Source organism: Molossus molossus, unplaced genomic scaffold (assembly GCF_014108415.1).
Source record: "Molossus molossus isolate mMolMol1 unplaced genomic scaffold, mMolMol1.p scaffold_m16_p_14, whole genome shotgun sequence".
Lineage (NCBI taxonomy): Eukaryota > Metazoa > Chordata > Mammalia > Chiroptera > Molossidae > Molossus > Molossus molossus.
Window position 1 is genome coordinate 54693395 of NW_023425349.1, and position 72089 is coordinate 54765483.

Sequence of the window (72089 nt, forward strand, 5' to 3'; positions counted from 1 at the left end):
TTCATTTTTAAAAATTATGTAACCAAATGAGATTTTCCTCTTTGCCCTGGTCCCTGGGAAGCCCAAAGCCAACGTTCCGTCCCACAGGCGAACATCTTCTACGCCCAACTTTGCCTCATTTCTCTTTCCCCTTTGTCCTCGTTACATTTTGTATTCTTGTCATTTAATTTGTCTTAAAGTCTTTAGGAAACAAGACAGTTTTTTGTTTTTGTTTTTTAAAGAACCCGTGTTGATTTTATAAAAGAAAACATATTTGAAGAAGCGCCCCTGGATCGATGAGAGCCTGTGATCAGAACTCCCCTTCACCCCTTCACCCCTCTGAGAACACAGCCAGCATCTCCTTTGGCATAATGACACTGATAAAGGGAAAGGAGACTACTCCTCCAACCTTCGAAATTTCCTCTCAGAAACCTGGGCTGTTTTCCATAAGAAGGCTGGATCTCTTTAAGAATTTTTGAGCTAAGAAATGGTTTCATAAAATACATTCAAACAGTTTTTCTCTGTGGTTGGTTCCAGGGAAGTGTGTGTGTACAAGAGTGTGGGTTGCTTGTGTGCATGAGCATAAACACACATTAATATTCACCTTTTAGGAAAAGAGTGTAGGTTAGGAAGAATCGCATGAATTTCTGCTCCAGGTCCCTTCCACGCAGAGTCGTACTAGGTGCTCACACTGTTTAGCTGAGGAGAGCCCAAGATAAGATGGCAAACCCGTAATTTCATGGCAGCCATTGAATAGACCTCCAGTTGTATAAAGATTACTGTGATGGTCATAATTCCTTAGCTACTCAGAGGTCCTTTGGGACTCAGTATAAAATATTAAGAGGAAATACCCTTAAGAATTAAGGGCCAGAAGGAAGATGTTTGCTTTCATGTTTAAAACATGCCATTGAATATGATTCAGAGTTGGCTTATTTTCTCCCCGAAATTACTTTCTAGAAAAACTTCTATCCCTTTTGGCTGAAATAGAGCTATACCTTGTCACAGGGTTGTTCTGTGTATCCTCAGTCGTGACTAATGCCCTCCCCCACAAAACTAAGCCCTCAAAGGATGACTGTATTACCAAGAGCAACAGTACCAAATGGAATGACTTCTTACAGTGTGCCTGTCACCCTGCAAAGCTCTTGATGAAAGATCTCCTCACTCCTCATTGCCAGTCTTCCAAGTAAGGCTAGTCACATTTTTGTGTTGAGGTTCAGACCTCTGAGTAACTTGTCCAGGGTCACAGAGCTAGCTACCAGATGACAGAAACAGTACTCAAACCCAGATTTGTCCAACTCTCAGATACATGCTCCTAAACATGACTTGATTGGAACTCTACTTGTCCAGAGGAGCAAAAACTCTAAGTTCTCTTCCCAGGGTCTTCCCACGTCAGTAGATCTGAAACCTCCCCCAGTGTGTCCTCATGGACAAAGGGTTTGCTAGTCCTCACCCCCAGTTAGACTGTAGAGCCAGAACTCAGATGTGCTCCCTGACCCCACATGATCACAGTAGTTTCCAACAGGGGATGGCTGCCTTGGAAAACTGAATGTTTGTTTCCTCCCAAAAAGCTCACATGTTGAATCCTTGAGGAGACACCTTGGGGAACAACTAGGTCTAGATGAGGACACGAGGGTGGGGCTTCCGTGATGGCACTGCTGTCCTAGAAGAGAAAGGGAGAACAGAGCGCTCTCTGCCACATAGGACACAGCGAGAAGGCAGCCATCTAGCAGCCAGGAAGAGAGCCCTCACCAGGGACCGAATCAGCTGCCACCTTAATCTTGGAATCACCAGCTTCCAGAACTGAGAAATAAGTTCCTGGTGTGTAAGCCATCCAGTTCGTGGGGTTCTTTTATGGCAGCCCCAGTTGGCTCACATACCTGGGGTCCCATGAAGTTCACAAAGGTCTTCTGCAGCTGTGACTGCCTTCCCCGAAGCCATGGTCCCTTCCAGCTGTTCCAGAACAGTATAGGTGAGGCTGGGCCTCTGCCCTAGTGCTTCTCCAGGGCCATGGTGCCCCCTCCAGAGGGGGTTGTGGAACTAGAGGGCACATTTTGGTTGTCACAATGACTGTAGGTATGTTGCTGGCTTTTAGTGGTCAGGGCCAGGGACCAGCAGGCATGAAGGGTTCCTCCCCTGTTTATAATAATGATCTGAGCCTATATCCCGATTCTGCTTCACACAGAAGCATCAAGTCTCTTGCGTGGTTTTACCACACAGCAAGCTTTCCAGGGAGGCAGCTGCTGGGTCCAGTGAAGGGAAGATGCTGCTGACTTTATTCGGAGGGTCACTCGCTGTGGCTCCCCATCTCAGAAAGCCCACCGCACAGCCCACCACGGGGCAGCGAGGCTCCGGCCCACAGGCCTGTGTACCACTGTGCTCACAGAGCTTCTGCGCGTGCGACCTCCGATGGCTGCATCGTGCCTCCCGGTGCGGGGGGCCGTGCTGCTTTACCACAAAGTGCTCTCCATTCCTTTTTCCTTTATATAATTTGTAGGGCATTATTTTGATCATTTTTACAGATTATATATGTAGGTGATATTATTTATGATTTTCATTTCAGGATAGGAGAGGGGCATTTTAAGACATTACCTTTCATTTTTTAAGTATTTTTTTTCTTTATTTATTTTTAGAGAGAAAGGAAGTGAGAGAGAGAGAGAGAGAAACATTGATTAGCTGCCACCTGCCTGCCCTCCACTGGGAGTTTGGCCCACAACCTGGGCATGTGACTTGACCGGGAATCGAACTGACGACCTCTCAGTGGTTCAATGATCAACCACTGAGCCACACCAGCCGGGCCATTTTAAGACATTTTTATGTGAAGGGGGCAACTCATAGGGTTGAGAAGCCCTCTACTCTCCCACTAAACAGAGTAAAGACTCCCATCTAAGCCACGTCGGTCTTTTGGTTAGTGTCATCTCAATGGAGGGTGCCCCATGTAAAAAGTGACTTGGGCTCCCAACTGCATTTCTTTAGATTCACCCACCCAAGCCTTTGGCTCAAGGCTGAGTCCTTGGCTTTTTTGGAACGAGGCAACATCCAGGACATCTTTCTGTCCTGAGTGATTTCACAGAGGCCTCTAATGCTCCTGAAGTAGTGGGTCGCCCGTCTGTCCTGAAGGGTTCTGTAACCTGAGACTCCAAGGTCGGGGAACGAGACTTGGGTCCCTTCCTTCCCAGGTGTGTCACTAAAGTCCTTCTGCACATTTACTTACCCCACCCTCTCCTTTCTATCATTTTAGGTTTTGACTATCGATACACAGTCACAGCAGAAACCTCACTGGATACTTCATGAAAAGCACTGCCAACCACTTATATGTACACTCTCTTTGAAGCCAGATAAAATGCTGTCAGGTAAGAGATAGGAGAACTATCTCCTTACCCATATGAAGAAAGTGAGGCGCAGGAGGAAGTAAGGCACTTTCGCAAGGATACAGAGCTTGTGAGTAGCAGAGCCTAGACTCAACTCCCAGCGTCAGAACCCGAATGCCGGCACTGGTCACATAACATTAAAGTGATGACAATGGTGCATGAACAATGGACATAGACAACTAAGCTGGGGACAGGGCGGGGAGAGAGGGGGAGGAGGGAATCAGTGGGATGGGGGGAGAGAAACATCTGTAACAAAAATTAATTAATTAAAAAAAATAAAGTGATGACAATGGAAAATGTTGCAAACCATCCCAGAGTCAAACAAGCCCCTTCTACAACACCCCTTTGAAAATGTATTCTTTCCTTCTGAAACAAGGTAACTAGCAACACCCTCTAGACAAGCAGTGAGGATATTATTTACAATTTGGACAGTATTTTATCACCGGTAGGGGCCAGACATTCTCCTAACACACACACACTCTCACACCCAAACTCCCACCTGTTACTTGCTCAGCTGTTGATTAATGGGGCATGTCCAGGTACCTTAGAAGTATAGCTAGGGGCTGCAAACATCCTACTGGAATGAGCAAACCCGGCTGCTTATTATCCCCTGTGCTCCTAAACTCAAAGGTCCCGCAGAGGCTGGGGAGCAGGAAGTATCAAGAGCGCCACTCTTTAGTATGAGTTCCTTAACACAGCAGGAGCCAAGTCTCTCTTCTCTGAAATCCCCTATTGCTTGGACAAGGGCCATTCTGCCCTTCCCTTATCAAACATGGACACCCCTGAACTGTGGGAGAACGTGCCAGGTCCCAGTGGAGTGGCTATCTGAGCACCTCTCAGAACTCACCCGGATCTGGGAGCTGCACGCAGCACTGTGAGTGAGAAAGGCTGTGGGCTGCCGGGACCCAGAAAGAAACCAGTGCTGGCTACCACGGCTGGGAGCATCCCCAGGCTGCGTGCATGGGACAGACGTGCTCCACCAGTCACACATCAGAGTGTATACCTTAACAATGGTGCTTATTCTGCATCATCTCCATCAGTCAACCAGCACCACAGATGCTACTCAGTGGTTAAATCACACACAGTGGAATCCCACTATCAACTTCTTTCCATGGAGCAACTTTAGTACAAGGTAGGTTTCTCTTGCGTCCAGCTCCAGACTCTATGCTGCCAACTTACACAAGGATTCCAGTGCTGTCACATCCATGGGCGGCCATGCCACGTGCTCCCAAGGACAGACTTTCTGAAGGCTTCCAACACTCTGAGTCTGAGCTCTGATTCCAGCAGGAATTTCAGTGGGTTAAAGAAGGTCCAGTCAGTACAGGCTGGGTACAGATTGTTCTCATTAATCACTGAGAGAGCCCTTGAAGTGTGTGTATGCTGGATGTAGTGTGAGCTCCCAAAAATTGTTGTGATTCCAAAAATTATAGGAATGTCAATGCAGTCGACAGTCTGGGCAGAGCCTTAAAAAATTCAAAACGACAACAGGAAGGCAACATTGCATGGCAAACAGTCATGTTTTATGATCCCCAACCTTACTGGATGTGACAACATGTATATCATGGCAACAATTTCATAGACCCCACACACACACACACACAAACACACACACGACACCAGCTCAAAGGTAAGCTGTGAGAAACCACGTGACTGCAGCAGGGGGTTGTGGGTAGGAAGAGGGTGTGACAAACTCGCGGAGATGGGTGCGGGCAGGAGGCTCCCAGTGTCCACACTAAGGGTTTAGCCTTAAGGAAGGACAGTGGACATTTCTCAGCAAGAGCAATGTGTACAATGGAAAGCTGAGAAGATGGGTTTGGCAGTACAGTTATATATAAATGACACAAATCACTGCTATCTCTTATTCATTCAAATAAATCAAGGATTCCCACCACACCCCCAAAAAGATACTCTTAAAAATTAACAAGGGATTATTTTGGGAGAGAAACACAAAGAACCCTCAAAAATATCTAGATAACCACATGGAAAGGCATAGTCGATTCGCAGCTGTGAGTGTCAACCCAATGCACACAGTGTTAAATCCAGACACAAGTGTTTATCTCGAGCAAGATTTAAAGGGCCAGTAACATTCCCTTCCAGAGATACTTGGGTGATTAAGAAAATAAAGATTCTAATGGAACAGCCACTCTATTTGACAGGGTATCAGACCTGTCAGTGGAAATACGTAAACTGAAGCCAATTCATATCAGAGTCAAAGGAAATGGGAAGAGAATTTGACCTGATGATAAATAGTTCCTGTTTTCATCTTCAATTTCGAAATAATCCTTGTTGCAATATTTCCGACAATTTCTCCAGTCACTCTTCCCCTGAAGTAAACGTGATTTGAAGAAATGATATTAGATCTACAGGCACAGTTTTATTTCTCTTCATTTCCTGTTCATTTTTTTCCATGGGCAGAACCTCTTAAGATTTTATTTTTTTAAATTCTTACCCAAGGATATGTTTTTATTGATTTTTTAGCGAGAGAGGAAGGAAGAGAGAGAAAGAGAAACGTTGGCCCTGGCCGGTTTGCTCAGTGGTTAGAGCATGCGCCTGCGGTCCGGAGAGACCCGGGTTCGGTTCCCGCTAAGGGCACATACCTCGGTTGTCCCTGGCCCTGGTTGGTAGTGCTGGTGGCAGCCACTTGATGTGTCCCTTTCACATCAATGTTTCCCTCTCTCTCTCTTCCTCTCTCTCCCTCCCACTCTCTCTGTACAAAAAATGGAAAAATGTCCTCGGATGAGGATAAAAAAAAAAAAAAGAAAGAGAAACATTGACTGGTTGCCTCCCATATGTGCCTTGACAAGGGATCAAACCCACAACCTAGGTACGTGCCCTGACCAGGATAGAACTCACAGCTTTTCGGTGTACGGGATGATGCTCCAACCAACTGAGCCACCTGGCGAGGTCCTCCTGAGAATTTTTTGAGAGAGCAGACAGAGGCAGGTGGAATGAAGGAGAAATAAATAAATAAATAAATAAATAAATAAATAAATAAATAAATAAATAAGCAACTTAATTGGATGTGATTTAAATTTCTTTGCAAAGACATCTCCAACTCCTGCTTTTTTCCCCTTCGAGTTATTAACAAAATTTCTAACTGCTGCACTCTGCCATAAGGTCCTAATCCAACAGGGAGAGAGAATGCTTCATTTCTCTCTTCAAGGAATTGTATCTATGAGTCCAGGTTTTACCTGAGATGGGCCAGCTTGGTATTGTCTTAATAACACAAATGCTACACGGTGTCCCTTGTTTTGTTCTATCATTTTATTTTTGCCCTGCTCTAAACCAAACAAACGAACAAAATCATGCTAGATGGAGGCCAGCTCTAAGCATGGCCCTTTGGGAGAAAAGAATAAGAAACTACCAAAATTTACCTTTTAAAGCATGAGACATAGAATTCACAAAGAGACCTCACTTAGCTCTCCTCTAGCCATGCTTAGCGTTAACAACCATCTTTTCATGTGTAGGACTGAGAACTCAAACACTCTGGGACATTGGCTTAATCCCAGTAAGGACACTGAGCTCTGCGTGGGCTCCTCCAGACAGCTGCAGAGGGTTGTTCTCCTGGGAGTCAGACCGGTCTGCACCCAGGGAGTCGAGGTGGCGTGTTTGGAGGGCACTCTGAACCTCCTCAGCAGAAAGGCAATGCAAAAACCCACAGCACCCCTCTCACACTACGTAAGATATAGCCATCGTTATTTTTTTGGTTTCACATTTTAAAAACTGCCTCTTTAGCCAGGTGAGCTCAGTGGAGCCACTAGAAAAGGAAGAGAAGATCTTCCATGAATGACCTTCATAAATGTTTTTGTTGAGTATTTTGAATAGTTCTTGTGCCAGCCAGTGCTCTCTCCCTCACTTCTTTGTTCTTTCTTTTTAAATATATATATATATATATATATATATATATGTTTTTATTGGTTTTTTTAGAGAGACAGAAAAGGAGAGAGAGAGAGAGAGAGAGAGAGAGAGAGAGAAACATTGATGTGAGAGAGAAACATCAATTCCTGACCGGCGATCAAGCCCGAAACCTGGGCATGTGCCCTGACGGAATTGAACCATTAACCTCTCTTGTGCACAGGACTACGCTCGACCAACTGAGATACACTGACCAAGGCTTCTTTGATTACTCTGGGAGTGACTGGAGAAGGGGAGGAAAAGAGAAATGAAAGACTGTAAAGAGAAAACTAAACAATGACCCATCCTCCTTGCAGCCATTTATTCCCAGAAGGGCCCTTTCACATGTTCACCAAAAGAACCTGATTACAATATCTGTTCGTATGTTCTGATTCAACTTTACACACACCGCAGGCCCAACAAATACTTAAACCATCGCTTTTGCCCTCAAAGTGCTTACTTCTTAGAGCAGGAAAAAAGTAAATTCTGACTTCAAAGGATATTGGTGATGTTGGCATGTCTCAGTTCTCAGACTCCCCCATCGGAGTCCCAATCCCTTCCACCTCTCCACATCTATGAAAAACCTCTAATCTGTGCCTCCAAATGGACTTCTGGTATCTTCTTCCCGAAGCAAATCCTAAACAACTTAGGAAGAAGGGCTCATTTGAGTCATTAAGCATCAATTGTCCTTCATTTTGGGACAATAACCATGAATTATCCTTCAACTCTAGAAGGAAGCCTCTCCCAAAGGGTGAAACTTTTTATTTCCCTCACGTGCCAGAATTGCCCATCCAGAAAAACTATCAGACCCAGAAAACAGCTATGATAAACACACTGTCTGGGAGAGTTTGGTTTCTGCTGGAGTGGGAGAAATAATCCTTTAGATCCCAAAACAGAATTCCAGGTTCTACCAGGGTTTAAGTCTGTTGCCACCACAGTTTAGCAAAAGCACAACCTGCCCTTTGTCGTCCTATCAGATGATCAGCTAAAACCACTACTCCTTTATATGAAAAACCATACTTTCTCTCCCACACAACTGATCCGAGGGCTCCTTTAAGGTTGCCGTGGAAGACCCAGCTCCTGCTAAAAGTGCTTCTCCAGTTACAATGAAATCCCCTTAACTCTTTGATCTGTCTATCCATTTATTCCCAACTTCTGACTCTAGGAATCATTAAGTGGTCCTTCCTCTTTTAGATGGCAAACTCTGTCATGCCTCATAATTGAGTGGGCACTCGATAAATGAATGCTATAGTGCTCTGAGGAATAATACACTTCCTATTGGCAGCAAATCCTAGAGAAAACTTACTTAGAAGAAAGGACTGTCAATTACCACTTAACAAGCCTGATTTTGGCTCCTATAGAAAAAGCAAACAAAGCAATAACAACTCCCTCTCCAACAGCAACCACATTGCTATCTAGTTGCTGCCCTCCAGTCACCTGGCAGACGGCTGGTCCCACGGAAGGTGGTCAACCAGCCCTTGACGCTAGATTGATCTGTAAAGACATGAGATTGGTGAGATGTAATCCATCGCTGATAGGTAGCCGCCAGCTGGGATCTTTACAGTCTGGCTGTGCAGAGCCTCTGACCACCCACAGTCCTTGGCTCTCTTACAGCGGAGAAATCCAGCTGGATTTGGGATGCTGGGCCAGGGGCAGGAGCCACAGAGCAAGGAAGCAGAGACATTCTGGAACATTGGCGGGGGGGGGGGGGGGGGTTGTTCTTGATTCTTCTGCAGCAGCCACCACAACGCCCATCCCCCAAAGGGTGAAGTCCATCTCACCTTCCCACATGGCTTTCCTTCTCTATCCTGCCCAGGGCTTCAGACTCAACACCTAGTGGATCACAGTAGAATGTAAATCACCTGGGAAGCTTAAAAATGCTCACACACAAGCCCCATTTTTAGTCATTGTCATTGAATTGGTCAGAGAACTACAGTGTTGATCGTCTTTTTTAAAAAATATGTTTTTATTGATTTTTTAGAGAGAGAGAAAGAGAAACATTAATCAGCTGCTTCCTTCAAACCCCCTACTGGGGATTGAGTCCGCAACACGGGCATGTGCCCTGATTGGGAATCAAACTGGAACTCTTAGTCCATGGGGTGATGCTCAGTCCACTGAGCCACACCCGCCAGGCCAGTGTTGAGAGTCTTAAAAGCCCTCCTAGGAAATTTAATCTGCAGGCCAATACAGAACCACTGTCTTTGTTGTTGTTTTTTTTTAATCCTGGGCCCACACCTGCAAACACTTTGCTTGTTTTTAATATGGTGCCCACTGATAACACAACAACAGATGTCATTGTTATTAAGAACAGGAGCTAACAATTCCTGAGCATTTGTTGTATGCCAGGCATTGTTACTGGTATGAACGCATTAAATTCTCATTAGAAGAGCATGCACTTCTGATCATTTTGCAGATGAAAAAACTGAGGCATAGAGAGAGGTTAAATAACGTGCCTGAAATTTCACAATTATTAAGTGAAGAGGCCAGGCTTTGAATCCAGGAAGACTAGCTCCATCACCTTCTCTCTCTCTCCTTTTATTTAATTTTATTTCTTAATTGCAGTGTAAATTTAATATTACTTTGTATTAGCTTCAGGTGGACAGCATAGTGGTTAGACAGTCATATACTTTACAAAGTGTTCCCCCAATATTTTCAGTAACCACCTGGCATCATACATAGTTATTACAATATTATTGACTATATTCCCTATGCTATACTTTATATCCCTGTGACTATTACGTAACTACCAAATTGTACTTCTTATCCCTTTACCTTTTTCACCCAGTCCCTCAAACCTCCTCCCCTCTGGCAACCATCAGTTTGTCATTTCTATCTTCGAGTTTGTTTCAACTGTGTTTGTTCATTTATTTTGTTCTTTAAATTCCACATATGAGTGAAATCATATATTTGTCCTTCTATGTCTTACTTATTTCACTGAGCATAATACCCTCTAGGTCCATCCATGCTGTCACAAATGGTAAGATTTCATTATTTTTTATGGCCAAGTAGTATATATATATATATATATATATATATATATATATATATATATATTATATATATTTTTTTATATATTTTATATATGAATATATATATATTAAGGTGTTCTTTTGTCCTCTTATCTATTGATGGGCACTTGGGTTGCTTCCATATCTTGGCTACTGTAAATAATGCTTCAATGAACATAGGGACAGCACCTTCTCTCCTAACCATTAACCTACACTGCCTCTCTTCATTCATTTAATACATGAAGGCTTGTAGGTACCACCTGGACCCTGCACAAACCTAATAACCTTCTCAGATATTCATACTTATAAATACACATATCTGATCCCATTGCCCCTTTCGATGGCTTACTAACTCTTTATGGGATAAAAGTCCAAACAATATTCCAATACCTTCTGCACTTTTGCTCCCACCTTACGCCACTCTAGCCTCCAACAATTCTGAACTACTGGCACCTCCTTCACCCCACCAGAGAACCCTAAAAGCAGGCTTGAGAATTCGGACTCTCCTCTTCACTCTGGATATGGCTGTTATCAGCATTGCAACTCCTTATAAATGTGTTTCTAAAACAAATTAGAGATGCTAAAACAAAACTTTCCCAAAGAGCCAGGTTGGAAGGAAGAATATCCATTCAGAAACTCAGCCCTTCAAGTAGTGCCAGCAGTAGCATAATACAAATTTAAACCACACATAACAGATAAGAAAACACCGGATACATCCACTATCCACTTCTACAAAACCCCTAAAAATTTGAAAATGGAACTTCCATGATTAAATGGCACATACTTGAAAACTTCCTGCATTGCTCATAACTTGCAAATTAAAATTCTTATGTCCTAAAATGCATCTATATTTAGCTAGCCTAGAAGGGGCCACAAAGCCTGCATATCCATAGAAATTCCTATTATAAGAGTGTTTTAAATATTACAGCTCTCCACTCCAAAACATTCTGTAAGTCACATGACAAATGAGAGTAATCAAATTTTGGGCCAAAATCATAGGGATTAATTATCAGAGTTTCTGGAAAGCAAAGGAGAAGTGGCCCAGCACTTCATTCCTCTCTGAAAAACAAGCTGAACAAGACACAACACGTGGCAAAAACAAAGGATGCCAGTGAGCTCACAAGGCAACTGGAATGTAGGCGTCCTATATGGGCCTACTGCGGTTCAAATGTAAACCACTGTGGTCAGCTTTACGTCTCCCAGGTCTGGGAATCGACCCACCGCCCCAATGCTGCTTTCACATCTGTACCCACTGGGTAAACTTCTGTGGTTCCCTCGCTCAGACTGACTTCCAGATAATGTCCTCCTACCCTTCTTCAGATAAAAAGCTCACATGTTACAAAAATCACCTGCCTTCTCATAAGTCTAAATCAGCATGTCTCAACTGTAGCAGCACTGACATTTTGGACCAAATAATTCTTTGTTGTGGGGGGCTGTCCTGTGCACTGTGGAGTGATTAGCAGAGCCCTGGCCTCTACTCCCTAAATGCCAGGAATACCTCACCCCATGGCATCAACACTAACAATGTCTCGAGACATTGCCAAATGTTCACTGAGGGACAAAACTGCTCCCAGCTGAGAACCACTGATCTAACCTCATACTTGACCCATTTTGAAGTTTCACTCTAGCCATAAACTCTTTCCCATGTTTAGCCATATTGTTCTTTCTGAAACAGCTCAAAAGCAGTCTACAAAATGGTCTTTGGACTTGGGGTTTCAAAAAACATTCTTATTAGATCAGAATCCTCAATGAAGGTCCATCAAATCCTCTTGGAGTATTTGAGTTGGGGGTGAGGAGGGGACAGAGAGTTGGCCTTGCCAGCGTGCAGAAGGAAGCACTTGTTGAAGGCAGTCCTTCCTGACGCCTGCATCCCTCTTCTGAATACTCTCCAGGAGGGGTCAGGCATGCTACGTCCACTGGATGGCCACACGTGGAATTTTGCCCAATGTTTTCCACTAAGCACACTACATCCTCAAGAGGGCACCTCTGTCAGTTAGGTGGCAAGTAACAGAAAACTCAAACCCAATTGGCTTAAGCAACGAAAGAAATTGACTGGCTCAGGTGACTGAGAAGCACTACCGAATGGCAGCTCTCAGGAGAAGCCAACCCGGGCTTCAAGGTCAAGTTTGGATGCCATTTCTCTGATTCCCTCAGACTCCTATTTTCCACGAGTCAGCTAGTATTCAAATTGGCTTCCTTCCTGGGGCCACAATGGCTACAACACTTCTGGCCTAATATCCACACACCACACTGCTTAGAAAGTGCCTTTCTAATCAAGAAAAAGCCCCGAGCTTTGCTGTCATTGGGCCGACTTGCGTAATGTGCTAAGGGCTGAAATACCCAATCCGTGTGGCCAGAAGGCCATAGGCAGACTGGTTGAGGCTCTTGAATCAATCCCAGTGGCTGAGGCGGGGGCAGTTATACTGATGGGTTTAGAAGAGTGGTTCTCAAAGTGTATTCCCTGAGCAATGGCATTAGCATCACCTGGGAACTTGTCAGATATACAGATTCTTGGGCCCCACTCGAGACCTGGTGAATCAGAAACTTTTGGCATGAGGTCCAACAATCTGTGTCTGTACAAGCTTTCCAGGTGATTCTTACCAAAGCTCAAGTTTGTGACCCACTGGTTTAGAGCATCAGGCCCTGCTCGTGGAATCTAGAATGGGGTAAATCCCACTCATTCCATTGGGCTGTCACACAATTCGAAAATGATGTGATGGAGGCCTGCCTCAGAAGGGGACAGCTCCAGAAAGGGGCAATGCACTTCACTTCTTACTTTGGAAGACACACTAATCAGTCCGGCTGGTGTGGCTCAGTGGTTGAGCAGCGACCCATGCACCAAGAGGTCGCGAGTTGGATTCCCGGTCAGGGCACATGCCCCGGTTGTGGGCCTAATCCCCAGTGGGGGGCATGCAGGAGGTGGCCAACTGATGTTCTCTCTCATTGATGTTTCTGTTGCTCTCTTCCTCTCTCTCTAAAATTAATAAGGGGAAAAAAATTTAAAAAAGAAAACACACTAATCAGTGCTCCAAACTAGCAAATTGGTTTGAAGATTATTTCTGCTGCCAATGTTTATTAGTTTACAGAATTTCAGAAAAATGTCCAACATTAACCTTCGTATTTTCTATGGAGAAATTGAACAAATAAATATACACATATTTAAGAAGAAAAGCCGCACAGCAGTTAAAACCCCATTAAAGAAGAATTCTCTAAGAGACTTTCTTGATCCTAAGACTCAGCTGCAGTAGACCTGTGGGATCAGGATCTCTGGGGGAGAACCTGGGAACCTGCACTTTCATCAGACATGACCAGAGATTCTTAGGGATTGTGCATGTTTGGAAAACACTGTTCTAAGAAATATATCCAAAGGACCGAGGAGGAAAACTAATAAAGGGGTTATATGAACATTTCTGGCTGCCGATAAGAGCTTCTTCCGCTCCTTTCTTTATGTGTGCCCATACCACCAAAGTCTCTAACCGTCCTTCCTCTAGTCTGCTTTCCGAATAAATCACCCTTCCTACCACTGACACAGTGAACTTCCTAAAACACATTGGAGGTCTGGCCTCTGATCAGATCCATCACAACTGTGCTTTCCTCCAGGGGCGAAGGCTAGGAGCCGTGTATGTGGAGAAGCACGTTGGTGGATGTGTTACTGCGAACATTCTATTTCTTGGGCTCCAGTAGTGGGCTCATGGGTATATTTTTTTTTAATTTACACAAATAAATTAACAAATAAGCAAATAAGTAAAGAGCGCCATAACTAGACCAATTAGAATAATGTCAATACAATTCTGTGACTTGAGGACAACATCAAATACATTTTTAAAAGGAAAGAAATAATGTGAGTATCTCAGGATATTGAAAGTAGGCTTCTTAAAAATGGTTTTATTTTTTTCTCAGTATCATATCATTACTCCATAGTAAATGCATAACTTAATAAATGTTTTAAAAAATTAAAGCAAATTTATCACAAGTCCTCACCATGGCCTACAGGCTGAAGTCCAAAGTGTTAGCAGGACATACAGATCACGTCATCCAGTCCTTGCCTGTCTTCTGCCTGACTTCCCAGCATTATCCACTTGATCTCCACCCTTGAACCATGCTGAATCCCTTGCATTTTCTTGACTACCTGATGCTCTTTTGCCTTCCTTCCCCTTCATTCCATGTTATCAGTCAGGTTAATGCTAAGTCAAGTCGAGGTAACAAAATCTCAGTAGATGACAAAAACAAAGGTTTATTTCTCACTCATTCTGTGTTAGGGGTCAGAAAGGGTTTTTGCTCTAGAGGTGGTAAATATGTCAGGCTTTGTGAGCAACATACAGTTTCTGTTGCATAGTCTTCTCGGTCTCTCTCCAACTCTTAAAAATATATATAAACTATTCTTATTAGTAGACCATACAAAACAGGCCACTGGCCACTTGCTGACCTCTACTCTATGTGATCATTGTCAGAGATAGGTAGACAGCAAAGAACTGCTAGTTCTTCATTCAGACATCGGGCTAATGAAGCAGCCACCTCCATTGAACATTTCTTGTCATCATGTAGACAAAAAGAATGGGTTTCATGCACGCGATTAAATGCTATAGTCTATAAGTGGCACCCTGTAACTTCCGCTCACAAATAATTGGCCAAAATTAATCTTTTAGTCCCACCCAACCACGAGGAGGCCAGGAAATACAATTCTATCATATGTCCAACAGTAAGAATAATTGGAATTGCCTGGTAAAAATGACAACTGTACTCAGCTTGAAGACAACTGCTCAAGAAAGCCTTTTCTTATGCCCTCATCCCCAGCCAGATTAGCTTCTTTTCCTCTGTGATCTTATAGCACTTCGAGCATCCCTTGTACACAGGGCACTATAATTGCCACTTCTCTGTCTCCCCCACCAGATCCTGAGTAAACTTCCTGGGGTTAGTATCTTTATATGTCCACTGCCTAGCACAGTGCCTGCCTGCTCTCCAGAGATGCTCAATTTGTGTTCCTTCAACAAATAAATAAATGTGGTGGATTATGGGAAGAATGGGAGGCTTCTGAATCCAGCAGAGTCAAACCTCTCTAACCCCAGTTAGTTCAATTATACTAGACTCCACTCATGATAAATTTATCTTTTTGGTCGTTCAGTTATTTTCTGTATTAATCAAACACATTCCTTTTTATAAAACTGTTCTTAAAAAATTTTTAAAAATAAAAAACCCACAATGTTTTACAGAGAGCTGGTCCTTGAGGCCAAGGAGAACTTTGATAGTATGTGGATTGGTTTGCTTTTCACTTTACAGGTCAAAGCCAGGCACAGAGAGGCACAGTGATTTTCCCAAGTTACACAGCCTATCAGAGTTGGAGCCAAAGTTGTTATTCTTTTTGATTCAACAAAAAAGCTATAGGATTGCCTGGCCCGTGTGGCTCAGTTGGTTGAACATCCTCCCAGGAACCAAGAGGTCACCAGTTGATTCCTGGTCAGGGAACATTCCAGGTTTTGGGCTCGATCCTGAGTAGGGGGTATGCAGGAGTCTCTCCCTCTACCTTCCTCTCTCTCCGAAATTGATAAAAACATATATATATATATATATTTTTTTTAAGCTACAGGATTGAACATAGAGCTACAGCTAAATTTACCAACACTTTACTTATATTCCTTGGAGAGAAAGAAAGCATTCTATATATTTGTCAAAGATGTCTTATTATACCATATCAATGTTTAAATTGTAATGTAAATTTATTTCTGAGTAAAATATTAAAAACAAGCCACATGACTGTTCATATTAAGGCCACAGTTCATTATCAGATAGTCTTTCAGAACCTGAGAATATTGAAGATGCCACGCACCTAAGGTTTTACCTATTAAGTGAACAGCACCCGCATGCATCTTCACTACTAAATCGCATGAAACAAATTTGAAATCAGTTTCACGTGCAACATATGTGTGGCTGCTGTAGGCCTGTATCAAACATGTAAACACAGAGTGGGCAAAATAGCACTCAAAATGAGCTGCTGTGCAAGACTCCACCAATACACAGAGCTTGTCATCAGTCAATCTGGATATCCTCTGGTCCTACCAAAGTGAGTCTTCCTGGAATTTTCCTCTCCTCTCTGTCTCCTGGATACCATAAGTTTCTAACAAACATCCCACTTGATAACTAGCCTTGACAGATGCTCAGGAGAACCAGAACAAGGAGAATACAGTTAAGTAGTGCCCACCACGTCCCATATCAACAATAGAACAGTGCCAGAGCTTGGTCCTACAGAAGTCGGCAGAGTTCAAGCATTCACAATAAAAACAACTTTTAAAATATATATGAACCCTTTATTTAAGAAGATGAAATAGCTCGGTGTGCCCACCGTGTCTTAACAGACCACAGCAGGGGAAAGTGTGTAAGAAAACTGAAGTACACAAAAAGTAAATTATAGGCTCAGTACTGCCAGGTGCAAAACAAGAATCAATCCTTTAGAGAAGTCATGCCTTTGCTCCCTTGTTTCTTTCCTTGAGTCATGTAATTGAATATTACAAACTATATGAGAAGAATAAACCTATGGGTTTCCCCTCCCCCAAACAAGAAAAGGTTAAACTTTTAATTACAGGCCCTCAGACTATCATTTTGTGCAATTAGCAATTAACTCTAATGTTGATGAGAGAATGCAGAATTGCGCTAGCAATTTCCCCGGGTTATTTTAGTCTGGTTCTGTAACAGAGGACAAGCCACAATGCGCACGCTCTCACCCACACTCTCACACACTTAAAGACACATTTAATTTTTAGCAAAAATGGCATCTCAGCGTGCAGTTGAGACAGACATCCCAAACCCCATATCAGTGCAGCCCAAACGTTTGGATCCCCTTATCTTCACCACTTTCACGTGGGAAGAGGAGGCCAGAGGAAGATGCTACCTACCAGCCTCTCATTACCAGTCTCTCTTTGGGGCGCAGGAGAGAGATGATTGTTGCCCCTGGAAGCTGTGAGCCCCGATAGTGGGAAGGCAGTGGCAATAGCAGCAATAGTTGCATCAGCGCTAACTGCTGCTGCCGCCGGGCTGCTGCCGCCGCCACTGCTGCATTTACTGTTGGCAGCTGCCGGGAGGGTACAGTAAGTAATGACTGTAGGGAGAGCACAGTTGCTGCAGCCGGCAGGTTCCCTGGATCAGGAAATTAGGACAGGCACCAAGGATTGGTGGCGAGGGCGGCGTGCGAACCAACCAGCAGCCGCCCCGGCCCCCGTGAGCCCTGGGGGACGCACGGAGCAGCCCGGCCCCAGGAGCACTCCGGGTGGCAGCAGCGGCCACGGCCACAGCCACAGCTGCTGCTACGGCCACTCACACCCCTACGCTCACACTCGCACATACACTCACACACCCCAGCACAGGCACCTGGCTGCCGGAGCTTATAAGAGCAGCGCATCCATGAGAAAGGAGGACTGAAGCCGCCTCTCCCCCCGCCACCCCCCTGCCCTGCTGACCACTCCCCTTCCTGACCCCTCCTCGCGCCTCACCCGGAGCTCCAGCAGCCGCCAGTGTGGGTGCTCAGCTGCTGGCTCCTCTCTCTTCTGTCCTTTCCTCGCTTCCCGACTCCCCACCCCTTCTCTCTCCCTCCCCTTCTCTCCCCTACCCTCTCCTCCTCTGCCTTCCCCTCTTCTGCAGCGCCTGCATTATTTTCTGCCTACAGGCTCAGCTTGCACTGCTGCTGCAGATACTGGGGGTGGGTGGGTGGGCTGGCAGGTGGGGAGGAGATTGTGCAAGTTGTAGAAGAGGGGGGTGTCCTCTACTTCCCCGCTCCCCCCCCTTAACTCCTTCCCCTCCTCCTTCCCCCTCCTCTCTCCCTGCCCCCAACTCCTTCCTCCTTTCGGAAAGGCTGGTAACTTGTTGTGCGGAGCAAACGGCAGCAGCGCGGCGGCACCATCCAGGCGGGCACCATGGGCACGTCCGCGCGCTGGGCACTCTGGCTGCTGCTGGCGCTGTGCTGGGCTCCCGGGGAGAACAACGCCTCTGGAGCGGGTAAGTGAGAACGCACTCCTCCGTGGGCTGCCCGGACCCAGCCGGGGCACCTGGGGTCCCCAAGGCTCCGGTCTCCTTTTGCCCACCCCCCTCCTAGGAGGCGTCTGGCTCTGCTCGCCTTTCCCCCCTCCCCACCCTGGTGGCGCCTCTGAGCTGTCAGCGTAGCTGCTACGGAGGGAGAGCGGTGAGCCGGGCTGGGGGAGAGTGGGGTTCGGGGTGTCCTAAAGCCTTGCCAGAACTAGTCTTCATTCCCTTACACTCCCTCCCACGGCTTTGCCTCGTTTTTCTCCCAGCTTGGCAGGGGCTGGGGAATGTGGGCTTCTGAGCCATTGAACAATGGTCTGTCGCCCCTGCCGGGCGGAGTGTTCGAAAGGAGGCAGAGGGCCGGCGAGACGTTCGTGCAGCCCCGAGTGCGCTCCCGGGACTCAACGGAGGGCGGTGGGCGAGGGTGGCGTCTCTGGGGGCTCGGGCGCAGGGTGCCTGCCAGGGCTGGAGTCCCCGGCCGCCGTGAGCAGGCGCAGGGTCCGTGGGCTGCAGCCGGTCGTCTCGGGGGAGCTGCGGTAAGTGCACAGCCTGCGCACCGGACTGGGACTCCCCCGGCACCCGGCTGTCTCTCTGGAGTGCAGGTTAGCGGACGGGAGAGGCTTGAAATGGGACTCCTCTCTAGGTGTTTCTCCCCTCTCCCCTTCCCACCCCTCCCGAGGCGTTTGTAAACCTCGTGGGTCTTCCGTGTAGCTCAACGGGGGAGGGGAGTGGAACAAAGACTTAATCAGGTTAGTTTGCTGATCCTTGTTCCGGTGAGATTTCCTCGAGAGGAATTGAGTCCTAATCTAGTGTCTGTAATTAGCCTTCATTTTAAACAATGGATCAAAGGGAGTAGCCGGCGTGTGGCTGTGGCTTGTTGGGAGGGCGGCAGTGACTACTGTCGGGTCCCCAGGGTCTGCCGCCCTGGGCCTGGGAGCCCTGTCCTCTCCCACTTGGGGACACAACTTTTCAAAGCAAGAGACAGGAAGCCCCTCCAGGAGGATTCGATCAGAATCCTGGCGGGTTCCTGACGTGATCTTGATATGGTACCGGGGGCTTGCTCGCCCGCTCTGGAGAGTTAGGAGAAAGCTGCCCCTGTTCTAAGGACCCGCTCCGGAGCCCCTGGCTCCCGCTGTCCCTGGCTCAGGAGGCCTGCCTGCCTGCAGTCACGCGTCTCCTGGAGTGAGAGCCAACTTTAAAGTGTGTGGTCAAGCAGCGTCTTGGGCAATACTTTGTGGTTCTAAGTCTCCGAATGCCCCCTGCCCTTTGGTTCCATTTGTCGCGAGCGTGTGAAGCTGGGACGGACTTGTCTGCCCTGTGTGATTGGCTGGCCGCCGGGTCACGTTTAGGTTGGTCACAACATGGCTCCGCCCACTTGCAATTGAGCAGCCGGAGCAAAGTTATCTTTAAGGGAATGTAGAAACTCAGACAGGCTGAGACCCAGTGCCCTCTCAAATGCTTCCCCCTGCCTGGACTCCTCCGAAACACCAGGGTGTCCTGAAGATGGTCTTTGATGCGAAGCAAACCTGAGAGCCTGGAAGCTTGCGTACCAGTTTTCAGACTCCAACATTAATCATTAATGGATGAGCAGTACTAACTTATTAAACCAGTCTTCAGAAATAGTGCCCTGACTTGCATTATATTTTTCACACCATTTCAAAAGACTAAAATATACTAGGACTTACTGTTACCGTCCAGGAAGGTGGGAGAAAATATTCATTTTTACTCCCTGTTCTCTTTGCTACATGTAATTCTCTTAATTTAACACATAACTTTACATTGGAGGTTAACTTTATCCTATAGAATGCTAGGAATTCTAGTGTTTGAAAATGGTTAGTCGAAGCCATACGTTCACCTTGTATTAGGTAGGTGAGGATCCTTTCGCTCCTCTAAGTCACCTATGAAATATGAGACATGCCATGAACAGAGAAGCCCAGACAAGACAATTCTTCAAAGGAAAGGAGGCACATCCTTCTGAACTGGAGGGAATTAGGGATCTGCTGAGGCAGGTATTGATCCCAAGCCAACTCAGACTGGCTCCTATCTGAAGTGCAAAGCTCCAGGGCATGACTTTCTGGCTCTGGTCTTCTACACTAATCTCCCTGCCACCCCCACCCCCTTGCCCCCAACACACACACACACACACACACACTCGTGAGGCTGCTCTAAAATACTCTAGGAAAGGGAAGATATCTCTAAGACCCTGGCAAGGAATAAAGCAGCTAACAAGAGAAGTTAAAATTTAGTAGCAGAATATACCTGATTGCAAATTCCCTGGAGTTCTAGGACATTTTCCTCCAGCCTAGAGAGTCAAGACTAGGATTTGGGTACCATGTATTTGTTCAGGCCAAAGCTAAGGTTCTGTGAGAGCTAATCAGATATGGCTAGCAACTAGCAAAAGAGTACACAGAACTTTTCTTATTCTGGGGGGTCGGTCAGTGAAATGGCAGTACGGATAGACCTGAAGGGATAGGAGACTGGAGGGCAAGGGGGAAATAAACCTGGCTCATCTAGGAGCACCAAGAGGATATGTGGCAATGGTTGTAATTCTCATCTCAGCCAAAGAATGAGCTTGTGACCAGGGCTCTTTAAAGGAGGGTCTCCAGCCCGGCCGGGGTGGCTCAGAGGTTAAGCATCGACCCATGCACCAAGAGGTCGCCAGTTTGATTCCCATGCAGGACACATGCCCAGGTTGTAGACCAAATCCCCAATGGGGGGCATGCAGGAGGCAGCCAATTGATGTTCTCTTTCATCGATCTCTCTCTCCCTCTCCCTTCCTCCTTCTCTAAAGTCAATAAAGAAAATAATAATAATAATAATAATAATAATAATAATAACAATAATAATTAAGGAGGGTCATCAGGCAAACCCTATTGGTAGCGACAGCTTCTTGAAGTCTGGAGCAGCTTTGTTCCCCAAATCGCCCCATCGGCCACTTCATGTGACACTTAGTCATGCACCTGTCCTGTGTCATTTTGATTCTTTTGTTGTATTGCTTGAATCCCCAGATACCTAAAGCACATGCAGTGGCCAAGTTCAGTAAATCTGCCAAATGTTAAGACTTTCGTACAACAAAACCGAGCGCTTTAATTATGGAGGCCTCCACGCTCAAAAGAAGCGAAGGCCTGTTTGAAGTATTTCTGCCTTTTGTAAAACTGGATAACCATAAACTCCATTTCACTTCAGTAGTTTTTATAACTCTAGAAAAAATGAAAAGTAGTTACAAGCCCCTCCTTTGCCGGGAGGAGTGTCAAATTGATAGGGCGTAACCAGAACTCCCGGGGTTGAACATGGCCGTAAGGTCAAGGGACCAGAGAGCTCCCAGCCTCATGGCTTCAGGTTCTGATCCAAAGACCGGAAGACTCAGAGCACAGCACAGATATATAGATAAAATATCTAGACCACTTTCTGTTTCTCACAGAATGTGAATAAAGCTGTCCTTTTCAATAGAGGGAATCGTGATCAAGTCTCGACAGTCACCTATATGACTTTGAGTCATAATTTAATTTACTCTGGATGCTGACCATTCTTTGGAAAGCCACCTCCACACACTAGCCTAAAAAATATTAAATGCCTCAGAGGGCGATGATAAGGTCTGTGAAAATGCGTATGATACATGTACCTGCCTGAGGAGAGCTTCTGGGGTGGGCTAACAGCTGCTCTCCATATGGTCAGTTGATAGCCTCAGAATTGCTGAAGATGTTCCCTCTACTTTAAGTTAATTTCAAAAGAGTACTTAGGCTGCAGCACTTGCAAGGCAGAGTCCAAGAACACCTTCTGCAAAGGTGATGGAATAGATGTACTTGTTGAACAGAAGTAAGTGGACCAGGCACAATTTCTTTGCCCAGCTAAAGCATTTTCAGGTAGGAAATCTGAGGATAGCTTGTCAGAGGAGTTCAAAGCAAAGTATGACTGAGCTCTAGGAGAATCTGGCTTTGTAAGTAAAGATCATCTCAGTTTTACTCTGTGCGTTTTTCAGTTTGAATAGGTATCTCTTTGCTAAGCTCTTCTGTTGGTTTGCAAAAAAAAATATTCCAGACATCATTAGTACCACTGGTTAGCTCTGCCAGATGCACTGCAGGATCTAATGAGATGGCAGGTGGCACCTTAAAGTTAGCACACTTTTCCCTCAAGTGAAGTTTCCTAGAAATGCCTGGGCCTGATGGCTATTTTGGGCTCTGAATTAAGCAAGAGAATGCCTGCTAGGTGTTGGGAGGCTAAGTACAGATTCTACTAAAAAATAGAGATAAAAAATGGCTTCATGTCTGCTTAGGAAGCCTTTGCCCAGTTTGTATCTCTGAGATGCCACGTTGGGGGGGGGTGTAGAATGGGGGGCAAGGAGGATATTCATGGCCTTGTGTTTAAGGATACCTTTGAGGGCAGAAACTATAAGATGGGACCACTGATAGAATGCTTGATCTTGCCATCAACTTGGGTCATCTGGACTGGCCCTGCTGGCTAGTAGCTTTTATGTATCTAGACATGATGTTGGCAGCGGGGGATGGAGTGGAGTTTGCAAGCTACCAAGCAAGGGAGGTGATAAAACCTTGGCGAAAGACAACTTTTGCAAGTTACTTCATGTGCTCTAACTTAATACTTCCCCCAAATTCTATGAGTAAATAATGTTTCTATTTTACAAACAGCCTCTAGTCTTTAGTTTTCCTAAGGAGCCTTCCCATAATTGGAGTTATTCACTGATCTGTAGGTTCACTAAGTAGGTAGTTGACTTGTTCTAACCTTCTTTGTACATCTGCTTGAACACATTTTACTGCTATCTACTGAGCACCTACTATGTGGTATATGGCACCAGGCATGGGGACACTGTGACCAGGTGGTCGGTCCCTTCCTTCCTGGCATTTAAACTAGTGAGGAAGTCAACCCAAGAAATCAGTGATCGAAACACAATGGGATAGAAGCACTGGATAGGAGTGAGCAAATCCAGTGCTTAAGACTTGATCATGAAGGGATCAGCTGCTGAAAATGGCTGGAGTTCCCACATGCTACCTGGGTGACAGCTTACGAAGTTTTTCCCAAGTCACCAAGAACTTAGATTCTCATGTGACAAAGCCAGAAATGCTTCCCTCTCTACAGGTGATCTTACAAGGGTGATGGGATTCAAGCACAATGGATTGCTACCAACCTTATCAAAGAGTGCTTAAACATGTCAGAAGTAAAACCAGGTCCCACGCATCCAATTTCTAACTTTAACCAGTCAGCCACTGCTAACTTTCCCTGTGTGTCAAACCTCTCTCCCATGCGGCAATGAGGCCGACATACCCCCATCGACACCGTCATTCCGACAGATAAGGGTGAGGAAAGTATACCTTTAAATGATAAAGTGCCACAAAGATTAGGAAAGTACCCTCGTAGGCATAGGGAACAATGGCCTTTGTAACCTAGAGTCTTTCAAAGTACTGGCTCTAGTGAAACAATCAATCACCCTTGGTTTCAAGTTCAGAAAAGCTGGGAAGAATGCTTGGGGACAGCCTCTAGCCCAGACCAGCTTTATCGGTGAACTAGCAAATCAACTAGTGCATCCATGAATACTCACTAGTGCTGAAAGCATCTTTAGCTGTCAGACACCAGGTCCCAAATTACATAGATAAATTCCAGGCCCCACGTTAGGGGATGTCCTTTTGTAGAGATGAAAACAGGTGGGTAAGAGCATCTCAGTACATGACAGCTAGATGACAGGCTCAGGAGACAGTGGAGACACAACCAGATCACACCTAACTGGGCAAGAAACTGAGGGCCTCATTCAAGAGGTGATCTCTGAACCCAGTCCTGGTAGAGGAGGGAACAGGGGTAGGTAACACAAGCACATTAAGACAAAGCAACAGTGAGGGCGCAGGCCTGAGCAGGTGGCGGCTGGTAACTAGTAGGTAAAAGTTGGGCGGAATAGATCATGAACTAGACTCAATTCTAGAGCCAGTGGGACCCCTGGAAGTGACACCATTGTTGGTACTTCGGGCCATTTTGGGTTGCTTGCATCACCATCTTGATTTGGATACAGACTGTGGCGGCCTAGGGGCAGGCGAACAGGAGACAAATTTAGACCAAGCGAGAACCGAGGGCTTGGACAGGCCAGGACTTGGTGGCAAAACGTCAGGGGAGAAGAATCTGGTCTCATTTTTGGAGTACTGATTTAGAGTAAGTGACGGGACACATGAGGGAAAGACCAATTTTAGAGGAACCTTCTACAGTGCATGCTGGTTAAGGCATCTAGGTCAATTTCCCCAACCTAATGGGCACAAAGGCTTTATGTCTGGTTGTCACCCTCATGCATGTTTTAAGACCAGCATTGTAGCCGCCTAACCTTCCTGCAGTGGTTTCAATGTGTGGTCAGGGACCAGCAGTGTCGGCCTCATCTGGAAAATCTTTACAAATGCAGGGTGGGCCGCACCCTAGACCCACTAGATCAGAATCCAGTGTTTTATAAGCCCTCCAGGGGATTCTGATGCCAAGGAGAGCCCGAGAGCCACCCGCAGAAACTAACTTCCAAAGAAAGTCAGGAGGGCCTTTGCTCTGACTTGGCCAATATGTCCCTGACAAGAGCACCAAACACTGTTGTCCTTCTAGGAAAAGACCCACCGAGGATACTCTAGCAGCATTTTTTAAAAATTAAAATGGGGCCCTGGCAGCTTTGGCTTAGCAGTTAGAGCGTCGACCTGTGGACCAAAGAGTCTCGGGTTCGATTCCGGTCAAGGGCACTTCGGTCAATGTCTCTCTCACATCGATGTTTCTCTCTCTCTCTCCCCCCCCCCCTGTGTGTGTGTGTGTGTGTGTGTGTGTGTGTGTCCCTCCCTCCCACTCTATCTGAAAATCAGTGGAAAAATATCCTCTGGTGAGGAAAAAAAAAAATTAAAATGGAGAAGGGGGAAAGGGCTCTATCTCAACAATAAAGCTGTGTTAAAATAGTGTCATTATAACAAAAAGTACCTAGTTCTGGATTAATTTAAGTTGACTCTACTGCCCAAATTATCAATCAAGAGAATATTCCAGAAAGAAGCAGTCCTGAGTAAGGTGCTCTAGGTTGTATACATGCTCAGCGACAGTATTTGCAGCCCAACTGCCCAGGTTCCAATTCTAGTTCTTCCCAGAGTGCTCTTGGGCAAGTACTTTACTTCTGTTCTCCGAACAGGTTTTCTGCTATAGAAAAGAGGAATAGTAGCACTGGCCATCTAGGATTGTGAAGTCTTGGCACAGTGTTTGGCTAACAAATAAAAGAAATGAAGTTATTTGTCCATGATTCTTAAGATCATCTCAATCCGATGTAAATGGAAAAACTATTTGACAACTGACTTGCAAGAGTCACTTATTTCAGTGAATCAGAGGATTAACCTAAGTATTAAACAGTCTACGTTGGCCCCCACCTGTGCTCCAGAGGCTGACTGAAGGCCAGGTCACAGCTGTCGTGCTTGATATCTCGGGGGGCCCTCGGCTTTGTTCCTCCTCCTAACCTTCCCTGTGGGAAAGCGTTGCTGACTAGGATATCTGCTGGTCTAAAAACAAGTTTCCGCCTATGAATAGAAAGGTTGGCATCAAAGTGCCAAGCCGAAGTGAGCCCTACTAAAAATAAATGCCCTTGGCAGCCCCAGAAGTGCCAAAACAAACGGGCTGAAGAAATTCCAGGAGATGATAACACCCGCCTGCTCGAGTTGTGGGGAGGGTGGGAGAGATTTGAATACTTGGCCCTACCAGTCCCAGCAGTGTGGCAACCTGAGCCCCACTGAGCAGCTAGCAGTTCATGTCTGAGCCCGATCCTCAGAAACGTCTCCATGTTCCAGCCATGGCCACTGGACACCCCCGCAAAGGCGCCGCTCCGAGCCCTGCAGGGAGACGTTAGCCCGCTGTGAGGGCTCAGTATTTGTTGTAAGGGCTGTGCAGTTTTTACTGAAGCTTACCTCTTGTTCTTCCATGTAACCCTTGCAGGGACAATTAGACAACGGCAGGCTGACTTCTATTTGCATTAAAAACCCTGAGTTTCTTGGAGCCAGTGACCTGCCAAAATGTCTGGGTAGCTACGGTAACCACTTAGGTGAGCAAGGCTCCTGGGACACAGGCGTCCTGAAGCGAGTTTGCATAGTCTGATTCCATCTGTGTAAGGGACAGTACGCGCGAGTGATCCCTGACACTTCTGGGCGTTCATTCATTACAAACTTAAATACCCACGTGCATGGCGAGGTACAAGTGCAGTACCACCCCCTGACCCAAAGGGGCAGGGATATTCATTCTAAGTGTTAGAGCTATCTGGAAACCTAAATCTCGCCCAACAGTTTGATTTCTTAAAGCGAGAGGACCCGTTTCAAATTCTTACCCATAGCTCCTGTCAAAAGAAAGCCATCCTGCTTCAAACAGAGGCAGAACACCCAGGTCCCCACTGTCATGACTTTCTTCCCAGTCAACTGCCCCGTTGGCCCAAAGGCATTTCATGTGAAACCCTAGGGGACCCACTAAAAATCACATTTATTCTTACTTTTTACCTTTCAGAGCAGGATCGACTCTGGAATATACAGAGAACACCTAGCTCTCCACTCCTCCAGTTTATTTATGTATTTATTTATTTTTGAGGCATCATTGGCTTTAGCTGAGCCTAAGAATGAAAAGAACCTCGGGTGCACATGATTTCAAGCTCATCCTGTTCCCTTTATGAAAGCACGATACTGAACTTGATACTTAACTGTCCAGATGGAAATAGAGTCCACGTCCACAAGCCTGTAATCCCCAAAGCTTTGGAAACCAAAAGCTTCTTAACTCGTGCGTTGCTCACAGTTCTCCTGAGCTCCTCATAGCAGCGTTCACAGTTCAACACCAGAGGTGGAAGGTGGACTCTGTTTGAAACTTGGACAGAAAACCCAGGGTTGCCGTCAGGTGGCCGAGCTCTGCCGCTCTTAAGGTTGCAGGGAATCAACAGAACTAGGGAGCCCCTTCTGCCCAGTAACAATCTCTGGAAGCAAAGTACTTCGGAAACAAAGAGACGTGGCCATAAAGCTTAAGGTCTTTACTCGCCTCGCTCTCTAAAGGGTCCTTTGTAGAGCCCGCTGGCCTTACCCACCTCCGCCCTATCTCGCTCCCTTTTTAAACTAGCAGGGACATTTAGGAGCAGACTGGACTCCTCTTTCTTAATAGAGGGTTGTGCGTGTGTTATGGGAAAAGACAGCTTTATGACAGTCAGGCAGAAGCCTGCGGGCAGTGGGAACATCTCAAATAAGAAAAGGTAGGAATTACACTCCTTTTCATCCCGGGCTATTGGAATAAACACGAAGAAAATGCTTATGTCTGCCCTGGAAGCAGCATCGCCGGAATTTTAATATCATTTGTTACAGTTGACAGCTTGTATGTTACAGCTACATTCAGAGGCCTTCTTTAAGGGGGTACTGGACCAAACATCAGCCTTAGGATATTCTGTATCTGCATTTAATCCCAGGACAGTTGGACTGTCTATAAAATAGGCAGCTTCTAGATAACTCATTTTTAAGATCTTCCAGGTAACTGACCCTGAAATGGAAAATCATCATTTGACACCTACTTTTAAGTCCCGGTCCAAATCTGAATATATGGTTACCTCTTTGACAGTGTAGATATCAACGTTGATGTTTTTGTCTCATTTTGACTGAACAACCTTTGGTGACTAAAACCTTTAAAAAATTCAGAGCCTTTCAGTCTGCACAGCATCCTAACTATAACCTGACTATTCTGTCCAGGTATATTTATATCTGTGTACTCTGATGATAAAGTGTCCTTTACCTACTTTTTAAATAAAGTAGCCAAAGTAAATTCTTATCCCTCCCCCCCCCCCCAGCCCTCAAACATAGCAGGGATATAGAACTACAGCCAGTGGCCCCTGGAACGAGTACCCCAGCACTGAGCATACTGAGAATGTATCGAGACTAGACTGATGATGGGGGAGAGTCGAGAGGCAGCCAGGTACCTCATATTTGGTTTAGCAGAATAAAAACTAGCAGGTGATGCTTCCTGCCAGCAACCTGTACCCTCCCTGTTTCCCCTTCTAAATTCCTGGTATCTTATACCCAATAACATATTTGTGGAATGAATGAATAATATGAAATGTATATAGGACATGCAATTGGATCACATGGCTTTGTACCTGTGTCATAGTTTAACTAGACTCCTGGGAGCAGGTTTTAAACAAATACATTTAGTCCCTAAGACTATAACCATACCCATAGAGTAAATCTGAGTTGGACCAAATTTTAATCTCCCTGGGAATTTGCCACAAAGCACAGAAGTCTCCCAGACAGTGTGGGGTAGCTGACAGTGGGGAGGCCAAGTAGAGTATTGTGTGCACAACACAAGAGTTCCAGTCTGTGCTTGTCACTGCAGCATCTATTCCTAGGAGCATGACACAGCTGCAGATGCTGAAAGGCGGCAGGAAAGCGGAAGGCCTGCCTGGTGATCGGCATGAGCTCCACTGGGTCTCTCGAATGTTTGCAGCGTATTTGCATTAAAGCAACCGGATCTTTGCCCTTTATCTCAAAGAAATCATATCCTCCAGAAGGACAGACCTGCTAATGATAGGAAACACCTGGATGCTAGCTGTCCTGCACCAGGCAAAAAAAAAAAAAAACACAACAAAGTGCCCTACTTACAAGAATTAGTTCCTATCACTGTGTGAGTTAAAGATCTATACACTGAGCATAGAAAAATTGAGGTTCAAAGAAATGGAAGCCCAGTCTGAGGCTCCCCCTTACTTTGCTTCTCTCCCATCACTAAATTAAAAATGATTTCCATTTGTCTCTTAACTGTACCTTCTTGATGTGTTTGATCTTATCTTAGAGTCGTTTTGTAAACATGTGTTTTTGCGATCAGACCTCAAGTTCTAAGAAGAGGAGCCGTGGTATCAACCCTCTGTGTCTCTCCTTTCCTGGCTGCCCCTTCTAAGTCTCCTTCACTTTGCTTGTAATGGGAGCATTATTCATGAATCACAGTATGGAATGTGGACCAGAAAAGCCATTAAGGGATTAGGATTTGGCTGTGTGATTACAGCCACACAAGTGACTTTTAAACAAATGAGAGAGAGGAGTCAAGAGCAGATGAAAATGCCCCATGTTCTCTGGGCAGCTTAGGTTCCTCCTCTCTTGGTCTGGCTGCAGGGGCCCCAGATCACTTTTCCAGCCACCACGCCCAATTTCCAAGAACCAGTAAGGGATAAAGGGAAGGAAAATGGATCCCCTGTCCCTTTGAGGATATTTCCTAGAAGTTGTATATACCAATCCTGCTTACATTGCATTAGCCAGAACTTATCCCCATGGTGATTCCTTGCTGCAGAGAGGCTGGGAAATCTAGTCTTATCTAAATAGTGAGTGCCCAGCTAAGAATCAGTGACTGTCAGTCACTGCCCCAAGACCCATCCAAGTCTGCCCCCTCGAATGTGTGAGCCTGCTGAGTCTGCAGCTGTCCTTCCTCGAGGACCCCTGTCCACAGGTTCTGGGTAACTTGAATCTCCAACTTATCACCCTTGCGGCCCAGGCTTAGCTAAGTGTTCCCTCCTGGTTTTAGGAAGAAAAGCCAAATGTGAACCTTCCCAATTCCAGTGCACGAATGGCCGCTGTATCACGCTGTTGTGGAAGTGCGATGGGGACGAAGACTGTGCGGACGGCAGCGACGAGAAGAACTGTGGTGAGTACAGTTTGACGGCCTCGCCTGCCACCTCACTGGGACTCATGCATTTTATTTTATTTATTTTGTTAATTTATTTTTTTCTCTCACCCGAGGACACTTTTCCATCTTTTGTTCAGACAGAGTGGGAGGAAGGGAGGGAGAGAGAGAGAAAGAGAGAGAAACATCGACGCGGAAGGGACCCATCGAGTGGCTGCCACCCGCACAACCCAACCAGGGCCGGGGACAAACTGCAACCGAGGTACGTGCCCTTAGCGGGAACCGAACCCTGGTCTCTCTGGACCACAGGCCGACGCTCTAACCGCTGAACCAAACCAGCCAGGGCTCATGTAATTTATTGAAAAGGAATGATGTTATCTTAGTTTCTACAAATGTACCGAGATTGTGAAAATAGACTCAACTCCTAAGACTTCCTTTGAAAGAGCCCAAAGATTCTGTACTCCCTGGTCTAGAGGAGTGTAATTGAATGTTTGACATGGGGTTATCAACTTGAGTACAGAATGTGGAAGATAAAATGGAGTTCCTCTCCAGTGACAGGACCTGGTTTATATTACATCAGGCAAACACTTGGTATAGGAAGCTGGGAGAGGAAGGGGAGGACCAGAAGTGAAGATAGACGGGAGACTGCTTAGAACAGATTTTCTTCGTTAAATGTTCAAATGGCTCTGATTCCTCTGTCTCACCCCAAAAGGAAAATCACAGGTAGTAAAAAAAAAAATCCCCTAGCCCTGGCCGGTTTGGCTCAGCGGTTAGAGCGTCCGCCTGCGGTCCGGAGAGACCCAGGTTCGGTTCCCGCTAAGGGCACGTACCTCGGTTGCAGTTTGTCCCCGGCCCTGGTTGGTCGTGCGGGTGGCAGCCACTCGATGTGTTCCTTTCACATCGATGTTTCCCTCTCTCTCTCTTCCTCTCTCTCCCTCCCACTCTGTCTGTACAAAAAATGGAAAAATGTCCTCGGATGAGGACAAAAAAAAAAAAATCCCCTAAAATTCCATGGGGGTCAATAACTCCTGGCACAGAAACTACAAGTCAGCACGGATCAAAGATCAGATAAGAATTCTTTTTTAATTCTCTGCCTACAATAGATGCCAATTCTAAAACATTAGACAGGGTGGAAGACATCTCTCCCAAGACACTGGGGATGCACCATCGTACCCATCCATCAACATCTAAAAGATCACTGTGAGAAATGCCTGTTTATGCTATCTGTATAACCTCATGTCAGACCAGAACAGCAGAGAACTACATGTTTTCATGTAGGTACCTTGACCCCTTGGTTCTGTGTTGTAAAAATCCTGAAATGATGTTGCGTGTGAATGCCAGTGATAGCATTGTCATTTGCCTTTTAAAATTTGTTATATAGAGATGTCTACTCTACAAACTAGAAATACAGAAGAAAAATAGCTTAATGTAGAGTTCATCAACTGCCATCCTGTAGTGCTGTTAACCTGCTTCTTCACACACGATTACTAAAACACTAAGGTGTAAACACTGTGGCCGACTGCCCTTAGGCTTGAGCTCTCTGAGCAACCCTGTGGATGTTTTTGCCCATCTGTGGATTTGTAGCTTACTTGTAAGTATAGAAAGTCCATCTACAGCTCAGGGAAAAAACTTCTCTCCAGTCTCAGGACCAAAAATAGTTCTCCTGTGCAACAGTGTTCCATCATTTGCGTTCTAAAATAAGACTTTCATCTACTCTATAAGACACTAAGGTCCATGCTATTTCTGGTTATGTAGGTAAAATAATTCCCTCACTAAATATCCTACTCATAGGATCTCACTCTTGTCAACTGTTCTCTTGGTGTAAGTAGAAATCCTCCTTCTAGTCTAAACTTATATATTTGGCAAAACCCACTGTTTTTTGTTTGTTTGTTTGTTTGTTTTTTTCTTAGAAAGTAATTATTCTGTCCATGTTTGGGAAGTCTTTTACCATGAAAAGCTGACAATTTGCTGAAAATTTGACAGGGATCTCTTCAAGTCAGGGATTTAAACTAGGTACTGCTCTCAGAGTTTAGGGTGTCCTAAATGAGAGCACCACTCTGGGTTAGCTTCTGATGCTAGAAAGTAGGGAGACAGTGATTGGAGAGTCAATTTCTAGTGGAAACAAAGCCGGGTGATGTTAGGGGTCATCCCTGGCTTTCCCTAAATTAGTCTTTGCATAAATATCTTCTAGCCACATAGCAGGAGGGTTTGGGAGAGGCAAAGAGAGAGATGTGTATACAGTCAAGATCACACAAGGTAGGAAAACTGAAATATTTCTTGACCAGAACAGTCTCTGCCTCCCAGGTATGAAAGCAGAGAAGGAAAGTGCGAGCATTGCTCAGGGAAGCCTCCGGATATTTATTTGGAGATGTTCCAAAGGGAAGAGTACACAACTACTTGAAACTTAGAAAGACACTTCCTATTTGTCCTGCCCAACCACTTGATACTGAACTTGGTTACAGTTTCAGCAGGGCTCTCTCTTTCAAGCATGTCAACTAGCATATCTAGTCAACTTAAGCTTGAATTCCACAAGTCAGGTGTTCCTTTTGGTTCCGGTAACTCATTCTTGTGTGTTAGGCTGAGCTGATTAATCAGTGACTTAGATATCCCAAGTATGTGACTGGTAGCTCTGTCCCCGTGTGGCACATCGAAATTCCCACCCATCTCAAGGCCCAGTTCAAAGAGCCTCCCATTACACTCCCAATCTGTCAGAATGGAGGCAGAATGAACTCTAGCAATCTGTGCCTGTTTATCTTGTGCTCAAACACTTTGTAGTACAACCAATCTTTCCTATTCCTGTAATATTTTATACTTCTTAAAATCATGTGGTCTCTTTATAACCAACCATTCCCTACTTCCCTTGTGCAACTTCTAAGGACTATCACAGGTTGAATTACAGCAATTGGCTATGCAGACCGCCCCCCCCCAAACACACACACACTACTTGCTCAGGAGAACATGGGCCTTGGATGTCACTTAAACGTTAACACTGGGGGTTCAGTATTTTCAGTGATTTTAGAAACAGGAGTGAATCTAAGAGCTAATGTGACCTTTCTCGTTTCCTTGGCTACACAATTCAAGGAGATCAATAGCCCTTTCAATGATCATAATTCCTCATCTTGAGTTCTAGAAATGGACTCTAATCACTGTCTCCCCCCCTTTCCAATATCAGAGGCTAACCAGAGTAGCCCTCTTATTTAGGACACCCTAAACTCTGAAAGTAATACCTAGTTTAAACCCCTGACTTGAAGGGGTCCCTTTCAAATTTTCAGCAAATTTTCAGCATTTAGTTGACTTAACCATTACAGAATATTTGTTCGAGAAGAATGTTTTAAACTAGAAATTCAGAAAGAAGGTATAGGCACATGGGTAAGGAAGAACATGGTCTGAGAAGGAAGAGCCCAGAATATCCTACGTGGCTACATTTTAAGACTTATCTTAGCCTCTGACTTCCTCATGAGTAGGGTGACCAAGCCGCCTGGTTTACTTAGTCCTGATTTACGCTTATATTGGTACAATCCACATTGTCCCCTTTCTACTGACATTGTTTCCGTTGGGACAACAGATTGCATGGTTACCCTAATTATAGGAGAAAAGGCCTTCCCTCATGAGAATTAGTAGCAGCATTGATACCTTGCAGGCTATTTTAACGCTAGCAGTGGGTTATGGATATTGGCAACTTTCATAGCAACTTCAGTCACTTTGAGCTGATTCTAAACACCTCTCCTGTACTTGGAGTCAAGCTTTGTTTATTTTTTACTGTGTGGGTTCCTCTGACCCGACAGACCTATAGGGTGACAACATTCATTACGGGAGCTTTGCCTATCTCTCCACTAAACCCATGTGTTGTTAAGGTATGCCCCTAGAAAAATTATACTATGATCTAGTCTTAGGATAGAATGTTTGGCTATTAAATTTATAAAGGACTTGGATGAGTGAGAAGAAATGAATAAAGAGAATGAAACTATTACTTAATCTCAACATTATGAAATAGACAGGAATTATAGGGAGTCCCTGGGTTGTAAGATAATGGGAACCTTTGTCTTATCTTGACTTCAGTATCCTCCAAGTCTCTTAAATGAATACCTTTCTCCTATAGGGAGGGTGGGAATTTTCCTAAAGTTCTTCTAAATATTGGCAGTTGGGTACTAATTGACTTCACTTTATTTTACAAATAAAATATATCAAAATGCAGTTTTACCCCCAATGGGAATATAGGGCTCTTGGGTAAGTGACTTCAACTTTAACCCTGAAAATAACCTTTTGTAGAGAAGAAGACCTGTGCTGAGTCTGACTTTGTGTGCAACAATGGCCAGTGTGTCCCCAGCCGATGGCAGTGCGATGGGGATCCTGACTGTGAAGATGGTTCTGATGATAGCCCAGAACACTGCCGTGAGTGTGACTTGCTTTAGACTTGAACTTTTCCAAGCTGTTCTGTGTCTCATAGCTCTAAGAATTGTTTAATCCAATGCTTGGCATCAGTTTCCTTTGACTCCCTTAAAGTGTAGGCCAATTGACTCCAAAGTCAGTCAAGTCATTAAAGGTTGATCAGTGTCTTTGAAAGAATGTCCTCCCTAGTTTAACAAGACTGACATTCTCTTGGGTAGCTTCACTATTGAATATTTAAGACTGAAGCCGGCAGACTTCATTAAGAACTCCTTGACTAGGTGCACAGATTTCAAATGTTTGATGATGATGAATATGAACAGATGGTATTCTGGTCCTGGAAGCTAAGTCAAGATATAAGGGTCTCCCATAGGCCAAGTATAAGCTTTCAGATATACAGCTTCTCATGATATGAAAAAAAGCTATTACTGAAGAGGTAAAGTGGCTAGAAGTAGGTTGATACAGTAATTTTGAATAAACATGTATCATAAAGTTATTAAATTAGGGAACTTACAGCTTGTTCTTAAATAAGAGAAATGTCATAGTTATGCAAATATATATCTGTGTTCTTAGGCTGATATCCAAGAAAAAGTCTATGATATGATAGAGGAGGAGGATTTGGGATTATTTGAATGTCAAGGTGAAGAAAGTCTTAGAGTTCATTTTCAGGCAGTAGAGACCTATCGAAGCACTAAAAGTAGAGGACTAATAAACAAAGTTTCTGTCTAGAAAATGGTTATAAAAGAAAATCAAGCAGAAAGGAAAATAAATGTGTGATACCAATTGTCCAGGCAGGAAGTTAGGGAAGTAATAAGGATATTGGTCAAGGCAGGTGAGCTACCACATGTAGAGACCGGTTCCATAATGTCAGCCCCAAGTTTTAGAGAATGACCCAGTAAAGTCAAACTTATGGGATGTCGCTACTTTACAAAATATAAATCGAAAGGAGGCTGTGAAGGAGGCCTGTAAAAGAACCTAGAAGGAAGACTTCATGGGTGTTAGACCATCTGGTCTTCAATGAAACTGGGATTAGATATCTGGGTGTGCCACTTGATATCCAACAGATAAATAATGGTCAAGGAGCAGGCCAGCCTATAAACCAAACTATGCCAAGTAAAACAAAAGCCAGAACTGGGCACGCCATGGAACCTTGAAGGAGTAACACGGTCAAGGCTCTCAGGTGTACACCAGGTAGCATAGGTGGGCATGGCTTCTAAGCAATGGACCTGGCAAAGGATCTACCCAGGCTTCAACTAGTAAGTCGAATTTCACCAGCATGCCAGGCCACTGAGTTCTAGGTGTACCGCATCCAAGCAGCACAGGAGCAGCGACTTTGCACTGATGAGTCTGGAGGCTCTTTTGAGACTGTATATCATCAACAGATATGAGAACGTGCCGCACAAATGAGTTCAGCTGTGGCGCCCATTCTACTCAGTGTATCCCCGAGTCCTGGCGATGTGATGGTGAAAATGATTGTGACAGTGCAGAAGATGAAGAAAACTGTGGTAAGAAGATCAGTGTTGAGTGGCTTATCCCAAAGACCCTTTTGCTCAAAGAAGGGTGGGCAGGGGAAGCTAACTTAAGCATGAAGATGCAGTTGCGCTGACTCTCTTTTCGGTGACTCCACTCTCTGCTCAACTACTTGCTCTTCGTAACTGCCCTAAAAGCCTGCAAGAAGTTCACCTGGTCACTGACCATTGCTTGCTTTGGTGTTTCTTCTAGACAATTAGAAACAAAAAGGTAAGTCATGCAAGGCACTTACATTTAGAAGTAGGTCCATGAAGCACCAAGTTTGTGGGCTTTTGTCTCTGTTGGGACAGTAATTCATGGGCCTGCCACACTTTGGCTCTGTACCAAAAGGGGAGTAGAGCCAGCAAACACATTCCTCGGTCTAAATTAGATCTCCTTATTGAAATAAATTACTTGCGTATCATACAAGCATTTCTCAGCCCCCAAATCAGATTCTATTTTAACCTTTCCAGAAGTTAAGCTGGTGCAGAAGAGTTTGTTAACATCATGCTAGCAGACACCCAAAGAAAACGCTACCCAATTGGTGGCAACTTTGTCTTCCGTCATAGTTTCTACCTGTAAAAGCCAACTCTGTTTCCTTTCCTTTCGTGCTTCTCTTCTTGGAAAATGTGTAATAAAAGCTACACGTTAAAGGTGAGGCCCTGGGAAAATTTCAAGGTTGAACAAACATTGTTTTGAATGCTCTTTCAAGCTACCGCCCTTTTTATAGGGCCTCTAGAACTACAGCGCCCCGGGAGCACGGTCCTCCTCATGCAGTTGTGCACCAGTGAGCGGAGGGCACCTGCAGCTGCGACACGTCTTGTGTGTAGAAATTACCTTCTGAGGTCAATATCACTGCACCTAGTCCAATGAGTTTTGGTGTTTAATCCTAGAATTGAGCTTTACGTCTTGGTAAGCCCTGGAGCTGCTAAGTGTTTCCCTCTTATATCTAGACTTTGCTTCCCAAGAGAGTGGTCTCTATCCCAATTACCACCAAATTGTGACCTTAATTCATTTGGCTGGAATTTGAATCAAAGTACAAACTGGCTTATCTTTGACTCTGACTAGCTTATCATTATTAGCATACCTGGCCGCTAGATTGTGATACTAGCCCTGGAAGTGACTTTCTATCACTTTTAAGTATTTAAGACCTGTTTTTCCTGATCCTCATTTGAAGGATGTAAAGAGAAGGAGCCATGTATGGTGGGATAACATAATGGTTTCTTTTGGGTGATAGTCATAATGCTTATTATGAGTGTATGTTTGCCTGAATACCTGATGCATGATAGCCTCAGCTAATGATATGTCTGGCCTGATCAGCACTATGTCCATCTAAAGATAACTCAGTCTCTGCTTTCCAAAATGAAATTCCTTGTTTGAGTTATTGTTCACTTCCTGTAAGAGTCCACTGTGGCTCTCACCTCCAGGTAATTTCTGGTCTTTAGCTCTTTTCTTGGTCCTTTGTTTCTGTTCTCATTCAAGTGTCCCTGCATCTTTTTATATGGTGAGACTGTTCCTAATATTCCAATATCCAATATTGGATATTGATATAATTGCACTTTAGCTTATACGCTAAAAAACTAGGAGTCGTGATCAAAGATCTGCAGGTCTCGGGACAAAAGTCTTGAAAGGAGCAGTCCTGATGCACTCTCAGTGGGGCATCCTCTCTCTCAATAGGCAACATAACGTGCAGCTCTGATGAGTTCACTTGCTCCAGTGGCCGCTGCATCTCCAGGAATTTTGTGTGCAATGGCCAGGACGACTGTAACGATGGCAGTGATGAGCTCAACTGTGCCCCCCCATCCTGTGGTGCCCACGAGTTTCAGTGTAGCGCCTCCTCCTGCATCCCCCTCAGCTGGGTGTGTGACGATGATGCGGACTGCTCGGACCAGTCTGACGAGTCCCTGGAGCAGTGTGGCCGCCAACCAGTCATACACACCAAGTGCCCAGCCAGTGAGATCCAGTGCGGCTCCGGCGAGTGCATCCACAAGAAGTGGCGATGTGACGGAGATCCTGACTGCAAGGATGGCAGCGATGAGGTCAACTGTCGTACGTAGCGTTATCAGTATGGCATGTTTGGTTCTCTTCTGTGTACCCGCTGAAGACAATTTGGCTGGCTTCATTCCATGGTGTTCCCTCCCCTTGCAGCTTCTCGAACCTGCCGCCCTGACCAGTTCGAGTGTGACGATGGCAGCTGCATCCATGGCAGCAGGCAGTGTAATGGCATCCGAGACTGTGTCGACGGTTCTGATGAAGTCAACTGCAAAAATGGTGAGGGCCTCTTCTGGTGGGTTTGTCAAGGGACTGCTCTGGTCGGACCCACTCATGGGATCTCTCTTCTGTGTTTCTCTCTGTAGTCAATCAGTGCTTGGGCCCTGGCAAGTTCAAGTGCAGAAGCGGGGAATGCATAGATATCACTAAAGTGTGTAACCAGGAACAGGACTGCAGGGACTGGAGTGACGAGCCCCTGAAAGAATGTCGTAAGTGAAGGGGGTGCTTGGGGACAGGGTGGGAATGGTTCATTCGATCCAGCATGGCTAACGCTCTCTGGGCTCTGCATATGTCTGGTTAAACTGCTTTTAAGGAACTCGGTTCAATTGTTGGACTTAAGAGTGAACTTCTCTTATGTAAGAGCCTAACCAGTGACAAAGTGGTTCATAATTTCCCTCCTTAAGGACAACTGATCAGTAATAGAAACTTGACCGAATCCTGCTTAACCAACTGGCCAAGGAGTTGGGGTCCCTTATTCCCCCAGTACACGCTAGGAGGCATATTTATAAGAGAAATTATTAGAGCTTGGAAAAAATCATAGGGTTGACCAGACAAACTAGATAAATTATCACAGATAGCCTGGATTTTAAATGTTAATAGGACAAATACAAATTTGGAGTAAATTGTCCAGTAACTCGAGTGCGTTTTTATTTCAGATGTAAATGAATGCTTGATTAATAATGGCGGATGTTCCCATATCTGTAGAGACCTCGTTATAGGCTACGAATGTGACTGTGCAGCTGGATTTGAACTGATAGATAGGAAAACCTGTGGAGGTGAGTCAGAGAAGAGAACCCAAGTCCTGGGGGTGATGGGAGAAGACAGTATATCTCTAGGTTATCTAGGAACAGCAAGACTAATTCTCATTTCCCTCCTAGATATTGATGAGTGCCAAAATCCGGGGATCTGCAGTCAAATTTGTATCAACTTAAAAGGCGGTTACAAGTGTGAATGCAGTCGTGGCTATCAAATGGATCTTGCCAGTGGCGTGTGCAAGGCTGTAGGTAAATGGACTTGGATTGGTGTTGCTCCGGTAACTTTATGAATAAGTGCTTATGAAAGGTACGGCCAATGACTACAATAGTCAAACTGAATATGAAATTAAAAGAGTGTCTGAGAGCAATGCTACTAAACTCACAGTGCATTCTCTGTCATAGGTTAAATAGAGATTATTTCCCCTGATTCCTGCCTCGGTTGATTTCCTTTGCACATGATACCATGAATACCTACCAGGTTTGCTTACTTTCTGCTTCTGAAACTTGAGTGCAATTCAAATAAGTAACTTATTCATCAGCCGCCCTACTATTGAATGCTGAGGCCTCAGAACTGCCTTCTTCACAGTGGGAAGAACTTGCAGGTGCCCAGGGCACAGACTCTGGCAAGAGTGTCCCGAGGTGGTCAGTGGTGGCTTCACCTTTTAAGTGCTGCTCTGTTGGGAGGAGGTAACTTAGAAGGACCTTGCCTTCTTACAACAAAACTAAATAAAGTTGACTTGTGTCTTGCAGGCAAAGAGCCAAGTCTGATCTTCACTAACCGAAGAGACATCAGGAAGATTGGCTTAGAGAGGAAAGAATACATCCAGCTAGTTGAACAGCTAAGAAACACTGTGGCTCTCGATGCTGACATTGCTGCTCAGAAACTCTTCTGGGCTGATCTAAGCCAAAAGGCCATCTTCAGGTAACTTTCAGTTCCATCCTTGATGTCTTGGCCTAAGTCATTGTCACTTGGCCTTTGGGAAGGTTTGGAGGAATTTCTCTTGTCTCGGTCTAGCATATAATTAGCTGGAAAATAGTAACTCTAAACATGGATTCTTTAACTTTTAAATTACTATCCGTTCCTCATTAGAAATTAACAGTTACCTATGAAGTAAAAAGATGGCTACCGCTATAAGATTATAACAGATGATGTCTTAATTTCTCCTATTTTCTCGCCTTTCTCTAGTGAATTGAGAACTGTTTATGGTTGCTACAAGTAGAAATGGTAGCACAGCTTGTTCTTAATGGGAGTATAGAAACTCAGATGATGGCTACTGAAAACAAATGGCTTCAGTTAGAAGTCTGTGGGTTTTGCACGTGGAATACATATGGCAACTAGATAACCTACATTCGTGTTATTAGGCTCAATGAGCGGCACGATTAAAGCATTTGAGCGGGGAGGGGTGTTACTTGAGTTCTCTCCAAACAAAGTTGTGGACCATTTTGTAAGCAGAAAGTCTGTTCTCCGGGCTCTGGTGGTGTCAAACTCTGAAACTTTTTGTGACCCATTCTGTTGCAGTGCTTCGCTTGATGACAAGATTGGTAGACATGTTAAAATGATCGACAATGTCTATAATCCTGCAGCCATTGCGGTTGATTGGGTGTACAAGACCATCTACTGGACTGATGCGGCCTCTAAGACTATTTCAGTAGCTACCCTGGACGGAACCAAGAGGAAGGCCCTGTTCAACTCGGACTTGCGAGAGCCTGCCTCCATAGCTGTGGACCCGTTGTGTGGGTTTGTATTCTGTGCTTTGCATCACGTAGCCTTGTGGGTGCTGTCTGCCTAGGCCAGGAGCTCTCCTCGTGCCCGAAGTAGAACTGAAATGCCGAGACATGTCCGCTGTCTGCGAGAAAAAAAAAAGGTCTGGTGCAAGATGCCATGGTGCCACCTGTGTGACAGGCCCTGCCAGGGCAGTGTGACTGCTGGTTGACGTTAAGGAAGCAACGTTTCTGATTTGACATACAACCAAAGGTGTATGTGAACCCTTGTACCCACCCAGCTTCTACACAAGTAATTTTTAATTTTTGTCTGAATGCTTTGTCAGGTGAGCTCTGGATGATCAAACCTAACTGTTAGCGTGAGGTGTGAATGATATTTTTAAAAACCGGCTAAGGAAGCTAAGCTTGCGGTCATCAGAAATGGCTCCTGTGCGACTTCATCAGCCCACAGTCAGCTACCCCTGCTGTATATATTTATCTTTAATAATTTTTTTTATTGATTTTTTTAGAGGAAAGGAGAGGGGGAGAGAGAGAGAAACATCGATGAGAGAGAACATCGATTGGCCGCCTCCTGCATGCCCCCCACTGGGGATCAGGCCCATAACCTGGGCATGTGCCCTGACCGGGAATCGAATCAGTGACCTTTTGGTGCATGGGTTGACGCTCAACCACTGAGCCATACCTGCCGGGCAAATCTTAATAGAAACTCATCTTCACTTCTCTGAAGGACTTGGTCTTTTAAAAGTGGAATGCAGTGGAACCTCCGTTCTCCAACTTAATTTGTTCCAGAAGTCTGTTCGAGAAGCAATTTGTTTAAAAGCAGAATCGTTTTTTTCCCATTAGAAATAATGTAAATTGAATTAATTATAGACCTCGAAATGATTCCCTATTTTATCCTTTGTTATATACAGCACATGTCTAATGTACTGTTTAACTATAAACAAACATTTCTTTTCTTAAGCTTACCGAGCCACCCCTCCTAGCCCTAAACAAGTCACTTCCAGCACTGTTCCAGGGGTGTCTTTCAGGAGGTCCGTGTGCAGCATCTTTGCTCTTCCATCTGTCACTGCCTCCGAAATGCTGTCACCAGCTAACTGCTTTTCTTTTATCCAAATCAATAATAGTTTCTACCTCTTCAATTGCCTATGATCATCGTTTCTTTCACACCCCTAGCAACATTAGAAGTCATGATGGCCTCTTTATGTTTTAAAATTGTGCTAACCATCCATTTTGCCAGCAACAAAAGCAAAAAAAGAAGTTAAGATATTCACAGCACAATTTCCTGAGATGTTAATAAGGAGAGGTTTAGTGGTAAACTGACTCATACTGGTGCATTCTCTCCTTTGTGGCCTGAGAGATGCTTTTTGTCATGCTAATGTATCAGCATGAAAGGGTTGTCAGGTTGAGAACTGGAGTTTTGTTCAACAACAAAAGGCATTTTTTTCCCATGAACAATTTGGTCAAGATTCGAATTGTTCGAAATGGGAGACCTTTGAGACCGAGGTTTGACTGTATATGATCTGTGACTTTTGGTTGATTTAAATACATTAATATGATGAATGAGCTTGTAGATTCTTCATGTTAACTTTTGTTTACGCAGAACATAATTTATAGTTGAAGTGTTACTATTTGTCATAAACAATCCCTGGAGTTTTCTGTTCACTCTTTGAATGTTTGTCCTAACTACAACTTTATTAGTTCTAAACCACTGAGGCTTATTTCTCATTTAATTTTTCCCAGATTTGTTTATTGGTCAGACTGGGGTGAACCAGCTAAAATAGAAAAGGCAGGAATGAATGGATTTGATAGACGGCCTCTGGTGACAGTGGATATCCAATGGCCTAACGGAATTACTCTTGGTATGTATGTTCTTCCTGGATGGACCACAAGTTCAACAGCCTTCACAGAGCTTTAACTGATCCCTGTAGTTCATTCTAGACCCCAGTCAAATTAGGAAAGGCAGGAAGAATTGATGATTCACACGTATGGGTTCTAGTTAGAACATGTTGAGACTATGAGGCCAGAAAGACATTGAGGAAATGATACCCAGAAAGAAGTTAAAAATATATGCTGATAATTTACAAGTGCGTTTAGGAGGCTAGAAATAGATTTGGGAGATGGTAAAAAAAAAAAATAAGAAAAAATTCTAGACTACAGCGGACAAATCTAGAGCAGTGACTTTGGATGAAAATAACTGAGCAAGCCTGACCGGTGTGGCTCAGTGGTTGAGCGTCGACCCATGCACCAAGGGGTTGCTGATTTGATTCCTGGTCAGGACACATGCCCAGGTTGTGGGCCTGATCCCCAGTGGAGGGCATGCAGGAGGCGGCCAATCAATGTTTCTCTCTCATTGATGTTTTATCTCTCTCTCCCTTCCTCTCTCTCTCAAATCAATAAAGAAAAATATTTTTTTTAAAAAGAAAATAACTGCCCTGGCCGGTTTGGCTCAGCGGTTGGAGCGTCGGCCTGCGGTACAGAGAGACCCGGGTTCGGTTCCCGCTAAGGGCACGTACCTCAGTTGCAGTTTGTCCCCGGCCCTGGTTGGTCGTGAGGGTGGCAGCCACTTGATGTGTCCCTTTCACATCGATGTTTCTCTCTCTCTCTCTTCCTCTCTCTCCCTCCCGCTCTATCTGAACAAAAAAATGGAAAAATGTCCTCGGGTGAGGGAAAAAAAAAGAAAATAACTGAGCAGTACAAATGGAATAGTGAATTTAAAGTATATACTGCGCCCTGGCCGGTTTGGGTCAGCGGTTAGAGCATCGGCCTGCGGTCCCAAGAGACCAGGGTTCGGTTCCCGCTAAGGGCATGTACCTCGGTTGCAGTTTGTCCCCGGCCCTGGTTGGGTTGTGTGGGTGGCAGCCACTCGATGTGTCCCTTTCACATCGATGTTTCTCTCTCTCTCTCTCCCTCCCACTCTATCTGAACAAAATATCAAAAATAAATAAATAAATAAAGTATATACTGCACAATTACTAGCTTTTCTAGCAATTTGGGCCTAATATCTGACACGAATTCCGTGAATCATGGGTCTTGGGAACTCTCACCCTAAATACTCCTGGCACAGGTGCCTTAGCATTTCCTGAATTGCAGGCTTATAACAGTTTTCTTTCGGCTCATAAGGAGAGAACAACAAAATGCTAGCCTCTTTTAACACTTCTGTCATGTGAGTAACATTTCGTAAGTCAGTTACTTTGAGAATCTTAAGGACCCCTCTAATTTCCTTCCCAAAGCAGATATACAGATTTGGCATGCTGCTTCGCCAGATTTGTGGGATCCCATTACGAACCCCTGCTGGAGTAGGAACCATAAAAGTAGAATATTGCATTCTTTAGATATTTTTAATGGAAGCCAGAGCAATACTGACTTATCCTACAATGAAATTCCTTTCCTGCCTAGACCTTATAAAAAGCCGTCTCTATTGGCTTGATTCCAAGTTGCACATGTTATCCAGTGTGGATTTGAATGGCCAAGATCGTAGGATAGTGCTCAAGTCTCTGGAGTTCCTAGCTCATCCTCTCGCACTAACCATATTCGAGGTAAGAAGCATGCCTCTCATCCAAGGGTATACCTGGGTTACCATTCCAGCCTGGGGAGAAAGAACAGGCATGGGGGCAGGAGGGAAGGGCAGAGGAACATGACTGAGAAGCTCCTTTCACTTAAAACCTCGGGCAAGTTAGATAATGATTCCTTGTAGCACTTGAAGGAATCTGAACTTGCTTCTCTTATAGTTTTACATCCAGTAACCCAGATCAGCCTTAAATAAACTTGGTCCATCAAGTTGCCAGTGAATAATAATGACCTTAGACAGTGACTTGTGTTAATCCTATGTGTACGTGCTAATTTGGGCATTCTGTTTTAGGATCGTGTCTACTGGATAGATGGGGAAAATGAAGCAGTCTATGGTGCCAATAAATTCACTGGGTCGGAGCTGGCCACTCTAGTTAACAACCTTAACGATGCCCAAGACATCATTGTCTATCATGAACTTGTACAGCCATCAGGTAACCTGGGGAAGCAGGACCCTTCGTGGCTACTTTAAGGGCAGGAGCTTGATACAGTACCTTCTGGTTATTGATGGCTCTTTAGCAATTTAACTTGCTGTAAAATGGAACTTTTCCCTTCTACACCCTACCAAACACTTTAAACCTGGTGTTTGGTGTATTTTATTTATGACCTCCTAGTAAAAAAGCTTCAAGACTTCAGCTCTCATCTTCCTTCCCAACCCTCCCTGTTCAGTCTTTTATTTCAGTCTTTTCCATGTCCCCTAGGCCTACATTCCCTCTTGCTAAGACTATAGCACAAGCCTCCAAAGTAGTCATGTACTTTTCCTTCCTCCACCCCACCCCTCACTCACCCAATGACACATCTTGTATAGGATTGTGTCAATGCTCAGACACATCCTGTCATATTGTCTCCTCAAAATACTGGACTGGTTTCAGCTAAATGAAACTTTAACATCCAACTGAAGAGTTTTTGTACAGTGTAGGAAACTATCAACAAAACAAAACACAACCTACTGAATGGGAGAAAGTATTTGTAAATGATACATCCAATAAGGGATTAATATCCAAAATATACAAAGAACTTATATAATTTAACATCAAAAAAACAAACAACCCAATTAAAAAATGGGCAGAGGACCTAAATAGACATTTCTCCTAAGACATCATATAAATACCAAATATATCTCTCTATATATATATAGATATATATGTGTGTGTATATATGAAAAGATGCTCAACATCACTAATCATCAGGGAATTGCAAATAAAACCGACAGTGAGTTATCACCTAACACCTGTCAGATGGTTATCATCAATAAATCAACAAACAACAAGTGTTGGTGAGGATGCGCACAGAAAGGAACCTCTTGCACTGTTAGTGGGATTGTAAATCAGTACAGCCATATGAAAAACAGTATGGAGATTCCTCAAAAATTAAAAATAGAGCTGCCATATGATCCAGCAATTCCACTTCTGGGTATTTACCCAAAGGAAAAAAATACACTAATTCAGAAAGATATATGCACCATTATGTTCATTGCAACATTACTAGTAATAGCCAAGATATGGAATTAACCTAGCTGTACATCAATAGATGGATGGATAAAAAAGATGTGGGGGGTGTGTGTGTGTATTATATATCAATGGAATATTATTGAGCAATAAATAAGCATGAAATCTTGCTGTTTGTAACAACATGGATGGACCTAGAGGGTATTATGCTAAGTGAAATAAATTAGACAGAGAAAGACAAATATCATATGACTTCATTTATATGCCAAATCTAAAAAAAAAAAAAACCACACACACAAAATAAGCAATGAGTAAACAAAAACAGACCCATAGATACAGAAGAGAACAAGCTGATGGTTGCCAAAGTTGGGGAGGCAGGTAGGAGATGGGGGTAATTTTTATTAAAATCTATTAAGTGACAGGTATAGTTTTAGGCCCTGGAGATAATAAGATTGAAAAAGACTGAGTTTTAGAATCCATAGAATACAATGTTCTCGAGTAGTCCTAAAGCACATTCATTAAAAAAAGAAAGAATATAGGACTAAATCTTCATGTCCTTGGGTTAATGGTTTCTAATATATGATACCAAAAGCGCAAGTAACAAAAGAAATAGATAAACAAAATGTCATCAGAACTTTTAAAATTTTCGTGATTCAAAGTATACTATCAAAAAAGTGAAAAGGCAACCCAAGAATGGGAGACAATAATTGCAAATCATAAAACCAAGAATCCATTACCCAGAATATATAAAGGACACTTACAACACAAAAAACAAAACAAAACAAAAAAACAACAACAAATATCCCAATTTTAAAAAAATGGGTAAATGATTTGAATAGATATTTCTCCAAAGAAGCTCTACATGTCCAATAAGTACATGAAAAGATGCTCAAAACCTTTAGTCATTGGGGAGATACAATGACTAAGCCACAATAAGGTACATGTCACAAATCTTAATATTGCTAAATGAAGAAGAGAATAGATACTATTTAACTACATTTACATGACACCCTGGAAAAGAGAAAACTATAGAGATAATAAACAGATGGGTGGTTACCAGAAGCTTGAGAGAGGAAGAGTGACTAGGTGAAGGGGAACTGGGGGGGGGGGGGGAGCGGTTATATGTATAAACATGCATGAAACCCTTAAACTTCCATGTAGCTGGGTTCTTTCCCCTTTGTGGGAACAAGGCAAGACAAAGCCAGGAGAACATGCTTATCTCCTTCCTCTGAGCCTTCATGTCAGCTTTGGACCAATAATTAGTGCCACTCCTGGTCACTCACCTCCATTCTCCAGCTGCTCCCTCATCATCCATCTATTTAAGGCATAGCTCTTGTTCTACTTCCAAGAAGTTTATTTGGATCTGTGGTATCCTTAGAGCATGCTGTCTGTAACCTTATATTTATTTTTCATTGGTATTGGTTTAACTTGAAGGTTTAACAGAATAGACAAGTTTAAGCTCCTTGGGGTCGAGGACTTGTGTCTTCAGCAACAGGGCTTTATGGATGTAACAGGCACTGGCATACTTATTTTAAAAGACTTTTGTTTCTGACTAGGTAAAAATTGGTGTGAAGAAGACACGGAGAATGGAGGATGTGAATACCTATGCCTGCCAGCACCACAGATTAATGATCATTCTCCAAAATACACTTGTTCCTGTCCCAGTGGGTACAGTCTACAGGCAAATGGCCGGGAGTGCCAAAGTAAGGCTTTTTACTTTTCAACCACAGGCAGGACATACAACAGGCAATAAAAAAAAATAAGACACTAGCTATGAAAACTATCCTAGATGTTAAGAATTCTGTTTTAACTAACTCTTGGAATAGCTTTGAGAACAAAGCTGGTACTGTTGCATACCAGGTGTTCATGTCATTACTTCAGAATCTACTTTTAACTCATTTCAACATTAGATGATTCTATAGTTGACACTTTAGTCAAAGTATTAACATGCCTCATACCGATTTGTGCCAATTAGTACCATAACCGAGCTAGCCAATGTGCACATGATAGAGCACAACCTTAATATTTTCCTCCAAGGAGAGAGGGCTGAACTTACGTTTAAAGAAGGTTATGGTTAGAGGAAACCTCATGGCCCCAACAGATGACACTATCTTAAACTTACACTTAAATCAAACTTACATTTTAGTCGTCAATTCTTAGCTTTTGATTAAGTGGCAAATTAAACTCACATGTTGTGAGCAGGGAACTCCCATTATGATGTTTTTATTAGTTTAACGCTGAGACCCTGCAAGGCCTAGCTCAGTTCTTAGCAAGCAGTTGAAAGACAATGTGGTGGTAAGACTAGTGTGCCTGGCAATCTATTTTCAAGTACATTTCTTGTAACTTTCAGGAGCCTGGACATTGCTTAGTCATAAAGAATGCCTCTCCATATTTGTGAATTGTCAAATTTCAGATTCTGGCTTTTCAAATGTTTTCCTCCCCTCTTCTTGGAGGAAAATGTCTGCTTTTGTCTGAAGACTGCTGTTTCTCCCAGTTTTCACCCATCCACCACACCACTTAACTCAGCAGTGGTTTGTCTATTTCCCACGGTGTTAAAATAACCTATCACAGGGTTCGTCTGGACTAACCCACTAGCCACTTTGGAACCTTGGCATTAACCAGGTTCTTGGTTTTTATAATTCAGGTACTGCAACTACTATGATTTACAGAGAAACAAAAGATACCAACACAACAGAAATTTCACCAACTAGTGGACTAGTTCCTGGAGGTATTGGGTTCAGTACTGCAAACTGTTAATCTCCACTAACAGCCACACTCTTTGTATCTGTTACTTAAATAATTAACACAGCCTGTAACTACTGGTTCCGCCCTGATTGGTAACCTACATTTCAACTCCAAAGACTAAGAACCTGCAAAGCTTAGCCTGACCTGACTTACTGAGGTTTGTGTTCGAGAAATATTAATGAGATGGCTATTACAGCATGTGATTCTAAATACATCCAGATCACTTGTTACTGGTGTACAATTGTAGTAGATACTGAATATCAATGTGGATGCAAGAGCATGATGCTCTCTGCCAGGTGGGTGTGTTTCTAAGTCTGAATTCAGATCTTTCTAAATGGATTGTTTATTCCCTTATAGGAATCAATGTGACCACAGCAATATCGGAGGTCAGTGTTCCCCCAAAAGGGACTTCTGCTGCCTGGGCCATCCTTCCCCTCTGTAAGTAGATTCTTTATATATCTGGATCCTATAAACTTCTTAGATACCAGATGGGCATTTATGGTTCATCTAGAGACACCCGTCCCATGGCCCCTTGTACTGTCATAGTACTCTTGACACCAAATTACATTAGCTGCCTCCCCACATGGCACACTGAGTCGAGAGTCCATACCTTTCTCTTCAGTGGTGTGCTTTGCACAGTGACTGGCAGTGATAAATGTTCACTTATTACATGAAAGGTGCTTATTGCTTTCTACTTCAGAGTAGTTAGTCTGGCTTACCCCCTTTCACAGTAAGTCTCTTTAAGTAAAGAACACTATTCTAGTCCCCTTTGAAAATATATAGTGCTTCATGTAGAGAAGCTACTCAATGCTTAAATGCTTTCTTGAAGAATTATAGGACTTGCAGAGAGTAAATTAAAAACAGTTAAAATTTTTCAAAGCCAGGAAGATGAACCTGAAGCTATTGTTAGGCATGTGAGTTCTACGGCACTGTGCTATAAAGGCCTCTTTATCCTAAATCCTGGATTCCAAGCTTAGCTAGCACACGAGGAGGACCACTTGAGGAGCTCTGCAGACGCTCCTGCAGTTTCGATTCAGTCCGTCCGGGGAAGGGCCCAGGACAGTACACTTGCCCAGACGGATGTGTGGAGCTTAGCACCAGTCTATGGAATAACGCTTCACCACGGCCTGAACTTGTTCCAAGCTCCTGGCTCATGTGTATCCTAACTTCTAGTTCTCCCAGGTTCATCAAGCATGACACGTTTATGAATGTGGATGACCATGGATTTGTGAACACGATGTCTGTTCTGTGGTCTGAGACTGGATCTTGTTCAGTTACCTTCTCACTCTTTTCAGTGCTCCTAGCAATGGCGGCCGTGGGCGGCTACCTGATGTGGCGGAACTGGCAACACAAGAACATGAAAAGCATGAACTTTGACAATCCTGTGTACTTGAAGACCACAGAAGAGGACTTGTCAATAGACATCGGTAGACACAGTGCTTCTGTTGGACACACGTACCCAGCAGTAAGTCAGCTTTGTGTCTTTTATGTTATGGCTTGCAGTAAGAGCTTTTGGAAAGAAGACTTCAAACTCAAGCTATGCTGTTTGGGCTAGGAAGAGTCAGGAGAATCATGGACCCACCCAATACTGCGTCTGCTGGAGATTAGACAGTCTAGCCTATTAGAACATAAGTCAGTCAGTTGATAAGCATCTGCTCCACACAGAATAACAAGTAAGTCAACTTCAGGTCATCACTATTCTAATGGAGATATTTTTGGTTATAGAAACTACATGTAAATAGTTGCATAAACCAAGTATCTCCTTTTTGAACTGTTAAATAAATAAATTTCCATGCCATATATAGAGGTGCTGGCTTAAAGTCAACGTATTAAACAAGATTCTTTGGGCCAAAATTACCAAAAGCTTGAAAGTGTCTTACCCCACCTAGTATAGCTAGCTAGCTTTTCTTTCAGCAGTAGACTCAGTCACTTGTTCTTTTATTGAAATCCAAATGGAGTATTTGACCTTCACTTAGGGAACAGTCTGAACAAAACACATGCTGAGTACCCCCTCTCAAAGAATGGTAACCAATTCATGGTACACATGGGTCTTTTCATATTTTTCTCCAAGACTTAAGATCATTAAGTAGAATAGGCAGGATCAGTTGCACTATTTCCTCTCTCTACCAAGTAAATACAGTTAAACCCGAGTTAAAATGCACTAGTGCCACAATTCGATACTGTTTAGGATCTGACTTTCCTTCTATGCACCTTTGATTTCTGGATGACCAACTCAAAAGCAAGGTTCATTTAGACACTAGAGTTGCTCCCAATGAGTGATCACCAAGCTCACTCCATATTTTTTCTTTTCCACAGATATCAATTGTAAGCACAGATGATGATCTAGCTTGACTTCTGAGACAAGTCTCGACCTTTGAGGTCTAAAACAATAATTCCCCAATTTGGAACGGTAACCGAGCCAGCAGCTGAAGTCTCTTTCTTCCTCCAGCTTGGAAGAACATCAAGACACCTTTGCGTGGATCAAGCTTGTGTACTTGACCGTTTTTATATGAATTTCATAAATATTCGTCCACATTCTGCTTCAGCTTTGGATGTGGTTACCTGTAACCCTTGAATTTCTAGACAGTATTGCCACCTCTGGCCAAATATGCACTTTCCCTAGAAAGCCATATTCCAGCAATCAAACTTGTGCTATAGTGTATACCACCTGTACATACATTGTATAGGCCACCTGTAAATATCCCAGAGAACAATCACTATTCTTAAGCACTTTGAAAATATTTCTATGTAAATTATTGTAAACTTTTTCAATGGTTGGGACAATGGCAATAGGATAAAACGGGTTACTAAGATGAAATTGCCAAAAAATTTGTAAACTAATTTTGTACCTATGAATGAAAACTTTGACCTCAGTGGAGGTTTGCAAAGACTGAGTGTTCAAACTATTGTACATTTTTTTGAAGTGCTAAAAAAATTAAACCAAGCAGCTTAACCATGGTTTGTGCCTATTCGTCTAGAAAAAGTTATAAACAGTCTGAGTAGTATCAAATGTTCTAACTAAATGTATGAGCTATAGATCTTGATGTTGTATAACTAAGCCTATAATTTTGCTGGTTGTTTTTTAAATAACCAAACATCAAAAGGACAAGGTACCACTTAATATATTCCTCTTCGATAATTTATATTGTAAAAAAAAAGGCTAACGTAGCCTGTACCTAGAGGAAAGTTTATTTTCTCATTAATTTGTTTTCTGATCTAGAAACATATGGTAAGATTTCTATCAATTCTGCTTCTTCATATTAAATCTCAGTTTTCCATGTTCTATATAATATATAGTTCAAAAAACAAGTGCCTTCTAAGGCACGGGAAAGGACTTTCTTCTTTTATAACTCTAGGCAGTTCACCATGAAGAGAGCTAGGAAGGATTCCAAGTAGTACCACATTCTTGAACAATCCAAAGCAGCAGTTTTCAGTGGGCTCAAGGTTAGCATCTGTATCATCTGGGAACTTGTTACAAATGTTAAACCATAAACTCTGGAGGTGGAATCCAGGAAAATGTGCTTTCACACGCCTTCTGGGTAATTCTGATGTAAACTAATGTTTAAAAACTACTGTTCTAATGTTATTTCATGAAGAATCTGTAATATCTCCTCATTTTTCAGTCTGGCTGGCATAGGATGGATTCCTTCCATGGACAACTTCTGAAACATTTAGTATGAAGAGCAGATAAGGAATTTAGGTAGAAGAAAAAGTAGCACAGGGAGTTAGGAAGTTTTCCATTAGATTGGCCTGACTTCCTTTCTCTTTTTTTTTTTTTTTTTTTTTTTTTTTTTTTATCCTCACCCGAGGACATTTTTCCATTTTTTGTTCAGGTAGAGTGGAGGGAGAAAGAGGAACAGAGAGAGAGAGAGAAACATCGATGTGAAAGGAACACATCGAGTGGCTGCCACCCGCACGACCGACCAGGGCCAGGGACAAACTGCAACCGAGGTACGTGCCCTTAGCGGGAACCGAACCCGGGTCTCTCAGGACCGCAGGCCGACGTTCTAACCGCTGAGCCAAACCGGCCAGGGCCTGACTTCCTTTCTCTAAGGACTCAGGATACCAGCAAGCAACAGAATACACAAGGTTTGAAGCCCTGGGAAGATGCCCTAAGTCCAAATCAAGGCAGGGAGTCAACTATAGAAGGTGTGGTGATTCCTCTGGGGCTGAAATGGCCAACGCAGTAATAAAAGGATGAAGACAAGATGCTTTGAGTAGCTAAATGGATTGGTGGTTGACTTCCATTCCACTCGCATATGGAATATAAATAAGACAGTTGGCATTTTGTTTATGGCTTAGACAAAGAGATCCATAAATCTAGATGAAGTTGCTTCCATAATCTCGTTTAATAGATGCTCTCTTGTATTTTTGGTCAAATGGATGAAAGTGAAAGGGTAGGCATAGAACTTTTTTTGTGTAGAAGCCAAACATATAGAAGAAAAGGCTATGGTCAGGGATGGTAGAACTTCGTGCTGTCCACCTGCTGTTTCCAATTCAAACAGTCATTACATTACACAGGTGGCCTGTTGACATGAGGTGTTTGAAGTGCCTATTTGATTAGTAGATTAGCATTCACCATAGCTGAACTCTGAAGACCTTTTTGTTGATTGGTACTTTGACCCTACTGTGATATAAAATGTACAGATATATTTTTAAGAGTTTCTTTTTAAAAATATATTTGTATTGATTATTTAGTGAGAGCAGAAGGGAGAGAGAGAAACATCAATGTAAGAGAGAAACATCGATCGACTGCCTCCTGCATGTCCCCCACTGGGGATCGAGCCCACAACCTGGGCATGTGCCCTGACTGGGAATTGAATCAGGACCTCTCAATCCATGGGACGATGCTCAATCCACTGAACCACACTGGCCAGGCTGTTTTGTTTTGTTTTTTAATTAGAACAATGCAAAATTCTCTCCTAGGAAGTTTAATGACACCAATGTTACAAGTATTATATAGTATTAGTCAACTATAACACCCAAAGACATCATTTTTAAGAACGATATTCAAATATTGTTCCTTATGATCTTCTCTTGGATTCCAGTCCCTAGTGTGTTCCTTCAGGTTCTAGGTCCCAATTTCCAACCTTCAAAGAGCCTAAATCATCCCATTCTTTTACTTTGCCCTCCCCAGTAAGTAGCCAAGGACAGAAACCCTAACTTAAGAGGAACAAACTCGCTAAAAGAAATAACTAGATATTTTTATTGAAATAAGAAGAGTTATACGGCTAGTCAATTCAGCATGTAATAGTAATTGATGAGGGATCAGAGCCTTGGGCTTCAGTGTCCAAACAAGAACTTCAAGAACCCTCTGTAAAACACATTGGCGTAAGTTTGCTGTGTCTATAGAATTTACTGTGGGCGATGAGAATTAAGAGGTAAGCCCTGGCCAGTTTGGCTCAGCAGTTAGCACGTCGGCCTGCGGACCAGAAAGTCCCAGGTTCAGTTCCCACTAAGGGCACGTACCTCGGTTGCAGTGAGTCCCCGGCCCTGGTCGTGCAGGTGGCAACCACTTGAAGCGTCTCTCTCACATCAATGTTTCCCTCTTTCTCTTCCTCCCTCTCTCCCTTCCACACTCTCTGAAGATAAATGCAAAATGTCCTCAGGTGAGGATTTAAAAAAAAAAAAAAGGTAAAATATGAAGCTTGTCAGACACTAAAGGAGGCTGGAGTTAAATGAGCCTGTCACTTTAGGAATTGTTGCTAATATTGATGAAAAGAATAAACAGGTCTGTGGCCCCTGGTAAAAAAAATTCAGCCAAGTCCCTGAGTCCAGATTTTTTTTTTTTTTTTATCCTCATTCGAGGACATTTTTCCATTTTTTGTACAGACAGAGTGGGAGGGAGAGAGAGGAAGAGAGTGAGAGGGAAACATCGATGTGAAAGGGACACATCGAGTGGCTGCCACCCGCACGACCAACCAGGGCTGGGGACAAACTGCAACCGAGGTACATGCCCTTAGCGGGAACCGAACCCGGGTCTCTCCGGACCACAGGCGGACACTCTAACCGCTGAGCCAAACCGGCCAGGGCCTGAGTCCAGATTTTTAAGTGGCCTTTGAAAGCTATCTATTTGGCAAGAAATAGTTCCAATTGTTCTATCAGATCCCTTAAAATATTCTTATCGCTATTTTAAAGCTTTGGTATGATTTTCTAGCTTCTGGTGTTCTAGTCTTGATGGGGACACAAGGAAAATAATGATAATGATGATGATAATGCTTCTACATTGGCTCTTGCTTCTATTATATCTAAGTAAGATAGCTCTTCTCAAAAAAAAAAAAAATGGAGATAGACTTTAAATAGAAAAGCTATAGGACATTTAAAGGGCTAACTCTTCAGTTAGCACTTAGAAATGGGAGACTTTATTTTTTTTTTTTTTTTTTTTTTTTTTATCCTCATCCGAAGACATTTTTCGATATTTTGTTCAGATAGAGTGAGAGGGAGAGAGAGAGAGAGAAACATCGACATGAAAGCGACACATCGAGTGGTTGCCACCCACACGACCCAACCAGGGGTTCCAGGGCCGGGGACAAACTGCAACCAAGGTACATGCCCTTAGCGGGAACCGAACCCGGGTCTCTCCGGACCGCAGTCCGACGCTCTAACCGCTGAGCCAAACCGGCCAGGGCAGAAATGGGAGACTTTAAAGTCTAGTGTTTGAACTATCCTCACCCCCAACCAAAGGATTCTGGTGGGATGTAATCCTGTATCAGGTAGTCTACCTGATTTTGTAGAATTCTTACCTAGAGAAGCAGTTTATTATTTTGTACCCAAATGGAAACTAAAATCCTTGCTTTGCTTTTAATGCTGGGGAAACTTGAAAAACAAACAAACAAACAGACAAAAACACAGACCTTTGCTATGTAATTTAGGTCCAAGAGTGAAGAATCCAACCTGCTAACCCTGATCACTGAATTTGAGCCCTTCAGTTTCACAGTCAAGAATCCGACTTTTCTCTTTGGGAAAACAGTGTATGTCCCTGTTTTAGGCACATCAAGGATCTCAACTGTGACGTTTAGGAATATGTTAAAGTCGTAAAAGTCTTCAAAGGTATCTTGTTAACAAATAAAGGGGGGAATGAATATGAAGACTAAACAATGGCTTATTTTTTTCACTGATTTATCTCAAATCAAGCCTGGAAGCTTTCCAGCTCAAAATAACTTCCCGAGAAGGGTCGTCAGCCTTCCTTGTACATTTCTCATGCCGATTACTTTCACACACGAGAAGCTGAATGTGAGTCAGCAGCGAGGTCCCGTGTGTGAAATTTCAGGGTCCCTAGATAAGCTACTAAGAAACAGATTACAGTAACGTTCCATCTCCCCATTGTGTCTCCTGAATCTGTTCAGCATTTTTGAGGCAGGCTCAGAGACACAGGAACAGACTGGGGCCAGTGGCTGACAGTCCTCCTGCAAACCTCTTTCCGTCGGAGCTCACTGAGGCTGAGGGTGGGGGTGCCGGCTCTGCAGGCGCCCTGTGGTGCATTGTAAACAGCTTTGTTCTTCGCTGTGCTTAAGGGAAAGGTGAGATTGGCAGCAAGGAGGTAACAGCACTGACCTCTGCTTCAGGCTTGCAGGTGGTACTCGGCCAGTTGCTAATCTGTCTAAATGGAGACGAGGGGACGGTCTCCTGCGCGTGGTAAGGGTTAAGTGAGAATGCACATGAAGTGCTCAGCACAGGGCCTGGCCTCCAGTGGGTGTGAGGCAAATGTCAAGGCTAAATATCACTTTCAAGGATCTGCCTCCTTGTGTTTGTTGTGGCATAGTCTCGAAACCCAGAAGTGACTTTCCCAGTGAGAGATGCAGGTAACCTGACACATTGCGGAGGGTCACATGCATTAGACCTGGTCCCAAGTGTTCCCCACTACACCTGTCTGACAGATCTAAGTCTGAAATTCAAGCATTGATATTCCCTTTATAGAGTTAAAAAGGCTTAAAGGATTGCATGGTTTAAACCCCAGAACCAGCTGGTACGGTTCTGCCTCAACCTTTTGACTTGACTGTCTGACAGATGGAAACAAATATTTGGGGGACCACCCAGTCTCCCCTAACTTCTTACCATATGCTTAATAATGTATTAAATAAATGCTCTCGTGTATTTTATTTGATCTTCACAACAACCGAACTAGGTAAGTATTATCTCTAATGTGAAAACCGAGGCTACAAATAACACGTGATTTCACACCGCGTGTGCTTCCTGCCATCCCCTGGCAGAAACAGGGGCAGGGCAGTGTCAAGGTTAAGCTGGATGTCACATTGTCTGTTTGCGGAGCCCCCTGTCCTGCTAGCCTTGGGAAGCTCCGGCAGTTTCTCAGGTGTCCCTGTGCCCTCACTCTGGCTTCCACTGTGGCAGTGTGCGCAGGGTGCAAGGCTAGCATACCACGTCTGGTCAGCACCGAGTAACTTTGTTGGTTACGTGTCAAGCCTACCAGAGGCTAGAAGTTCCAGAATTTCTTTCCTTTGTCGTCTATGTGAAGCAGAAGTGGAATATTAGATTGCAAAGTAGAAAATAAAGAAATTCCCTAAAGAAACGTGTAAGCATGCAACATTGTTCCTGTGTGCATGATATTGGGGGAAACAAGCTGTAATACAGCAAACCTTAAATGGGAAGACTTTATCCAGAGAGATTTGCCCAAGGAGACAGGAAGAACAGATGATGCTGTAACGCCAGGACTCGATTTTAGATATTATGGAATCTACCCCCTGGAGACCTCAGGAAGAAAGAGTCCTTTGAACATAATGACTGGCTTTGGAAAAACTACCTTGCCCTTTTTAAAGTTGCACTTGATACCAAAATGTGACTTAAGAGTATGTGATGTCTCAGGAGTCCAGTGTGTGCAACCGAATTGTCACGCTTGGGATCTTGAGAACTCCAAAGGTCACGTGTCGGAAAGCACCCAGTCTGGCTGACCTGCAGATAAACACTTTTCTTTTATTAATGAACTGTACATTTCACTTAAATAAAAGTTTATTTTTGAGATAACTGTTGCAAGCTTTTTCTGAAAAAGTTTTACTCCGATCTTTTTCCTTTCCTCGCCTGAATCACTGAAAATGGCTGTCACCCCGTTCTGGGAAAGGACTCAAGCCACCCGGATGACAGAATGAGAGATGTCTCCTTTCTTGTCATACTTAGAAGGGCAATTAGAGCCTTAGCATAAGCAACCTCTGTGTTTCCCTCTCAAACTCTCCTTTTCCGCTCCTTCCACGAAAGTAACGAAAATCAAAGCTGCTACGACCAAGGAACGTCAGGCCGGAGCCTCCTCCCTTGGAGTGAGAACAAGTGACACCTGGCAGCAGGGAGGGTGCCCCAGGGGAGCTGGAGAGACAAGCCTTGACAAGCAAGTAAATCATTTCAATCGTCTCATCAGCTCTTAAGTAGTCTGTGCTGAAATCCATTTACAATAAGGCTAAATTTTTGAGACCCTTAGGGATATTCCATGTAAAACTTTTTCCAGTCAATCACCCCCAATTATTTGAGTTATATTGGGTGCTAAACCTTGAAATTGGCTCAGGGAATCAAAAAATGTAGTGTGGGGAAGTAAGTAAATTGAGAGCAAGAGAAACTGTCAAAAAAATCTTTGAAATCTCAGTGGGGGGGAAGGGGAGACATCTGTAATACTTTCAATAAAGATAACAAAATAAATTAAAATAAAACAAATAAATACATAAATAAAATCTCAATAGTCCTTAATGAATTTAAGGATTTGCTTAGTAAAATGTTGAGTGAATACCAGCTTTGAAGTCAATTGGGTATAAGTTTGAAGGTTTCCTCCACTTAACTAATGTGGCCACAGGTAAGCTGTTTACCATCCAAACTTCTGTCCTCCTCTGAAAATTACCTACCTACTCAGGGTCTCAGAGAGAGAGAGGCAGCACCTATAAAGTGTTTTTACTCAAAATATAGCTATTTTCCTCCCTAATTCCCTCAAAAAGTCATGATTCATTAAAAAAAAAAAAAAAAAAGAAGTTAAAATTGTTTACTTGTGTCCTGGCTGGGTGGCTTAGTGGGTTAGAGCATCGTTCTGCATACCAAAAGGTTGAGGGTTCGATTCTCAGTCAAGGAATATACTTGGGCTGCAGGTTTGATCCCTGGTCAGGGCACATATTGGAGGCAACCAATCAATGTTTTTCTTTCTTCCCCTTCCTCTCTCTCTAAAATTAACAAAATATATCACTGGGTGAGGATTTTTAAAAACTCTTTACTTGTGTCCATTTGGAGATCTGATTTGGGTCTGTACTCATTAAATCCCATCTGCAAGTGTTCCTTCTTGGGTCTCCCCTTGAAATACTAGCACTGGTGATTTTTTTTTTAACTTCAAGAAATCAAGATTAGTCATCCTGCACCTTTAAGCTTTGCAGAAAGCTTGGCGTGTGTGACCCTCTGCTGACTAAAGAGCACAGGTGACGGTTTAAGGTCACCGATTGTGCAGAGAGATCTGTTTAATCAGTGGGGGAGAAGCCCCTGAACTTTTAGTCTCTTTGAATGAACTGTGCTCAGCAAATGTGATGGGCCCGTAATCTAGGAAATGTTGAAGAACACTAAATTTTGGTTCTGAACACTTACTGAATCCCGGAGTCTCTAGTTCAGAGGCATTTCTTGCCTACTAGTTAATTAAGGACAGAGAGTATGTTTTAATTCCACAGTCATTTATCTTTTCTTAAATTCATCTATTTACATGTGACATTTGCTGAGGATTAGTTCTTTAAAACTAAAAACAAATTTGCCTTTGACCTGTCCCCAAGCAAATAGCGTCGTGATTTTCTGAGAAGGGCCAGGAGATGCTGAGGGGTGATTTTAGATAACAGTTGGCATTGCTTCTCGGGCCTCAGGGGACTGGAAGTGGCAGTTTCTAAAAGGTGCCAGGGAAGCTTTATAATTGGCATCTCTTAGCGTGAATATCAGGGAAGATGCTAAAAGTTCTTGAGCTTTCAATAAAACTGAGAAAGGATGTATATGGATCAGTCCTTTCAAAATGTACCTCCCTTACACACACATATGCGTGTGCACATACATACACACACACACACACACACACACACACACACACGCTTTGACCTTATTTCATTCATTTGCTCAACAACTCGTATGCACCGAGTTTGTTCTGGATCCTGGAAAGCCAGTGGAGAACAAGACAGGCCAAAGCTCCATCCTTCATGGGCTCCTTCTGGCTGCCAGTCAGCACTAAACAGACATTTAACATGTCAGGTAGTGATGAGAGCTGGTTCAAAGAAACACAAACAGATTAGGCAATAAAGAATGATAGAACGTGTTTTTGTTGTTGTTAGTCCTCACCCGAGGACATTTTTCCATTGATTTTTAGATAGTGTGAAAAGGAGGGAGGAAGGGAGAGAGAGGGAAATAAAACATATGAATGTACAAGAGAGACATCGATTGGTTGCCTCCCACACGAACCCAGCTGGGGCTGGGGGATCACACCTGCAACCCAGGTGCGTGCTCTTGACCAGGATTCAAACCTGAGACCCTCCAGTCCGAGGGCTGATGTTCTTGCCACTAAGCCAGACTGGCCAGGGTTATAATGTGTTATTTGAGAGACAGTAGTCAAGGTCATCCTCCAAGGAGGTGACCTGAGCAGCGAGCCTGGAGGAACTGTGGGAGGGAGCCCACAGAGGACAAGGCAAAGGCAGAAGTCCTCAGGCAGGAGCAGCTTCATTCAATGACAACAAAGCAAGGCAGCCATGTAGCTGGAGGCGGCCAAGGCAAAGAGGGAGAAGAGAAGGAAGCTGCGAAGACCAAGCGATGTAGACTTCAAGGGCTGTGGTTGGATTTTAGGATTTTCTTTTACATGATGGAACAACTTGAGAGGGTGTAGGGACAGCAGAGTGACATGTCACTTTAAAAGGATCACACTGGCTGATTTGTTAAGAATAGACTGCAGAGAGGTGAAGGCAAAAACAGGGAGCTACAGGAGGAGATTATGAAGTCGGGCAGGTCGATGGCCAAGGCTTGGGCTGGGCTGGTGGAGATAAAAGCGAGCTAGCTCCACCACACGTCCAGCCCATGGTGTGAGGGGCTGTGTGCACAGGCTGTCTCCCTGCGTCCTGATAGATGACCCCTCATCGGGGCAAATCTAGCTGGTTTCTCCCTCAGACATCTATTTGGCTGCGCCCTGACTGCGCAGGATGACAGGCACAAGCCAAGCCTTGGTGGGAAAACTCAACAAGACTGCATGGAAGCTGGAAGGAAAGCCAGGCTTCTCCTGCCTGACAACGGAAGTGTGAATCCAGAGGAAAGGAACAGCATGGAACATAGCTCCAGCTCACAGAAATGCGACTGTCTCCTCCACGCAAAGGGAGTTCCTTGCCATCCTCAAGGTCAAGCCCTTCCAACTGCACCTCTTGGCAGGGTCATTTTGGTACAGAGTTCTGTGCTAGCTCTTTTTTTTTTTTTTTAATTTATTTTTGTTACAGATGTTTCTCCTTTTTTACCCCATTGACACCCTCCTCCCCACCCCACCCCGCCCCATCCCCAGCTTTGTTGTCCATGTCCATTGGTTATGCGTACATGCATATAAATTCTGTGGTTTATCTCTTCCCTCCCCCCACCACCCCCTCTTCTGGGGATTGTCAGCTAGCTCTTGATATGTTCTGTAACAGCATGTTTTCTATGGGTGGCACTTTTTTTTTTTTTTAATGTAATGGCTTTAGACAGGATCCAGCATTTTCCATCGATTTAACCTCTGTATATTTCCCCTGTTACTTGCCTGGTTCCCTAAAGGCCTCGGAGAATCATCAAAACTACTTTACCCAAGACATGTTAGGGTTCTGGTATTTCTGAGTTAAAACAAACCCCAGAGTCACTGAGTGCTTGTCTGATGGAGTTGATAACAAGCTCCAGTTGAGGAAGCAAAAACTGTTACCTAAAGTTATCCAGCAAGAGGACCCCATTCACCAGACAAGGCTTTAAGCACCACAGAATAACCATCACTCTCATAAAAAGCCTAGAAATGCAACAACAGCTTGGGAGCCTTTAGTATAAAAACAGAAAAATCAGAAAAGGGCACTTTTGGAAAACAAGAGCTTCCTAGGACCCAAAACTTCAGGAAAGGATTTTTATTTTTTATTTTTACTGCATTAAGAAGTGAGGTGAGCCCTGGCTGGTTTGGCTCAGCAGTTAGAGGTCAGCCCAAGGACTGAAGAGCCACGGGTTTGATTCCCAGTCAAGGGCACATACCTGGGTTGCAGGTTCAATCCCTGGCCCTGGTCGGGGTTGTGCAGTAGGCAACCAGACGGTGTCTTTCACATCGATATTTCTCTCTCGCTCACTCTCTTCCCTCCTTTCCACTCTGTCTTTAAAAAAAGAAGAAGTGAGATAAGTCTCTGAAGGACATCCAGGCGGGTCATAGAATAGAATCCAAATGTTGACAAATAGCTTTGAAACAGAAAACAGCCTCTTCCCAGATGTTAGTCGCAGGACCTGTTTCCATTCAGAAAAGCGAGGGCCTGGGCCTGGGGCTCCCGTAACCCCAGAGAGGACAGGGCTGAGAACGGGACAGCTCCCTGCACTCCCTCCGGGGCAGATAAGATTTCAATGGCCTAATGGATGGGGCCAATTCGCGAAAGTGACGCATCAGTTTGTATGGGAATCTCAAATTCTCACAGCAATCCAGTGATTTGGGGTGGAAAAAGATTATTTAAAAACAAAGCTCACTGTAGGCTTTAAAAACATTTTTTTCTTTTCTTGTAATCTTTGCCTTGGCAGGAGGGCTGGGAATGTCCAGAGAAATCGAATTTCTATACTGCCACGAGAGAAGGCAAATCTTTGCCAAAGAGGTCCAGGGCTGAGCCTGGGGGGTCGGCTGTGGACTGCCGAGTCCCCTGCAATCCCCGAGGGGAGGGCTGAGGCCGGGGACGGGGGTGCCCTGTGAGGCAGCAAAGGGGAGACGAGCGGGGAGCCACGTGGTGTGCATGGACTTCTGGGACCGTGCGGAGCTTGAGGCTGTTTACATTTTCTTCACTGTAAACCCTCCCACCCATCCAGTCCTTCAGCAAAGTGTACGGCACGTTACACTTGGTGTGAGTGACTTTTGATGAAAGTCACAGAAGCTCAGCACACCCTGGCAGGTTGCTAAGTGGTTAGAGCGAGCAATGGCCTGAATACCAAGGGGTTATGGGTTTGATTCCCAGTCAAGGGCACATACATGGGTTGCAAGTTTGACCCCTGGCCCCAGTTAGGGGGCCTGTGGGAGGGAACCAATCAATGTGCCTCTCTCATTGATGTTTCTCTTTCTCTCTCTCTCCCTCCCTCCCTCTCTTCCACTCTCTCTACAATTCAATGGAAAAAGTTGATCCTTGGGTGAGGATTAACAACAACATAAAAAAGAAGTCCAGTCCTAGATCTGGGTCGACATGGCCACAGAACAGGGAAGGGACTGAAGAGTAATCCATTAAGTGGACTAAACTAACTCAGTAGCTGCAAGAGCTTAGACCCAGAGAGGATAAGTACCCCAGGGACTCAGAACTCTTTAGCTGGGACAATGACTTTCTATAGGCTATGGACTGGAAATTCAAGTACATTTTATCTGGAGTTTACGGAGTAGAGTGACTCCAGATGACTTCACAAATTATTAAATATATTAGGTAGACTCTGGTGGCTTTTAGATGGTATGAACCCAGCATTTTGCTAGTTAATCTATATATAGAACTTATACAATGGACTCTAGGGGCTGGGAGCACTTAAAACTGGGGTATTGTTAAAAATTAAAAGCAGAGACCGTCTTGAAGCTTCCAGTCTAGTCATAAATTTAGCTTAATGACCAGTCACTGTGAAGACACTGCTTTCTCACTATATAAAAGAAAGGCACACCCCTGAGTCTCAGTCCACGCTTTGGTTTGAATCCTCCCAGTTTGCAAACAGTGTTTTTAGTGTGTGCACAATAAGTTTTTTTCAATTACTACTTCAGTGATTCATCGGTTTTCCACTGGTTATTTCTAAACCTTTGATGCAATCATCTTTTCAAAGTGCGAATGTCACTGCGTCACCTCCTATCTTAGGTGACGTCTTGTTGCCTGGGGCATGAAAGCGAAGGTCCTTAGTCTCAGGCTCAAGGCCACCATCGCCTGATCACTTGACATCATCGGCGTTTGGTTTGCAATGAACATCACTGTGCAGGATGTTCCGTGTTTAAAATAACACCGCCCCTATTGGCAAGGCCAGTCGTTCCCTAATCTGTTGGGTTTTCCACTGATGTCCACTGTGCCTCCCTCCCGGCTGCACGTTGTTGTATTAGAAAGGTGTGCTGGCACATGTATTGAGTGGCAGCACAGAAGACAATGTTGAAAGGTATTCTCATAAACCATATATTTGGGGAAACAGTTTCACTCATCAGCTGGAAAGGGCTTGTAATACACAGTGATTTCAGTTTGAAAACAAATCCATGGTGTTTTTTTTTTTTGCAGTTTGAGTTATTAAGCCGTTTGGTTGGCACGGGCCTGTCCTACCCAGAGCTGATGCAATCAAGTGAAACTCACTCAAAGTGGCTGCTGCAATCAGGTGATCAAATTGCAATATTGTTCTTAAAAATAATAAACAATGGAGAACAAATTATGAAGCATACCACGCCCGGAATAGGGGATTTGTGTTTCTTTTATGATTCTTTAACCTGCACAGACAAGAAAACCTCAAATAATAACTTTCCTCGAAAAAAAATCCCAGTCACTTAAAAATGCTGCAATCTAACTCTGGTGTTGGCATTGCACAACGTAAGTGTCAAACCAGGCTGGGTTTATGTGGCTGAACTAGAAACCCTGGTCGCCGAGAGCAGTTTCTCAGCGACAATAGTTGCAGCCCTCCTTGGCTTCTTCATCAAGAAGCAGCATCTTCCAGTCTCTGTGTGGTTTCCATCAAATGGGGTCACTTTTCGTTCTGTGTGGGGAACTCCTTCAACCTGTGAAAGGTTGAACAAGGTTTTACCTAGGAACTTTGGAAATGAGAAGATAATGTTTTTCCTGGTGGTTATACCTAGGCCCTCCCTCTCACTACATCCTCCCCACAGCTGCCAGATTCATCTTCCCAGACACACTTAGCAGATATCTTTTTTTTCAAAATTTGTATTAATTTATTTTTGTTACAGATGTTCCTCCTTTTTTTCCCCATTGACACGCTCCTCCCCACCCCCTCACCCCGTCCCCAGCTTTGTTGTTCATGTCCATCAGTCATACATACATGCATATAAGTTCTGTGGTTTATCTCTTCCCTCCCCCATCCCCCTCTTCTGAAGGTGGTCAGTCTGTACCCTACTTCCACGTCTCTGGGTCTACTCTATTCCTCAGACTGTTATATTCATTATATTCCACAAATAAGTGAGATCATGTGATATTTGTCTTTCTCTGCTTGGCTTGCTTTGCTTAGGATAATACTTTCTAGGTCCCTCCATGTCGTCTCAAAGGATAAGAAATCTTTCTTTCTTACAGCTGCATAGTACTCCATTGTGTATATGTACCACTGCTTTTTTTTATCCATTTGTCTACTGATGGGCACTTGGGCTGTCTCCAAATCTTAGCTATTGTAAATAGTGCTGCTATGAACATGGGGGTACATATATTCTTTCTGATCGGTGTTTCAGGCTTCTTAGGGTATATTCCTAGAAGTGATATCACTGGATCAAATGGCAATTCAATTTTTAATTTTTTGAGGTAACATCATAGTGTTTTCCACAGTGGCTGCACCAGTCTGCATTCCCACCAGCAGTGTATTAGAGTCCCCTTTTCTCCGCACCCTCGCCAACATTTGGTGTTTGATGATTTGTTGATGGCGGCCATTCTGACAGGTGTGAGGTGATACCTCATTGTTGTTTTAATTTGCATCTCTTTGATGATTAGTGATGTTGAACATTTCTTTGTATGTCTCTTGGCCATTTGTAAGTCCTGTTTGGAGAGGTGTCTATTTAGCTCTTCTGCACATTTTTTATGGAACCAAAAAAGACCCTGAATAGCCACAGCAATCTTGAAAAAGAAGGACAAAGTAGGTGGGATCATAATACCAGATACTAGGTTATACTACAAAGCTACTATAATCAAAACAGCCTGGTACTGGCACAAGAACAGGCATATAGACAAGTGGAACAGAACAGAGAACGCAGAAATGGACTCAAGATATTATGCTCAATTAATATTTGACAGAGGAAGGAAGAGCATACAATGGAGTAAAGACAGCCTCTTTAATAAATGGTGTTGGGAAAATTGGACAGCTACATGCAAAAAAAAAAAAAAAAAAAAAAAATGAAACCAGACCATCAACTTACACCATACACAAAAATAAACTCAAAAAGGATAAAATACTTAAATGTGACCCATGAATCCATAAAAATTCTAGAAGAAAATGTAGGCAACAAAATTTTGGACATCATACGCAGCAGAATTTTCACTGATACATAACCTAAGGCAACATAAACAAAGGAAAAAATGAACACATGGGACTACATCAAACTAAAAAGCTTCTGCACAGCAAAAAGAAACAACCATAAAAATAGAAAGGGAACCCACTGCATGGGAGAGCATCATTGTCAATGATACATCAGATAAGGGGTTAATTTCCAAAATATATAGAGTACTCATACAACTCATTAAGTATTTTTTAAGAATGCATTTTATTTATTTTTTTGTTAATCTTCACCTGAGGATATTTTTCCACTGATTTTTTAGAGTAGAAGGGAAGGAGAAGGGGAGAAAGAGAGACAGAGAAAGAAAAAGTGATGTGAAACAGACATATCCATTGGTTGCCTCCCTCACAACCACAACCAAGGCCAGGAATTGAACCTGCAACCCAGGTATGTGCCCTTGACCAGGAATCTAACCCGAAACCCTTTGGTCTGCAGGTCGATGCTCTATCTGCTGAGCCAAACCAGCCAGGGCTCATTAAACATTTTTAATTAGGCAGATACATGCAAAAAACTGAAACTAAACCATCGCCTTTCACCACATAAAAGAATAAACTCAAAATGAATTAAAAACTAATGTAAGACTCAAAACCATATAACTTCTAGAAGAGTTCTTAGGCAATAAAATCTTCAACATTGTTTAGCAATATTTTTTTCCAATATATCTCTGCAGGCAAGGGAAACAAAAGAAAAAATAAACAAATGGGACTGCATCAAATTAAACAGCTTTTGCACAGCAAAGAAAACAAACCATCAACAAAATGAAAAGACAACCCAATGAATGGAAGAACATTATCACCAAAGATACATCTGATAAGAGGTTAGTATCTAGAATTTATAAAGAACTCATACAACTCAACACCAAAAACAAACAAATCTAATAATGGGTAAAGGATCTGAATAGACTTCTCCAAAGAGGAAATACAGATGGCCAATAAACATATAAAAAGATGCTTAGTGTCACTAATCCTCAGAGAAAGGCAAATTAAAACCACAATGAGATATATTTCTTTTCTTTTTTTTTCTTTTTGGTACATGTCCCTAGCAGGAACCTCACCTGGGACTCTCTGGTCCGCAGGCCAAAGCTCCAACCGCTGAGCCAGACCAGCCAGGGCATATTTCCTCTCACATGTCAGAATGGCTATCATCAGTAAATCAACAAACAACAAGTGCTGGCAAAGATGTAGAGAAAAGGGAACCCTCATTTACTGCTGGTGGAAATGCAGACTGGTGCAGCCACTATGAAAAACAGTATGGAGTTTCCTCAAAAAATTAAAAATGCAACTGCTGTTTGACCCAGTGATTTCACTTCTGGGTATATTTCCGAAGAAACCCCAAACGCTAATTCGAAAGAATATATACATCCTATGTTCACTGCAGCATTATTTACAATAGCCAAGATATGGAAGCAACTCAAGTGCCCATCAATAGATGAGTGAATTAAAAAAGCAGTGGTATATATACACACACACACACAATGGACTATTATTTTTCCATAAGAAAGAACAAAACTTTACCATTTGCAACAGCATGGATGGACCTACAGGGTATTATGCTCAGTGAAAGAAGTCAGTCAAAGAAAGACAAATAACATATGGTTTCACTTATATGTGGAATCTGAAAAACAATATAAATGAACAAACAAAACAGAAACAGACTCATAGATACAGAGAACAGACTAATGGTTGCCAGAGGAGAGGGGGTCTGGGGGACTAAGTGAAAAAGGTGAAGGGATTAAGACTTACAAGTTAGTAGTTACAAAATAGTCACAGGGATGTAAAGTGCAGCACAGGGAATATAGTCAATAGTATTGTAATAACTGTGCATCGTGCCAGGTGGGTACTGGAAATATTTAAGGAAACACTTTGTAAAGTGCGTAATTGTCTAACCACTATGCTGTACACCTGAAACTAATACAAAATAATATTGAATGTTAACTGTAATTTAAATAAATAAACTTTTAAAATTTACTAAGCATTATTTTAAATAAAAATTATTTGAAAACCAGTATTAGAAAAATACTTTTTTTTTTTTTTTAATCCTCACCCAAAGACATTTTTGCATTCATCTTCAGATAGAGCGAGAGGGAGAAAGGGAAGAAGAGAGAAAAAAACATAGATTTGAGAGAGACATATCCACTGGCTGCCACCCACACGACCCCAACCAGGGCCAGGGACAAACTGCAACCAAGGTATGTGCCCTTAGCAGGAACCGAACCCTGGTCTCTCTGCACCGCGGGCTGACGCTCCAACCGCTGAGCCAAACTGGCCAGGGCAGACAGATACTTCTTTAAAATGAAAAAATATATATACCAATCTTGAACCAATAACCATATTCAGACTTCATGAGAGAAGCATTCCTTTTGAGGAATAAAGCAAAATGCTATTTTTTTCCAAGTATGTTTGGAGCCTGGTCATTTACATTCTTCATTTAATATGCCTCCTGGCCCCAGCGTCCTTGAGTTTGCTGAGCACATGCCAGAGATAGTTGCTACAGAGAACTAGATAACTGCTTCATAGGCCTTTACCCCACTTCCTAATTTGGCCAAACAGTCAGGCAAAAGTATCTTTGAGCCAAATAGATTTAAAAATTAGAAGTAGAAAATAAATACCCAAAATAACTAGAAAAACTATTTCTTTACCACTATATTAGATGGGACAAAAACTTCTTGAAAAGACAACTTTTTAGTCTTATTTTTAAAGAGCTCTAGCCCATGGATTAACTTAACACATCCTTGTCTTACTGCCGAAATATGTATAGAGATAGAAAGTATATAGTGAAAAAGTTTTTAGTTTTGTTTTAATGAAAACACTTTCATATTATGTACACCTATCTTATAATCTGCATTTTTTTTACTTAGCCTTACATTATGATCACGTTCCAATGTAATATGTTTCCTTAAATCATTATTTTATTGGCTACACAATATGACAAGATATGGCTGTGCTACAACTTACTTAGCTTTGTTCCTATAGGGGAGTATTTAACATCCAACTTTTCTACACTTGATATTTTAAGAAATATTTCTATTTCCTCCCACCCATACAACAAATAAGAAAGCCATAGATTTTTCTCATAGCCCAGATGACTTTCTCACTAATTGCGACAGAAATCTCCAAGTATACACTGTTGAAAGCAATAAACCAGAAAGATCTTAGATGAAAATGGCAGGGTGGGGGGAGGGGGACAGGAGTCGACATTGTTCATTTTAAGAACCCCAACCCTGTTAATTCCCAAAATGATTCAGCCAGACCTAGTCTCCTGTCTACACACACACACACACACACACACACACACACACACACCAAGAATTTGGAGGGTTTCTCCCCCCAAGATTGAGGAATGGAACAGCCTTATAAATCACACCAATTCCTCAAGACTGGGGATTGGACAAAAGCAAGGGGGGGACTGAAACCAGGCTCACATAGTTTTTGTGTGCATGCATCTTACAGGAAACAACAGCAAGTCTCCTCACGGTGCTCTGGTGACCACCAGATCAAGCCGATCCAACTGGTCCCAGGGGCTTGAGCGATGTACAGAGAGCCAACAAATGAACTCCAAGTGAGGTCACTGGTAGATAGAACCACAATGTGCCTCTAGCCAGAAACTGTACACAGACCCAGTCCTCACAGACAGATTCAGAAGCAATAGCTGCCTAATAATTTGCACTTGGCTGGGCTCCTTGATCTACCTAATCAGAAGTTAACAAAATGACATTTTGCAAAATTCACTTTCTCTCCTTAAAAGCTCTTTCCCCACCCAAACTGGTGAGACTGATGTGAGCCTTGTCTCTTTGTCTGGATGGCTGACGAATAAACACTTTTCTCTGGATAGTTACCAGTGGTTGGGATTCTCTCTAAAAATGGCCAGATTCGGGACCAAATCATGGTTAGGGAAACAACCAATCAATAAGCCCTGCTCCTGCATAGAGTTTGAATTAGCATCTCAAGTCCCTTACTCTTATGTATGATCAAACAGCCAAGAATGACCCAACATTTTAGAAAATTATTCTATAAAGAAAAATGAACTGAAGAGGGAAAACAAAAAACTTCAGGAGAAAGAGTGTCAATGGAGAAAACAATAAACTGTTTAAAAATATCTTTATAAATTATAGCTTTAAGACAAAAGATATTGCATGTATAAAATAAGAACAGGAACCTTTTTTTTTTTTTTTTTTTAAGGAACATTCAGAGAATAAGAAAAGCTCTTGGAAGTTAAACACCATAACCAAAATAAAAAGGTCCATAGAAGGACTCAGAGATAAACTAGGAAAAAAAAATTTTAAGTAGAATAAATGACAAAGAAGGAGAAAACGGGAAACAAAAGTATGTGGCAATGAGAGGATCAGTCTAAGATCCAGCACTCAAAACGAGAGTTCCAAAAAGAGAGTTCAGAAAAATGAAGTAAAGAAGATCATTAGAGAAATAATGAGCATTTACTCAAAGAAAAAGACATGAGTGTCCAGGTGGAAAGGGCCCACTGAAGGTCCAGCAGAGTAAACACACACACACACACACACACACACACACACACACCACTACACATCACAACACTTTAGAAACCTGTGGGCAAAGTGGAGATCATAAATACTTCCAGAAAAAAAGTAGGTCACAAATAAAAAATCTGGGCTTCTCAACAATGTCAGACACTAGTATAAAAGGTAATGATGGCTTTAATACTCTGAAAAAATATTAGTTTGACTGAGAATCCTATACTTAAGCTATTAATCAAATGTGGGAATAAAATAAATGCATTTTCTGACATGCAAAATCTTAAAAAGATATACCAAGATAAATGGATAAAGAAGATGTGGTATATATACCATAGAATATTATTTGGCAATAAAGAAGAATGAAATCTTGCCATTTGACAATGTGGATGGACCTAGAGGGTATTATGCTAGGTGACATTAGTCAGAGGGAGAAAGACAGATACTGTATGATTTCACTTAAATGTGGGATCTAATAAAGAAAACAAATGAACTAACGAAACCAACCAGACACAGACTCATGGAGAACAAACTGAGGTTTGCCCGAGGGAATGAGGTGCAGAGGTGGGTGGGAAGTGAAGGGGGATAAGAGATACAAACCTCCAGTTATAAAATAAATGTCACAGGGAACATAGTCAACAATATCATAACAACTTTGCATGATGACAGATGGTTACTGAACATACTGTGGTGATCACATCCTATAAATGTAGAATCACTATGTTGTACACCTGAAGTTAATACAATATGGTACATCCATTACACTTCAATAAAAATTTTAATTAAAGAAAGATTTACCAAGCAGAAATTTAAATGCTTATTATTTCCAAGGAAATTAAAGGTAATTCTACAAGAAAAACAATCAAAATACTAGAGTTCACCATAAAATATACATCGTTCTAAAACATAAACACCAACAGTTAATATAATCTAAAATCTAATGGAAGCATGTAGGGAGAAAAAATATGGAAAGAGAAAGTTTGGAACGGTTTCTGAGTAAAATTGTCATCTTTTATTGTAATAAGTCAATGCGTAATCTCTAGCTCAAGGAGAAACTGTAGCAATAGAGTTTTATCATTTAGAAAGTGGAGTGAAAGATGAGCAGTGACAATTAATGGTACCTGTTTCTGGGTACCTGTCTCTGGGCTGGGAGGGATCAGGGGTGAGGGGAGAAACCACTGTTTTTCATTATAATCCTTGTAGAACGTTTTGACTTTTAAAACTAAGCCTACATAATCTTTCAATAAAACAACTGTAAAATATAGAGTGAAGCAAGGGTTCCGATGGCATCAACCCATAGGGCTGAGGAAGTTCCCTTTGCTTTGGTGCAAAGAGGGTAAGATGATGCTCCGAGCAACAGGTTGGACTCTGAGTCCCATGATAAATGGAGGCACGTGTAGGCTGAGTCAGTAATGCCAGCGGCACAACGAAAGGAATGTGAACCCTAGTTGAAATAGCTGCACAGAAAGTTTCCAAAGCACATACTGGACCAGGAACTGCATTCTCTTTGGGAAGTCTTCCCTGAGCCCAGCCAGGGAGAAGACCACCTGTCAGATCTACACCCTGGATCGAGAAACCAAATTTTGCAAAATGGGAGAAAAAATAAAAAAGATGGAAGAGGATGCTGGGAAGAGTGGTGAGAATATAGGGCTGGGGAGAGAGTGGGAGAGATATGAACCGACCATTTATTGCCCACCTTCCATGTGTCAGGCACTGTGCTAGAGCATTTTACAGACACAATAACATTTTTATTCTCGTATCATAATAATCTGGTAATTCTATTATCTCCACTTTACCAAAGAGAAAACTAGAATTCAGAGTTAAACTATTTTGACTAAGACCATTAGTGAGTGGAGGGGCTTAGATTGAGCCATTTCTGTCTGATGCCAAAGTCCTCTGTACCACAGCAGAGGAAAAGAGAAAAAAGAGG

At 43.3% G+C, this 72089-nt stretch overlaps 1 protein-coding gene across 2 annotated transcripts; it reads left to right on the forward strand.

Annotated features, from left to right (window-relative positions):
- The first annotated feature begins 17749 nt into the window (after positions 1-17749).
- On the forward strand, positions 17750-51231 carry VLDLR (very low density lipoprotein receptor). 2 transcript variants are annotated; one of them, XM_036260964.1, is made up of 19 exons: positions 17750-18232; positions 29777-29896; positions 34145-34267; positions 35644-35766; positions 37448-37819; positions 37919-38041; positions 38128-38250; positions 38698-38817; positions 38920-39045; positions 39547-39718; positions 40316-40534; positions 42259-42377; positions 43915-44054; positions 44378-44519; positions 47090-47236; positions 48178-48261; positions 48636-48716; positions 49574-49743; positions 50595-51231. In XM_036260964.1, exons 1-19 carry the CDS (start codon positions 18151-18153, stop codon positions 50628-50630), a joined length of 2622 nt encoding a protein of 873 aa, XP_036116857.1. In that variant the 5' UTR covers positions 17750-18150; the 3' UTR covers positions 50631-51231. The 2 variants fall into 2 exon arrangements, with proteins under 2 accessions (XP_036116857.1, XP_036116858.1); XM_036260965.1 differs by lacking the exon at positions 48178-48261 and having other exon boundaries at positions 18023-18232.
- The last annotated feature ends 20858 nt before the right edge of the window (positions 51232-72089 follow it).

Bases quoted from the DNA above. Each gene is read 5' to 3' on its own strand.
- VLDLR (XM_036260964.1), top strand. From the start codon at position 18,151: ATGGGCACGTCCGCGCGCTGGGCACTCTGGCTGCTGCTGGCGCTGTGC. The intron at 29,897-34,144 runs GTGAGTACAGTT...AACCTTTTGTAG, and splicing joins CAGCGACGAGAAGAACTGTG to AGAAGAAGACCTGTGCTGAG. The intron at 39,719-40,315 runs GTAACTTTCAGT...ATTCTGTTGCAG, and splicing joins AGCCAAAAGGCCATCTTCAG to TGCTTCGCTTGATGACAAGA.